The following is a 72,089-nucleotide window of genomic DNA, read 5'->3' as shown; positions in this document are numbered from 1 at the left end:
TATTCTTCAATTCTCTTTGATTACAAAATATGGTCACCTTTTGTAGATGTGGTGTTGATACGTTAGCTTATGTCAGTCAGCAGGTGGCATGGGTTCAGATTGACAAAGAGTATGTCTGGTGCCTCTTCATGATTGTCTTTTTTGCCTAAGTAAACTCCAAACGCGGTGATTTGGCGTTAGCTTCTATTTGTGTGTGTCTTTTCTGTCTCCAGCTCTATGGGAAGAAGACTCTGTTTACCCCATATACACACTGTGTAAGGACTTAATGAAGTCTCTGAGCCAGGAAGGCAATCTTGCCACCGCTCTGAGTAATTCTGTTTTTGTTCTGCAGTGATTCTAAACCCACAAGTGGCGGTTTCCCAGGGCAAACATCTTGCTTTTCTGCTCGCTGTCTTTTCTTGCTCAGAGCATTGTCATCCTTGTTCAGCTCCTGCTGCAGAGTAACCTTTACCGGAGAGAAAATAAGTAAGACAAAGGCAGAGAGACATGATGCCAGACGAGGCTGTCTGGGCTGGGGTGCAGGAAAGGCCTGGACGAACACACGTCTTCCTGCTGCCTGTTCTAATTATCCGCAGCTTAGTTCAAGGCTCGCTTCCCCGTGGCTGTCAGGAGCGGTGGCATCAGCTCTTGGTATTTGAGTGTGTTGAAATTTAACACCAGTGACATGGCAAAGACACTTACTACCGCACACTAATTAAAGCCAACCGAAGGCAGCCAGAGGCCATGACTGCAAGGGAGAGAAGTCGTGAGGGAGTGGGAGGGCAAATGTCTGAGCTCTGCATGAAGAACTTGATGGGTGTTGGCCACTACCTATTCTCCCCGCCCCCTCCCCCAACCCCCAGCAGCTCTTGAGACACGTGTCTCTTCTGGCTTTTTCTTCTTCAGAGTGAAGGCAGATGATGAGATCCTACAGGGAAATGACTTAAAATAGACACACAAGAAGGGTCATTCCACGAGGATGGAAACCAGGTACAGAATAGGAGTTTGGTGACAACCCCCAGCTCTACCTGCATTATTTTTTACACACATATTTGCATCTCTACATTTTCAGTACAATTCCCAGCAGTGGGCCAGTGGGTTGATAGTGACAGAGGAACTGAGCACGTGCTGGTTGAGTTTTAATGGAAAGGATGAACCTAATGGCTGGCTCTAATGGTTGCCTATGGCTATGTTGTATTTCTGGTTCTTTGCTTGAAGTAACAGCTGGATTATTAACACTGATGAGAGTGAGCTTGCCGTGGTCAACTCAGCTTTGAGTTTGAAAAGGTTACTCTTTGGACCTTTGCTAGCATGTGAAAAAATTTAAATTTGATTTTTTTCCTTAACACTTAAACCAATTATAACTATAGAAACTGTAATCAAAGTCAGGGCAGCTCTTTCATTCTATCTATACCCGGCATTTAATGTAGAGGCCCAAATAGTAATACTCAAGACCCATTAGATATCAGGAAAGATTTTTGGAAAACCTTGTTAAACAAAGCCACAATAAGACATTGCACATTATTAGAGAATTAGGAGTAAAAATGTGGATGAATTCTGGCCCAAATACTGTCTCTTCTTGTAAGGCTTTGTAACAAATACTCTCATCACCCATCCTTATCAACAAAACAATGAAAACTCAACAACAACAAAAAAAGGCAAAGAAAAACTCTAGTTTTCAGTTTTCTCATACAAATGAGGCACCGAGGTTGGTTCTAAACTTAAGATACTTCCTTATATGATATTAGAAATGCAGGTATCATATATAGTAAGAGAGAGAGTGCGTGCTTGTACTTTTTTTGTATGTGTACTGGGGCTTGAACTCAAGTCTTTATGCTCTCTCTCACCTGAATCATACCTTAACCTCTGGCTTTTTAATAGTTAATTGGATATGAAGAGTCTCTCAGGTTTGTCTGTCTGGGCTGGGCTGGCTCTGAACTGTGCTTCTCAGATCTCAATCTCCTGAATAGCTAGGATTATAGGTGTGAGCCACTGGTACCTGGCCAGGTGTTGTATATTTTATGTCATCCTTGTATTAGAAGTTACATGGAGAACTCCCAGGAAAATAGGGTTATAATAAATACATATATTTAATAGAGACCCGATTGTTTGGGAATCTGCAACCTTCCTCATTAGTTTTGGATGTGTGGAATAATGCTGCCCTGTTTACTGATCTAGCCCAGGATATAAGCTTCTTACAGGAAATGGGATGATGAAGAAGAACAGAAACAAGTGCGACCACCTTAACCTGCCCCCTAGGGCACGAACCTGCTTGTGAGAGCCTGCCTACAAGGCTCCACAGGAATGGGGAAGACAAACAGCATTTCTCCCTTCCCTTCCCTCCCTTTCCCCTCCCCTCCCCTCCCCTCCCCTCCCCACCCCTCCCCACGTCCTTCTGGAAGAATTTAGTCATGATGACCAATATGCTTCCACTGAGGAAAATACATCTGTCGGGTTTTCCTAGCACTGAGACTAAATTCGCCTCAGCCAGGCCACATTTCTGCAGGTCAGGAGAGACGGAAGTCAATGGAAACCATCTCCTGGAGAAACTTCAACAGTGTTCCGTGTGCTGGGAACTCTTGTGGGAAATGAGCAATTTGCTCCTGGTGCCGGGACAGTGGTGCCCTTCCAGACGTTTCATTGCTGACTTCTCCCAGGCCAGGGCCGACATGCTAAGTTAATGAGCTGGCCAAATTGTCCAACAGCACAGCTAGGAAGAGGAGATCTGAGCAGAACACAACGAGGCACACGGGTTCTGGGTTTTGAGGTCATAAATACAGGTTGGGGGCATCATCCCAATTGCTTCAGTCCCCTGACACATTTCCATTTTAAGGTTAAGTAGGTTTAATTACACTGCTCCCTTTCTCATCTTTGTCTCTTTTTGACATTACGTAAGATATTTTAGGAATAGAGAAAGGTTAATGGGCCCATGATGGGGCCTAGAATTAACTTCCTTAATTAAACCTCTACAAGACATCTATTCATTTCTTTTAATGACCTGTCTTCGTTGAAAAGGCTCCTGCTCCACACGGGTCCTGTATGCAGGGCACAGGGCCCCATCTTCCACAGAGTCCCTGGTTTGGACATCACCAACAAGCAGAGTAGGAGGAAGCTGGTGATGGGAAGAAAAATCTGGTCCATGTAGTGACTTAGGAAATTTCACGTAGGACCAGAGACCAACCTTCTCGAATTATAGTCATCAAGCATTCACAAATTCCATTACAGCTTCAACGCAGCACATAGTCAATGTGCACGTTTTTTTCCCCCTAAAGCTCTTAATCAGATATTCCTCATGTTTCTCTTCTTAGTTAAGATTTTTAACATCCGCTTCTCTTTGATGGGGGCCAGATGAACATTCATTCCTCCTCAGTTTGCTGAAATTAGATGTCTTGCCAGGGTGGGAAAAAGACTTCAATTTAGGGAAGCTTTGGATTTTCTTCCTTCTCTAAGTGCCCCAAATCAAGGCGTTCCGTTCACTGAGCTCTCAGAGGTGGAGCTGGTGGTGAAGTCAGTGGCCGCAGTCCTCATCTCTGGACCCGTGCTTCTAATGTCGAATACGCGGGTCTCATAGCGTTCAAATGCAGATTCTGATTAAGTCTGAGTTCAGAAGTTTGGGATTCTGCTCTCGATGGTTTCAAGAAGGGGGAAATTGAAACTGTTACTCTAACAACAAGGACCACAACCAGACTGTGGCAATGGAGAAGACCAGCACAAGTCTCAGCGTTCCTTGCTATTGCTGTAGATCTTTCCAGATCTTTCTGATCTCCTCTGGGCATGGCCTTGGGATAGGATGCCCCAAGAAGGGAATGGGGAAGGCCCCTGATGCCCTCAGCTAGGAAGGTTGTTAGGGCAGCCCACCGCAAAGAGCCACACGGGGCTTTCTCACTTTCTCACCGCCGCCAGCACGTCACACTGAGCAATCGGCCCAGACTTGGCCGCAAACAACTCCAACGGACTGGCCTGCAAACGCTTCCACCTGGCCAAAATGGGATAGAGCGGGTTTTGTTCCACTTGCTTGGGGTGAAGGAATATTTGGAGCTAAGTTTAACAAAACACCATCTGTGGGAACGACAATATTTATATACCTGTCACCAGAGACAAACTCAACTGGAAATTTATAAGCTGGTGCATTCTTTCCTTCAAAGCCAGGACTCATCCACATTTGTCCTGGCCTCCCCAACCACATAGCACTGAAGTTACGGCTTGTTTAGACACGTCAGCTTTTAATTATCAGAGCAGAGGTGCTAGGGCCAGGACCAGATGCTGGGTTGGCATTGTGAGGTAGGAGACTGGCAGTGACAAATGGTCCCGGGGAACTCAGGCCCAGCCTGGTTTGCTCCGCTGTCAGAAATAGAAGAGTTTCCTGCAGGGAGTCTGCCGCGGCTCTGGAATGGAAAGAGTCTGGCACGGGGCACAAGGCCTGTCTTGGAATCAGGAGCTTGTTTCAACTTAGGAATAGCTGGTCATACCAGCGCGGGCAACTCCATCTTCCTTGGAAAACAGGGAGGGGCTTGTGAGCGCTCTCAGCTCTTCTCTGCAGAGCCTCCCCTGCTTCGTGGAGGCGTGGAAGAGTGGGCGGGGCTTTTCCGGTCCTTTCCAGCTCTGGATCATGGGAGTTGGCAGGCCCAAGTGTGCCTGCTCCTCTGTGTGTGTGTGTGTGTGTGTGTGTGTGTGTGTGTGTGTGTGTGTGTGTGTGTGTGTGCGCACGCGCTCTGGGTCATGGGAGTTGACATGCCCCAGTGTTCATGCTCATGTGTGTTTGTGTGTGTGTGTGTGTGTATGTGTATGCGTGTGTATTTTCTGGTACCAAAGTTTGAACTCGGGGCCTGGCACTTGCTGTAGTAGCTGGCTTTAAGGAAGCTTTGGATTTTCTTCCTTCTCTGTTTAAATGCCCCAAATCAAGGCTTTCTGTTCACTGAGATCTCAAAGATGGAGCTTGGCTGGTGTTATAGATGCGCCCCTATTTGTGATCGCTGCTTTAAGTTTGGGACTAGCTATAAGAGTCCTTGCTACACTCAGCCCTGATATAATCCCCAAGCTCCTCACCAAAGCAGAGACCCCAGAGCCGCCCTCAGGGATCATCAGCACAGCTTGCACACATAAAGAAGGCCTTTCTGTGGACTGCACTGCCCAGACGGCCACTCGGTTATGACCTCTCTCACCCTGCCGGCCCTGTGCTGAGCTCCTTCTGCACAGGGAGGCCTGCATGTGCCCAAGGGCCTGGGAGCCAGGGGTCAGCACAGTGGGTGTGTGCACGCACCTGGAGACGCCTGGAGAATGTCGCAGAGGAGCTCCCTGGGTCTCACTGACCACTGCGACGTGAAGGCAGCAGGCACCCTGGTTGAACATCTGGAGAAACAGTCATTCACTTAGTTGATCCTTGAAGTTGACTCCACCTCAGCATGTGCTATGAATTCCCCGCTTTGGAGAGCTGGCTGGAAAATCTGGAAGGATCATTTAACACACTCACTAACACAGAGGGACCCTTTTGGTGTTAATAAGGGTAGGCCATAATTAATCAATAGAACCTTAATTTTCAAAATATATCATGAGATCTAGGCTGGGAGTGGGGGGCAGGGGGGTCAGGGTGGGGGTAGGTGGGGGGGCGGTTCCCATATACTGAATATCGTGTTTTATTGAGTGATGTCAGAACATCCAAGCACGTATGCACACATGTGAGCTTGTTCGGGTATTTTTTGTATTGCAAGCAAATCTGGGATTGGAAAATGACATTGGAGAATTAGCAATTGGATCCCGCATCTCCCAGGCTTGGAAATATCTCCAGCATGGGGTGTTAAGCTCACTCCTCCTGGGAGATAGGCAGTTGGCATTGTGAAGCATAATGTATGAAAAGGTGCTTTGTAAGCTATCAAAAATGTGGGTCTACAGAGTCTAGGAAATCTATTCTGGAAGCAATTGGTTCAAGTTAATCATTTAGCTAAAAATGCAAAAAATACATAGAGTTTTATGCTACACAAGAGGACAGTAGCTGGGAAGAAGAGAAGGAATCTCAGAAGGAGTAGCTTTTGAGCAGGGATTATACTAGAATAATGATGGCGTATGGAGTCGATGCTGGAGCAGGATTTTGGAGGGTCCTCACATCCCACACATGGGCCCTTTGTTTTCTAGATCGTGGGGTGGTCAGGCAGTCCTAGAGCAGAGCCTGGGCTGGAGACAGGGAAGGAGGAAGCTGGGGTGTTTGAGGTGGCTGTGCTCACCCACATATCCAGGAAGGCCATACTATGTGAACAAGCCGTTTAGCCTCTCTGCATGTGCCTTGCATCTAAAAAGAGTGATGATTTTCCTTTTGAGTTTGTCTTTAGTTCTCAAGATGAGAGATATTGCCCTGTGTTTTAATGACATTGATAGTGACCAGAAGATGGCCAAGGGGAGGTGCTGCCTCAAAGATGTGATTGTGCAGGAGAACAAGGTGAGGGTGTCAGTGATTATCAAATAGGTGAACAGGGGTGGACCCAGCGCCTAGAGGAAAGGTGGGTTGGATGGATGCAGCCTTGTTCAGGAGAACAGAAGACCGACAAGCAGGCCTTGCTGCTGTAAAGTGCTGGCTGGCAGTGAGCGCGTGGATTTCTTTCTGGGTTCTTCCCACTTCTTCCTGTGAAAGTTAGACCATTTGCCATTCTCATTCTCTCCTTTTCCTCAAGCTCCCTACCCACCCACGCGTTCACTCGAGATCTCTGTAGAACCCCAGGAAATCTCGGCCACGAGAGCCAACTTGGTTTCAGAATCAATCTGCGCCTTCCCGGAAGCGTCATCCCTCTTTGGTGATATGGGGTCTCTTCATCCAGGGATAGGGTCAGAGCCCAGGGTCCTTTACGCGGAGTTCAAGCCTGGCCCTCCACTGCCCTGCTCTGCACAGTGACATAACCAGGGTCATCCTGTAACTGACCCATGTTTGTGAAAGGAAGGAAGAAAAGAAGGAAGGAATGAAGGAAGGAAGGGTGGGGGGGTTAAGGCTTTTGTGTGGAAGGATCTCCACTGATCTGCTGAACCATGTGTCTGCTCAGGAGATAGATATGTGCATCTTGTTTATAACTAAACCCTTGCTTACACGTTCAGCATCCCGCAATGTTGGGCAAGCTTTAGGAATAATACATCCAAAATGGCTGATGGATGTGACAGTGTTTGCTTGTCCCCCCCACACTCTCTCTCTGTCCCTGAAGTTAATATGATACTTATCAGAGTGCAAAGGCACAGACAGGGAGAAATTTAATGCAAATTTTGCTAGGAGTCTAGTGCCACTTCACAAAATATTGATTAGGTGTCTGATTTGCTCTCCCCTGACAATGGGCCGTCGGAATAAACCAATGGGGTGGGCTCCATTCCAGCCCATCGTGGTCATTCGATAAAGCAAGGCAACCAATGAGGAGCGGCTACCTTTTGATTGGGTGAGAGGCCAGCGAAGGGGGAAACCATCTTAGCAACAGCAACAGAAAACATTGCACACGCCCTTCTTGCACACATGCACACACACAGACACCAGGCACGCACGCCACCACCCTGCCGCAGTGAACGGAGGCTGATTATGTCTATGAAGCTTTTGTTTTGCCACCTTTGTTCCCCCCCCCCCCCAAAGGACAAGTTCCTGTTCACAGACCACACTGCTCACCTGGTCAGACAGCCCATAATCCTTTTTTAATGGAATGCAGGGCTATCATCATTCTCTCGACCCCCTCTGAATGCATGCCTTATTAACAGCAAACTTTGATCTGCAGGTAAATGGTGCAGGCTTTGTTCTCCAAATCTACCCATTGAATCTCTTGAGGTGTGTGGGGGGGAGCGTGGCCCTGCCATTGCCTCTCCCCACCCAACATGCCATGGAAGAGGGGGTGGGGCTCAATGTGAGGCTGAGCCCCCTGGCTGGAGAATGTTTCTTTCTTTTTTTTGCTTCCTGTAAGAGCTGCAGAAATATCCCCACCCCCAAACCAGGCTACGTACATGAGGCTTGAGTAATATTATTTTCCTTATGGGCTTTCTCTTTCATTGTTCCCTCATCTCCAAATGCAGGGCCCGGGAACCGTGTCCCTGTTTTCAGCGTGACATTTGTCAACGTCTTTCTCAGCCACTTGGCTCGGCACATTCAATATTCTCGTCTGAAAGGCTCCGCTCCTCCGGGTTTCTCTGTGTGTTTCTGTTTCCCGAGCAGGTCCCTTGTTTCCCAGAGGCCGGGAGATAGGGGCTGCCTACCAACCGCTGCCTTCCCCAAATTAGTTGCTAACCATGACCTTGCCTCATCGCTATTGAACCCCGCCGTATCCTGGCACGGAGTGGCTCTCCAGGGTAGGGGGGCCGGCCCCTGGCTGGAGGGGGGCGTTGATTCCCAGCCTCTCTCCCCCACGCCTCACACACGTTTTGTCTCTTTGCTCTGATGGCTGGTTTCAGCAGGAGTCTTTGATCTAGGAGCGTTTGCCCATGGTGGCTGGGCAGTCCTGCTGGTGGCTCACACTAGTGTCCCCCCCGTGACAGCTGTAATGCTGTCTGGGCGGAGAGGCCTATCAGAAAGGAAAGCCTTTGCTGGAAGAGGCAGGTGGCCATGTTTGACACTGGAGACAAGGAAGGTGCAATTGTGTTGTAGGAATTTTCCAGCCCAAGGAGGATTATTAGCTAGGCAATGGTACCAGCTATGTATATTCCGTCTTCTTGAGTACACAACAAAGTGGAATGGCATGAAGGGGAACAGGAAAGAACTAAGATGGGCACAGAGAGCCTGGACTGAATTATCAAGTAGTAAGTCACTACCACAGCTGTTCACGCTTCACTGTTCACTGGGGTCTGGTGCAGGTGCACTATGACAGATACAATGGGATGAACAGGAGGAAGGCTGGGCTGTGGCTTAGTGGCAGAGCATTTGACTGGCCTTGAGTTCTAGCCCCACTACTGCAAATCACAAATCCAGGATAAACTGTGTAGCCATGTGGTGTAGACTTGTCAGACTAGTTTAGGCTGAAGTCATTGCTCTGCATCGATCTAATCATGGAGTGTTCGCAAATTCCCCAACTTCTCTGGGCCTTTCTTTCTATTTTTGTTCTCTAAACAACAACAACAAAAAAAAACCCTCGGAAATGGACGTCTTAGCATGGATTAAGCATTCAAAAATGTTGACTCTTCACCCTAATTCTAGAGTCCTGAGAGCCTCATTCCATCTCAAGACCATGCATGCAGGAATGTCCATTAATTCAGAACACATTTTTGAACACCTACCTAGAGCTCAACATTATTAGATCGACGTATGGTTTCTTCTGTCCATGACAATTTATACTTTACAGCACAAAGAAGTCCAAGAGCAGGAGGATCCAAGTTCAAGCCCCAGCACAAGGCATGCACATGCTCCACCCCCCCCCCCCAAGCCAAGCAAGTTATAAAACAAAAGAGCAACTGAAGCAAGATAAAAATAGAAGTCAACGAAACAGAGCTAACAAGTAGGGTAGGAGTTGGGTATCCCCCTGTGTTAGAATCACCTGCCCACACATTACAGGAAAGCTGCAGCTGACTAGGGCTCTGCATTGGGGCTAGAATTTGGAGAGGTTTATGGGATGGAGGTAGGGAGGGGTGTGGCCTTCCAGTGATAGCATTAAGAAGCTCTTCCCGGAAGAAATGAATGTGCCTGTGGCAACAAGAGTGGAGGAGGGTTGTCTACAGGGAAGAGAAGAGAGCCACTTAAAATAGGCTGTAGCCAGCGCAGGCCCTAGAACTTCGCACATCTCAGTTTCAACTCAGAAACTACGGCTGATATCTTTGTGACTCAGTTTCTTTTGCTTTACAATGGGCACCACAGGGAGGATTAAAGGACGCTGGAACTAGTTGAAGTGCTTCAGGTGGGATCTACCTGCAAGAAGCATGTTGTAACACACACACACACACACACACAGAAACACACAGACAGACAGACAGACATACACACACACACACTCTTCAAAATAAAGCAGCCAGGCAAATACTTTTAATATGAGAACTGAGCATTGAAAAGCCTCGCTCTGCGGACGGCTAGACACAGAATGGGCCCTATGCCCCTTGGGTCCTGGGTGATACTAACCTTTGGTGTCCTTGCGTCCAGACAGCCATGTGCCCTGCCCCTCCGTGGGTTGTGACTTAGTGTGGACATGTCCCCTCTCTCCTCTCCCCATTGCACGCTTCTATTAGCCCTGCCTCCTGGAGACGACTAGCCAATAATGGAAGGCCCAGAGGGACCCAACGCAGGCTGGTGCTAGCCGTTGAGGCCCAGGTCAGGAAGTTATTAGCTGCAGAGTCAGGGAATATATTGAGCTGTCATCACTTTTTAATTAAAAATAGCGTGGCGGCATGTACATTCCGGGACTCTGCTGCGGACAGTGGAGCCCGCCATCCTCTGCCTGCTCCCCTCCCTCAGGAGTGGCCTCCCTCAAGCCAGTTCTCTGGGGAAATGGGGTCATGGGGGAGGGGAGCGGCGGGGGAGGGGCCCACAGAGTGGTCTGCCGAACCGGCTCTGAGCGGCTCCTGAAAGCTGGCAGGGGACATCATCCATTACTAACCCCACCTTCAGGATGGCAGGTTGGAGCGACTGCTGTCCCCACAGAAGTCTACAGATGCTGTAAACCGGGGCTTCTCTTCCCTTGGAGATTGGCTTGTTAGGCGCTGACCACCACCACAACGCTGTAAGAGAAGGCGGGCGGATGCCTGCACACACCACCAGGAAAGAGCGTTTGCATAACCAGATTTTGTTCTTCATTCTCTGCTATTCGCAATTTAGGTCACTGCTCATGGAAGGATGCCACTCTCACAGACAGTATGGCATCGTTTTCTTAGAGCCCACGCAGCTGGACCTCTGTTAGATCCTTGACGGCTTGTGAAGTGGCGTGGGCTCTGTTTACTCAGCTCTTCAGAACCTCAGTTTTCTCATCTGTAAATTGGGACCCACAAGAATGATATTAATGTCTTCAACTCGCCAAGATCATTGAATGATCGTTTGCCTGCAAAGCACATAGCATGCAGGGCCAGGAATGAAATAATAATGCAGTAAAGGAGGGCAATTTTATTAGCTCTGGTTTATTTATTTATTTATTTTTTGCTGAGCAATATTGCTTAGGAAGAGGCTAGCTATGGACTACCAGGCTTGTAATGAAGGCTATGGGTTATCAGGGCATTGGGTGCACAGTTATTGTAGCCCTCTGCTAGTGCAACAGTGAAGTATGCTAAAATTGTGTGCGCACTGGATTAAAATGTTTAAACCAGTCATTTTATTTAAAAAATATTGTGCAAGACAAAATACAACCCAGTCCCCAGTCTTTCAAATTTACATAATATACAAATTATAAATTCAGCATTGATAGCAATATGCAAATAAAGTATCAACATAGCAGCAGATTCATCATCGGAAGGCATTCATTCTTTTCTACCAAGGCAAACTTTTTTTGTTTTGGACAAACACAGCTTCTGCCTTCATTGATGGTCAGGGTATAAGAGAGACAATGCTGAGGCTGTTGTGGATAATAGATGATAGGTAGATTTGAAGGCAGCACGGTAGTTTTGGTGCCCTGAGTTATTGCCTAGAAATATTAACTGATCTCCACCGTGATGAGACATAAACATATTTTATATGAGCATGATTCTGGCTCTTTGGAATCTTCTTCTTGGGCAAAGGGACTTTGATTGAATTTGGTTGTTCAGGATGACTGATCTAAATTTGTTTTCCTTTGAGGCACAACTTTCTCTTTCATAGTTATCTCCAGCCTTCCTGGCCAGTCAGCTCTATTATTACAGCCTCTTCCGTGTTCATCTCATCGTCTTTCTACTGCATTCAAAGTTGACAGACGCAAACTCGAGTCTCAGAATATCAGATCCATCACGAAGTCCTAGGATCGCTTTGTTTTTGCTAAGATTTTTTTTTAAGTCTCAGCAGCCTTTCTCTGCAGCTGGTCCTGTCCCCTCACGTGTCCCCAAGAGGCTGCAGGGCACTGGGGGCCTCTGAGCATGTTGCCAGGCCCCTGCTCCACCTTTAGCTTCTGACAATGACAAATACCGTCCTGCCAGGCTCGGTGAAAGCCTCTTCTGCTTTCTCTGCCTTCTCTGGCCTTTCCTTTCTGTGCCCACTCCCCTCCTAGTCCACATGGACCCAACCTTCCCGCTGCATTCCTCCACAACTCTGTTACTCTGCCGAAGGCCCAGCCCAGGTCTTCACCATTCTCGGTTTATCTCAAAGAACATATCGATGTGTTCCCAAATAAATGAATGAGCTGTGCCTTTGATTCTCCGAAGTAAAAACAAAAATTGCAGCTCGGGTCTGTGCAGTACTGCTTTTCCTTTGGGGTTGGCTGGAACCTCTGAGGAGTTGGGTCTGAGGATCACAGACAAATTGAAAGTCCTTGGCGATGCCCGGATGTAGGGAGGAAACACTGAAATCAGACGAATTGTGAGCCTTGACGTGCTCCAAAACGGTCCTGCCCACCAAGAGGTGGGGAACACAGCGGGAAGAATGGGAAAGTGAACCCGGGGTCTTTGTTATATAAGCCTGAGTGAATTTGGGTAAATGAGCAATCTACATGGCAAATCTAACCGATCTTTCGTGAGCGTTATTTTACTTAATTGGTTGATTTAATTTCCTAGCAAATGAAAGCTGAAAGCACTATCCGCAAGAACACTTATTTGCTACAAATCCCTTCTCTTATCTAAACCTCATTTATTTCAATTAATTTCCCAGCATTCCTTCTCTTTCACAGCACACAGCATGATCTGTGAATTTCCCACTTCCCTTTCAAGGTTACAGTTCAAAGACCAAACATAAAAAGCTGAAGACTTTCAATTCTCCCATCGAAAGTGATTTTGGAATCAATGCTGTGCCCTCATGGATGGCTGGTGGCAATGTGAAAGGGAAGAGCCAGTTGGGGGAAAAATAGATTGGCAGTTTCCTCCACAGTTAAATGGGAGCAAAACAAGCATTATTAATTTCATTATGGATGTCTCGCTGAGGAATCTGCCTGAGAGCCATGGAAATGCACGTCCACAGAAAGACCTGCCCCGAGGAGTCACAGCCACATTACTTATAATAACTCAAAGGAGGAAATAACTCACGTGGCCCCCAGTGAACATGGGTTTGGATGGACCCACCAAATGGCATCCATCCACTCAGCATGCGGCCATCCAAGGGATCCCACCCAAGAGTATGTATGCGCCCATTCCATTTGCATGAGATGCCAGAAAAGATAGCTTCAGACACAGGGAGCAGACCAGGGTGTCTGCCAGCGTGCCAGCGGCGAGAATAAGGGAGACAGGAGAAGGAGAGCTCCAAAGGGGCTGCAGGGAATTCTGACACTTAGCGTGCTATTCACCCAGATCTGTACATTAACAAATAAACATGAAATTGCACCGCCCTAAGGAAATACTACGGTACCTACATCATACCTCAACACAGTTGTCAACCTGGCGGGAGTCACCACTTAGTTCCCCTTCGTGTTTCTTTTATTTCAGTTATAGCTTCAACGTCCAGAACCCAGATTTTAAAGTTGGTTTCTTTCCTTCTTTTCAAATCCCCGAGCCCTTTGACCTGCAGACTGGCGAGGCAGCCTCGGAACGTAAAAACTTTTCTCCCTTCAGCTAATGAAGCGAGTGCTGATGACATCAGCTAGATGAGCCCCACACCTGATGAAGGCTGTGACACTCCTTAAGTCCTTGAATGATGCGAAATGTAAATCATCAGACCTGGTTCTGGGACGGGCGTTGCAGCCTGGCTTCAGAATATGGAGGAGACAATCAGTCTCAGCTCAGGTAACGTAAGGCTCTGGAGTTTAACCTGAGTCTGTGTCTATGGAGACCCTCATACTGACTATGAACGGCTAAGACTCAGCTGCAGGAGCATAAGGCTGAGTGCTGACCGGGGCGGCTTGCGCCGGGGTGTAGGTGCATTGAGAGACGTTGTGATGAGGTTGGATGGGACTCTGAGACCAAATTCTGCCGCTGTCACTTACCAGTTGTGGGCTTTGGCTAATGTAGTTAATTTCTCCATTCTTCTCGATCACATAGGCTTTGATTCTCCGCCTCAGAGGATTCGGTGGCTAAGTACCTGTGATCTCTGGGTATCACGGAGCCTAGCTTGCAGGAGGTGTTTAATACATGGATTCTGGTCATAAGATGGCTTAAGGGAAGGTGGAGAGTCTGAGCTCTTTGTCCATTCAGAAAGGGTTAGCTGAGTGCCTTCCCTTCAGACCCTTCTCCAACCCAATGTCCTGGGAACACCTGCGGCCTGGAATCAAAAAAGACAGAACTCCATATCATAGCAAAGCCCATTTAGAGAGAAACCCTAATAACGACCTCAACTGTGTACGACAGGTATGTCCTATGACCGGGGATAATGTAGAGGAGGAACTGAGGCTGCATCCAGCGCGAAAGCTCCCAAGCGGAACATCAGGGGCACCAGGATGACCCTGGCTGACGCTGGGTATGCAGCCGTAAGCTGAACCCTGAGAGCCGAGTTCAAATCTTACCTCTGCGGTTTTCCCGTGGCATAATCCTGGCTCATGATTTAATCTCTCTGAGCTTATATTCCTTCATCTACAGCAATGAGATTTCAATATCGATGTGAGAAGACTGTCTTCCCCAGTAGATTGAAGCATTTATTAACCCCAGTCATCTCTGAAGCTGGGACTTGTAGGTTTTGTGTTTCAAGGCAATACAGACTGCTGCTTTTTCCCCCTTTTTTCCTGTCTGCTCCTGCTCCATGCAGCTGTGTGTGGCGTCCCCTGCCCCTGGACATGGAGTCAATTCCGGTCCCGGAGCAAGAACTGGACATGGAGGGCAGCGGGGAAGTGGGACGGACGGAGATAGGAGAATGATTTCGAGATGTGACAAAGAAAAGATGTAGACACAAGCGAGGGAAGCATTAATGTATTCACTCAGCCACAGTTATTTGTTAACATAATTATCTACTATGTTCTAGGGACTTAGTGACTGGAAGAGAACAATGTGGAGCTTAGCCAAGAGCTTGCACTGCTGAAATGATAAATCTTATACACACAGAAATGTGGGGAGGGAAGGGGGAAGAGAGAGAGAACCCTTATCAGATACTCGAGTTGGAGTATGGGTGGGACCTGGGGAGAACAAAGAAGGAAGATGGATGTGCTTCAATGTAGCCTTCCTAATTGTGTAATCTCACCCCTTCCCAGGTACAAAGGGTACTGTGGATAGAGTGCTCTCCACAGTCAAGGGGCCGTGCTTCGGCATGTGTCCCTTTAAGGTTTAGCTGTGTGATCTGGGCTTGTCACTCAGCATCCCTGAGCTCTAGATTTCTCACTCTAATACAACAGTCAAACTCTGCGTGGTTGGCCTCCCGACTGTCGGAGGTCAAGGAAGGAACTGGATCACTTGGGAAGCTGTAACCGTATAAGGCGAAGTTCCTTGTGTGTGTGAGGATTGCTGGTGGCCCCTGGGGTACGGTCAGTTGTGGGCTGCAGAAAGGGTGGTTTTGACATTTGTCCCCAGAGTAGATGTGTGGTGCTCATGTATGCACACTAGTTAATCTTGCTCTGCTGTGGGCTCAGAGGGGATGCCCGGTGGGTGAGCCACGGGGGACAGGATCAAGAAATCCACGCGGCCTGGCACTGGGGTTCTTCCAGCGTCGGAATGGAAGCAGACAGACCCATGAGAGGCACAGGTGTGGCCGACAGTCCCACCGTCCTCTGCTCCCAGAGCCGGGATGAGTAAAGAAGTGTTTCCTTGGACTCTGTCGCTCGCATTTCCCAGCCCCAGTGCCCCAGCCCTTGGGCTCGTGCCCCATTCATGTAGGAAGATGCTACAGTCACACAAGGCACCCAGAGGCTCGGAGGCCTTCTTGGCAAGCTTGGGAACTTCCAGGGGTGGGGGTGGGGAAGTGGCGCAGTCCTCCATGGAGAAGATCACTTCCAGGAGTCACTCTCTGGGAAAGAGAATTACTCCAGAGAAAGGCAGCAAGAGGCTCTGGAGAATCATGTGTGATGTGTGTGTGTGTGTGTGTGTGTGTGTGTGTGTGTGTGTGTGTGTGACAGACATTGGGGATGGGAAGAGAAGAATCACCAACTCTTCTCAGCCGTTGGAAGGCCTGATCACGGACAGCTGTGTGGGCAGTCTGCAGACAAACCTTCACCTCTCTGCCTACAGATGGTCTCAATCTGGGAACTGGGAGTTATTTCTAAATAGGACCCAGGCTCTCAGCTTCCCCCTGTCTCCGGGGCTCCCCTGCACGGGCATCCTGCACTTACTCAGCATGGGGGACACAGTGGAGTTAAGTTATGGGGATTATGGGAATGCCTGTTGCCACACAGCCCAGTATCCTGAGCACCTTTAGGGCAGGGCCCCCAAATCCTTAACATCTGGAGATGTTCATGTGGTAAAAATTATTCTTCAAGAAACTAAGGGTCCTCCAACCTGCCCGAGGACTCCAACACGCTACTCGAGCGCAAATCTGAAGGAAAATAAAGCAATGTGCAAGAGCGATTCCTGTGTGTGTGTGTTTACTGCAGAGCCAAACTGTGGGGTCAGCCGAGATGACCTCGAAGCAATGCAAGCATAGAGAAATTATATATATATATATACACACTCACCGTAAAGTATTAGTCATAAAGACAAATGAAATGATGCCACTTTCAGGAAAACACATAGAACTGGAGATCATGTTGAGTGATAAGTCAAGCTCCAAAAGCCAAGTATTGCATGTGGTCACTCTCTTGTAGGTGATGATGATCTTAAATGTAAAAGGGGGATTCTTCAGGGAGGCGGTGGGAGTGAGTGAGGAAAAGGAAAGGGTACTGAGGGGTGAAGAGGCTTGAAATAAGTCATTTTACAGCTCATGGGCGATGGAGTGACAAGGGCACCGGATACTATCGTCAATGAGGATACACTCCACCCCAGGAGCTTAGCTGCCACTGGGAGGAAAGTCAGCGTTGGTGGGAGGCTGTGGAGGAGTCCAGGCTGTGCCCATATTCACCTACAAGTCTCCCTTTGCTCACAAGGTGAACCAAAGATGGCGCTGTGCTCTTTATCCAACCTGGTGCTAATGCTGTCATGTTGTGGGACTGAGTGAGCCTCAGCAAGCTCCCGATTCTCACCTGTTCTGATGGGATTGGGCATGTCTCTGCAGGCTCCCGGATTCTCACCTGGATCTGTCCTGCCTCCTCCAGAAAAGCAGCGGAAGGAGCCACTGGGAGCTGGAAAGGTAAGTGTCCCGGGTGCTCAGCACGCCCATCTTTCATGGTAACTTGGATTTAATGGACTGTGAAAGTGTCACCGTCCTAACAAGAAATTACACCACATTCAAATGAAAGGGAAGTGACAACCATCCCATGTAAAAGTGAATACGCTCCGTGCAGGAAAAATCAAAGCCCACACAGGATAGATCTGGAGCCGGCCCCGGCTTACTCTTCCATGTGTGGAAGGGAAGGGCTGTCCCTTCCTCCTGTGGACCTCGATGGCCTGTGGCCACCTGTGATCGCAGCTCCTGGCATCATGATGGTCCATCCTGGAACTGGCGGGGGGGGGGGGGTGGGAGGTGGGGGGGTGGGGGGGTTTCCAAGGCAGAAACAGCTGTCTGAGGAGCAGGAGTTGCATCGTTAACAGGTGAAAAATCGATAATGCAATATTGGGAAGGCACGTACGAAGTTACGTGTTGCTTACCTGAAATTCAAATTGCACTGGGCACTCTCTCTTACCTAGCAAGTCCACTGAAGGGCAGCTGGCTGCCCCAACTCTCCCTGAGGACTCTCCCAGGTAGGGAGGCCACAGAGCAGTGGGCCATGGAGACGCAAGCTTTGGGGAGATTTACATAGGATTCCTAAGGGACAAGAGGTCTTGAGTATAATCGGGAGGTGGGTGGGGGGCAGGACTGGCTCTTAAAGACCAGAAATTACTCTCAAGGAACATGCTGGGAACCGAGGAAGAGCATTTCAGGCCTGTCACACAGCGTGTCCAAAGACACCGAGCGTAGAACAACCCATCTGCCTCGAGGGAGCCTTTCTGGTTGTGCCGGGGAGGAAACCGTCTTTCCTTTGTTTCTGCTGTCATCGCCCATTGTTGGAGCCCTTTTATAGTTTCTGTTCTTGAGACACCTGTAAGTCATGGAACAAATCCCGGATGCTTTTTGTGTGTGTGTTTCTGTAGAAGATTGAAAACAAATGCGTCAGATGTTCCCACATTTTTTTTCTTTGTCAAGCACAGCCACATTTTGCTGCGTGTGTCCATTCACCTAAGTCAACTCTGAACACGGTTTCTATAACGTATATGATTTAGAGAGCCTCAGAGCTTTGGTATCTATTTCCCATGGGAGACGTTAACAACAGGAAGTAAATCAAATGGAAAAGTTCATGTTCAGCTTCAATCCAGCCCTTCCCTCTCCGTGTCTGGGAAAAATCTCTCTGTTGCACATCTTGGCCATGTAAGATCTTTGAGAGACCAGAAGAGAGGTTGTCTCATAGCTAGTGTCGGATGCTTTGTCCCAGGGACTAGAAGCTTCTGCAGTTTACCATTCTCGACCTGGTGGTGTGCTGTGCCCATACAAGCAGGACTGTGTTTTCTTTCCCTCGGGGCTCAGGAAAGATAGAATCATGGGGTTTGTCCCCTCTTCCCTGTGAAAACGGTCTGATTTGGAGTCTAGCCTTCTCAGAGTCAGGAAGAATACCAAGAAGGTAGCTTCAAGATCCAGGATCACAGTTCAAAGCCAGCCTGGGTAGGAAAGTCTGTGAGACTTTTATCTCCAATAAACTAAAAAGAGCCAGAAGCAGAAGCAGTGCTGTGGCTCAAGTGGTAGAGCACTAGCCTTGAGTGCAAAGAGGCTCAGGGACAGCGCCCAGGCCCTGAGTTTGGGCCCCAGGGCAGGCAAAATAACAACAACAATAATAATGATAATACAAAGGTATCTTCTAGTCACCTTAAGATGTAGGTCCATTTTTGTTTGTATTCTTGCTTGCAAACATTGATTTCCAGAGCTTTACCCAACCTAAGAGGTGACCTTTCTCCTGGTGGCTGTTTTGAGGAGGGTGGAAGGGGAGGGCGCTCGAAGGCTTATATTCTAGTCACCTCGGGGGCTGTGTGCTCAGGAGAGAGCCTTTGAGCCTGCCCTTCCCCCACGCTTCTTTCCTGCCTCAGGACTCAGCTTTCCGTGGCCTTTCTTTCATCATCTTGAAGTATTTCCTAAATACACGTTCTGGCCATGTTAAGACTTATCCAGACCCCTGTGGACACACCTCAGCTTTTCTTCCCTAAGGAAGACCCACAGGCCACTGTGCCCTGGGCGAGCGTGTGTGTTAGGAGCTGTGGGTGGGTGTTGTTTCTTGGCCTGTGTGGACTGGGCGGAAGGAAGGACCAGGACTTCCTTCCAGGTCCACTGGAGGACGGGTCCTGCTCTCCAGCGCCACCTGCTGTCACCAGCGCCCCTGGGAGCCTCCCGGGGCCGGGCAGACCCTCCCACCCCACCCTGGACCCCTGGGCTCCAACCCAGGCCAGGCCTCCGGCGCTGGCTGTGGAGGCTGCCAGGTTTTCTGCCTGGGCCCTTCGGCCTGAGGCCTGCCCCACTCCCACCTCCCCATCTGCAGTGTCCCCAGATGACTTGCCTCCCGTCACAGAGACCTTGGCCAGGCCTAGGCCGGGAGGAGGAAGCCTGCCCAGGTGGGGCTGGAGGCGAGGCCCCTCAGCCAGGCCCGGCCTCCCTGGCCGCCGGTGCAGTCCCTACTTTCAAACGTGTCCTTTCCCAGTCCCCCCGTGTGTCCCCCCATGGCCGCTTGAGCGTCTCCAAGTGGCTCAGGAGCTGGAGCCCCCCCCCCCCCAGCACTGGGCTTTTCTACATTCTCAGGAAAGTTGGGGATTCCTAGATAAACGATGATACCCCGCTGCTGTTCTGTCTGTGTCCTGCGGCTGGGCTCCCGCTGGAAGGCGCTCACACTCGCTGCCTTCCGCAGCGCACACACACTCTGGGCCCTTCACAAAAGTGTGTTGGAATGAGCAGCCGTTCCATGGTGTTTTGCCTTTTCTTTTCTGGGGGTGGTGTGTGTGTGTGTGTGTGTGTGTGTGTGTGTGGTGTATGTGTGTGTGTGTGTGTGTGTGTGTGTGTGTGTGTGTGTGGTGTATGTGTGTGTGTGTGTGTCTGTGTGTGTGTGTACCCAGAACCACTACCTACAATGCTCTCACAGCATCTCCTCTGACCTTCAATGGATTATCTCATTCAGTTCCATTTTCCAGATGGGGAAACTGAGGCCTGGGGTACGGAGCTGGGCGCCATGTTCCGCTGTGGCCAGCATTTCCCCACACAGCCCCCGTCCAGGGCCAGCTGCTGGCCAGGCCCGGCGTCCCCGGCACCCCTCCGGGGAGGGCACTCTGTGCCCCACAGCAGGGCCTCCTCGGGCCGGACCCTGGCGTGCCCGTGGCCAGGGCGGTGCCAGGCACCAGCCTCCTTCCCTCCCCTCTGGCCTCGGCTTCCCGGCTGCCTTTGACCGCCGCACCGTGAATGGGCCTTTGTGTGCCAGGCTGGCAGGATGAGCTGGCCGCAGCGCCATGCGGGATGCAGCCGGCTCTGAGCCCAGGCACGGCCCGCGCTGTGCCCACCGTGCGGGGGGCCGTCACGGGGTGGGGTTGCCCCGGATCCGAGAGCCAGCCGGGCCTGGATGAAGCGGGGACGGTTCTGCATCCCTGCAGGGCGGGGCGTGGACAGGGTCATGGCAGGGTCATGGCAGGGTCATGGCAGGGTCATGGATTAGTCATGCCAGGGTCATGGATGGGAACATGGACAAGGTCACAGATGGGGTCATGGGCAAGGTCATGGGCAGGGTCATGGATGAGTTATAGGTGGGGTCATGGGAAGAGTCGTGGATGGACCATGGCAGGATCTTCTCTCCTCCTTACTTAAGGAGGGGTCTAGGGACATTGCTCAGAATAGTCTCAAACTCCAGGGCTTGAACAATGGACCGATTCTGGAGCTGCAATGGGGGCAAGGCCGGGCAGAGCTTGGTGCTGGTGGGGCTGCGAGGCGGGGCGAGGGAGGGATGAACTCTGAGTCTGTCACCATCACATTTACCCAGAGTGCAGTGGGGATGGGGGCCAGCGGCCGGCGAGGGCAACCGAGCTTCCCGAACGGCCTGTGAGCTGTGGGAACGCGCTCCCTCACCCCTGCCCGCACCTCCGCCTGAAGCAAGGTGAGTCACCGCAGAGGTGCGGCGGTGCGGGCAGGCTCCCCGCAGCAGCTATACTCAGGTTGCTTTGGGTTAGCGGAGCTCAGCAGAGTGAAGCAAGCAACCAGTTAGGCGGGAAGGCAGCTGGAGGAAAGCGTGGTGGCAAGCCCCTGCCCCACCCACCCACAGAGCCCCAAATCCGCTCCTGCCCTCCCTCTCTGCATCACCATTTCTCTGCTCATAAACTGAAGGCCCCTGGGCCTGCGTTTGCTCGGGTGTCACAATGAAGGGGAAATGACTTTTGACAAAGTTCCCCACCGTCTTCCCACCCGACACAGCCAGCATCTGGCGGGCTGGCGGAGACGGCGGCATCTCACCGGCCTTTGAGATGGAAGGTTCTGGTGTAGCTAGGTTGGGCTGCTCCGCTGGCGTCTCCCTGTGAGCCTCTCATGCTATCTGGTAGCGCGTTCTTCTAGGCTGACCCCAACATGAGAGAAAACCAAAAACCCCAAACACTATTTTGCCAGATGAGGCCCAGTGTACTGACACCCCTTCCCTAGAGAGCGGCGGGGAGCAGGCCCTGTCTCCTGGCCCAGAGGCGCCGAGGTCCCGGAAGACGAGGGTCAGGGGCGCCCACTGCACCTTCCATCCAAGATGAAGTCTGACTCCTGCTCAACCACACACAGTTTCCCCGAAGTCTCAGACATGCTGGACACTTCGGGACTGCGCCGCCGTGTGAGCAGAGGTGCACGTGTGCTGTCCACGTGCAAGGAGAGAGGATGGAAGAACTCCGGGGTCACCCAGGTGTGCCGAGTTTCCTCAAAAGTGCCAGGAGGTGGCGACTTCCAGTTCTTTCTGGGAACGTGAAGGTCGGGTGGTGCTGCCCTCCTCCCCCCCTCCCCCCGGGACCCACTCCCAGGGGAGTTATCACCACCCATAAGGCCGCAGGTGTGTGGAGGATGTGCAGACACAGTAGGGCCCTAGAGTTTATTTTCCCATCTGTCAATGACACTTCCCTGACTTCTTTGCCTTCCGTCGCCCCTTCCGTTCTGAAGATTCCGGCTGCTCAGTATCTCGCCAGTGCCATCTTGGTCATCTTATCTGAAAGCCTGGGCCCAGTTGTTGTTGTTGGTAAGAGAAGCCGCGTTCTCGAGCTTAGACCCTCAGACCTGCAGCACCGACCCGGGGTACTGTGGTCTCGGTTGGCCACAACTCTGAGTTCTGCTTCTGCAGCCACTGTCCTGGGCGTGAAGGACGCAGCACAGCCTTGGCCACCACCCCTCGGGGGCCCCTGTCCCCAAGCTGGGTCACACACTCTGTGAATTCTCCAGGGATCCATTTTTAAATTCCAAACTGGCCATCGAGCTGCTTGGCGGGGCCTGGTGCGCACGCCTTCAGCGCTCTCTGCCGTGCCGGGGAGTGTGGCGAGGGGACGGTGGACAGCCTACGGTCTCATATTAGCATGGCGGAAACCAAACCCGGATGTAAACACACTGAAGTGTCATGGCATCTCCATTCACAAATCAGAAAAAAGCAACAACCTGGGAAGAATCCCTTTTGGATTTGCGTTATTGCTGCTGAGACATCTCTGTGATGAGGATGATGATGATGATGAGTTTTAATTCCAAGTCCTCTGTGTACTGACTCCATCTTCCTTCCGAAGCCAGAGTTTGCAGGACTGCAGTTGCACTAGTGAGGCCTGAACCTTGTGGAAGAGGGGACTGTCACAAAGACATGAAGGCGCTGGCCCCCAACTCGAGGTCCCCCGCACCCCCAGGAGTTGTACTGAGAGCCTCCAGCCCTTCCTCAGGGCAGCCTGGGAGCCGTCTGGTCCACCCTCCTGACCCTTCCAGCCACCTTTAAAGAGAGACAAAGAGAGACAGGCCCTGTCTGTGTGGTGGGGGATGGGGGGGGGGCGCGGGAGTGTAAGCAGATCTCTCCAGAAACCACATGGTGCGGCAGTTTGGGGCTTGTTGAAATTGGCCTTGCCTGAAAGAATCCAGCAAGCTGTACCTGGGCCAAGGAAAACGCCATCCTTCCCGGGACAGGGGCGCCTGGGGGGAGGGGAGGGGCACAGGCGCAGCGTGAGCCCGAGGCACACGGGCAAGATGGACGAGAAAGCCAGGGCAGGGAGAGAGGCCCGGACCGGGCCGCCTCCTCTCCCCGTGGCCACCGGGGCAGCCACAGCGGGCAGGGAGCAGCCTGCAGAGAAGGATCTGGCAAGAGGCCCCTCCTGCTGTTCTAAGGCGCCTGTTTCCCCGGGGACAAAGCTGGCCACCATGTCCAGTCTCGGGCTCCCTGGGCTGCCACGCGGTGCTTTGCCCTGAGCCCAGCGTCCCTCTGAACTGGGCCTGGTCTCTGACGTCCTTCTGGCTGGGAGGAGACTTCCGGTGTGGCGACTGCCCCATCCACCCCATTTCTCCAGCTGTCTCAGGGGTGGACACTTGGCTGTCTGTCTGTCTCTGCCCCCAGTATTCTGTGAGCCGCCCCCCCCCCACACACACATAAGGGCAGGCCCATGCGGGATCCTTAGCACTTACCTAGTGTTGTCTCATAATGCCTAGTAAATGACAGGGAATCAAAGCATTAGTGAGACAGTGGGAATTCCTATCCGCTGAGCCCATGCCGTGCTCTGAGCGCTGCCGGTCCAGGCTTTTGATGGACAGTGCTGAGGTTGGACCCCAGGCCCTGGCACGTGACGAAGGCTGGCTAACACCCGAGCCCTGCCTTTCGTTCGTTTTCAAACAGGGCTTTGCCTTTTGTCCGGACTGCGATCCTCTTATTTATTCTACTGAAGAGTCTCAAGGACATCCCCAGATCTTCATGGTGAGATTGAAGTCTTGCGAACTTTTGTCCCAGGCTGGCTTTGAACCACGTCTCTCCTGACCTCCACATCCTGTGTAGCGAGGATTACAGGCATGACCTCTCCCACGTGATAGATTTGGAGGTTTTGATGAATTGAACAGTTGTGGGAAGCGGGGAAGTTGCTCGGAGCTGAGCTCCTCCGGGAGGTGAGCCGGCATGGGGGCACTCCGCCATGCTGCGTCGGCTTCCCTCTGTGTCTATCTGCATCTGCCCCTTTCCCCCCCCCCCCCCAGTGTTTCCGTCGTCTCTGCCTCTCACCACCTCTTCAGACCTTGAGATGCCTCAGGAAGGCCCCAGACGTCTCGGACCTCCCTGTAGGTCCTCCCTGCAGGTGGCCCTACTTCTAGGTTACCCTTTCTCAGCTCACCTAGCTTCCTTCCTTTTCTTCATCCCTAAATTCTGTATCCTTCCTTCTCACCAAGCCGTTCATTCCTTCTACTCAATCAGAGATGGATTCTTCAGTTCTTTCTTTGTGTTGTCTGTGATTCACATCAGAATCGAGTTTTTCCAAATTTCTGCAGCTCACTCCCTTCCTCCCTTCCTCCTTCCTCCCTTCCTCCCTTCCTCCTTTCCTCCCTCCCTCCCTCCTTTCTTTTCCTTTCCTTTCCTTCCTTCTTTCCCTCCCTCCCTCCCTCCCTCCCTTTCCTTTCCTTTCCTTTCCTTCCTTCCTTCCTTCCTCCCTCCCTCCCTCCCTCCCTTCTTTCCTTCCTTCCTTCCTTCCTTCCTTCCTTCCTTCCTTCCTTCCTTCCTTCCTTCCTTCCCTCCCTCCCTCCCTCCCTCCCTCTTTCTTTCCCTCCCTTTTTTTTTTTTAATGCCAGTCATGGGGCTTGAACTCAGGGCCTGTCCCTGAACTCTTTTTTTTTTCCCATCGTTCGTGAACTCTAAGCCTGGGCGCTGTCCCTCAGCTCTTCAGCTCAAGGCAAGTGCTCTACCACTTGAGCCCCAGCACCACTTCCGACTTTTTTCTGCTTTATGTGATGCTGAGGAATCGAACCCAGGGCCTCATGCATGCAAGGCAAGCACTCTACCACTAAGCCACCTTCCCAGCCCCCTGAACTGTTTTGCTCACAACTAATGCCCTACCATTTGAACCATAGCCCCACTGTTTTCTGGTGGTTGATTGGAGATTAGGCCCACAGACTTTTCTACTGGGGCTGGCTTTGAACCGCGATCCTCAGATCTTAGCCTCCTGAGCAGCTAGGATGACAGGCGTGAGCCACCAGCGCTTGTGATTTACCACTCTTTTAAGAAATGGTATCTTCTTTATCACATAAAGGAGCTACTGTCCAACAAACCAGTTTCTGAGTACAAGGCCCCTCTGTGCCACTTTTTGTCAGTGGAGTCTTGGTTTTATACCCAGTTCTCTCTTCCACACGCTGCGGGGGGAGCCGGAGCCAGCACTGGGGGGGGGGGGGGCGGGAGAGGCAGTGGAATTCCGTAGCGGCCAGGGGAACCGGCTTGAGGTCTGGCTTCCTGAAATCAGTGTGGAGTGTTTTCTGGGGGCCCCGCTCCAGGGCTCCCCAACACGGCCAGCAGAGGCAGGGTAGGGATGTGAGTGCGGGGTGAGCTCTACGATTGAGCAGGTGACAATCAGATCCTTGTCTCTGCCACCGGGACGGTCCAGCACCCACTGTAAGTGGAGGCCACCCGGTGTGGTGGAAGGGGCGAGTCTGAGGGGGCGGGCTGTGTGTATGTGTGCAAATGTCGCCTGGAGCCTCCCTCCCCAACAAATGCACGCTAATGAGATGCGAAGGACTAAACCCTGGCTTGGTGACACAATGGGGTGCCTTGAGCCTGCTCTGGGTCTCCGTGGTCATTGGGCAACGTGTCTGTGTTTGGCTTGTATGACCTGTACACCGCGCCCCCCCCAAGGCCTCGCGCTTGTCTGTTCCCCGAGCGACACCAAGATGGCTTCTCGCCTGCAGGCTCGTCTGGGGTCTTTCCGCATCTCCCTGGGACATGTCTGGCCTCTGGACAGGACAGCGCTGCTCTGCCCTGCCCCGAGGATGGAGTGAACCCAGCCCGGGGGCTCAGGGCGTTCAGGCTGCCTGCCCAGCTGGGATGCTGCTCCATTCATGATTTTCCTCGTGCCTTGGAAACGTCGCCTGGTTGTATGCGCTTCTGACTCTGTTTGCAGAAATAGAATGGTTTCTTTGATTCCCTAGCAGGGCAGGTAAAAATAGACGAGAGTGAATTTCTGGAGGTGCATCCTGGCTGGGTTCATGCGGTGGGCAGCAGAAGGCTGCCAGGGCCCCAAGGCCCACGGAACCCCAGGGGGACTGGCTCATCCAGCTCTCCTTGGGTGGCGGTGACCACGCCTGTCTCCTCAGAACCACCCTTCGTGTGGGTGCTTCGCTTCGGGATGCCTTGGGGCCAGCCAGGGAGGTGGACACGCGTTGGACACGCAGCAGAAGCACTTTCCTTTTACACCACACAAGGTCTGCGGCTCACACCACACTGGGCCGTACGGGACGCCCGGCACCCAGAGCCTGCCACAAGTGTCTCCCTGCAGGAGAACAGAAGACCCCAGCCGCAGCCAGCACAGAGGCCGCTCTCAGTGGCAGGCACTGGACTGGGCCTTTTCCCTGGCACCATCCCGGTGGCTCACTGGCCTGCCATGGCCCGCGTCCCCCACAAGGGGGCGCCCCCAGAGGCAGCTGTGGCTGAGCAATTTTGGAAGCAGTGAAGTTTTCTCCTGTCCTGTAACTGGGTTTCACTCGGCCCCACGGTGAAATTTCTTTGTTGCAATGCTGGGGTCTGAGGTAACACCGCTGGAGGCTGCAGGCGGGGGCAGCAAAGGAATTCGTCTCTTAGTGTGTGGGGTTGTTGACTAGCGTGATAAACTAAGGAGGGACAAAGAGCTGCAGGATTGGGACAACTCACAGGCCTTGGAAAGAGGCTGGCAGCGTCAGACGGACAGACAGACAGAAGCCTGACGTTTGACGGTGCCCGTGGCTGCCGACAGCAGGTAGGGTTGTGGTGATGGAACATCAGTGGGGTGAGGGGGGGAGCTCACCGAGAGAGAGACAGAGATGTGTGGAGAAAGGGTAGAGCGAGCTGAGAGGGTGGTCAGCAGAGACTCAAGGGAGGGGGGCATTGGGAGAGCAAGGGGGGGGACGGAGGGCAGGAGAAGAACAAAGTAGGGCTGCAGGAGGATACCGGGGAGAGGAGAGGGAGGGCTGGGGAGCAGAGCCAGAGACTGGCGCTGGTTGGAAGTTGCTTTCAATGTGGCGGCTCTAGAAACTTCGGAAGAAAGGAGAGGAGGGCAGATGGACAGCAAATGCTCAATTGTGCAAGAGAATTGAAAGTGAGTAGGTTTGCCTGGAAGCTGAGATCTAATCTTCCTCCAGCCACACCCACTCTGGCCTGGGCCTCAGCCACAGTGAATCCTGTCTGCTCTCCACCGGGAACCAACAATGCAGCTTCCCGGTTTTCCCCTGCTCCTCCGCCCCTTCCTGCCTCCCCCCCCCCCCCCGCCCCCCAGCTACTCCAGGTTAGGGGACTCAGTCAGAAAATTCTGTATTCTGGTCCAAGATCGCTACTTATTGGTGAGACTAGCTTAAGCAAAGAAACCCTGGAGTTTCCTCTTCCTTTGTCTATAAATGGGAGATAATAATACATTACTGATGAGCCTTCCAGGAGTTTCCTGAGGACTGAATAAGTAAGATAATATGAATAAATGCTCTTAATAGATTATAATTGCTAGCTAAATAAAAGTTGGCATTAATAATAATTAATCAGTTAATATAGCCTTACTGCTCCTGGCAGGGGTTTGCCTACTGAGTCTTGGAGGAAGATATATATATATATATATATATATATATATATATATATTCATATCTTTTTCTCCTATTTGTGGGAAAATGTAAACACCGAGCCCTCCGTTTCCACGGCACTTTGTAGCCTTTCTCTTTGGCGGATCACGGGGAAGCCTGGTACCCATTCCCTTTTGGCTGCCGTCAAATGCTCTTCCATCCCCGGCCTCCACTCCCCTGCCCATTGCTCTGGACCTGCAGGCGGTGGCCGATGGTGTCAGCCCACGTCCCCAGGTGAGGTGTCCGTGTGTGCCATGGACGCCGCCTGCACACTCGATGTCACACGGCCACTCAAATGCTTAAAGAAGCGGACGGGTGGCTGGGTGAGCGAGCGCACATCAGGCCCCCTTCCTGGGGTGCCCTTCCCATTGGGATGGGTCCGATGGGAAGGTGGGCTCTGTGATGGGGTCTCAGGCCACCCTTGAAGGCCAGCGAGTATGGACGCCCGAAGCCCGGCTCGGGTGCCGAGGGTGGGTGGGGAAGCGAGTGGAGAACCGGCAGCATCTTCCTCTTCATCATCTGTAAAGTGCAGCCTTCCTACCCTCCCTCCCTCCCTCCCTCTCTCCTCCCTCCCTCCCTCCCTCCCTCCCTCCTTCCTTCCTTCCTTCCTTCCTTCCCTCCTTCCTTCCTTCCCTCCTTCCTTCTCCAGTCCTACATTTTGGGAGCGCTTGAGTTTTTTTGTGTTTTGTGTTTTTGTCTTTGCTAATTGTCTGAGGCTGGGGCTTGAACCCACTGTCTGACGCTTGCTTTGCCCCTGAGATTTTTATTTGCACACACCAACAGGTGGTAAGTCTTCAGGTATTCTGGCCTCATTCTCCTGCTCCATGCTTCCCACAAATGACTTACCCACAGTTCACAGTTGAAGTTATTTTTTTTACATAGTTTTTCCAATCTGATTGTTTTATGATCTCTAATAGGTGGACAAAGGGCTCCCTGTTTAACAAGTCAGTGGATGAATGGAGCGTGTCTCTCACCCCACCCAGTCTATCCCAGCCCCACCCACCAACTAGCGGGCATGAAATTGTCTTAAAGACTCATTCCCCAGATGCTAATTAAAAGAAGAATTCGAATTATTTTTTCTTACTCCACCAATCAACTGGTAGATAGATGAAATATCTATAGAGTCTAAGTTTAAGTGACGTACATCACTCAAATTCAAAATGTTTGCATCCTATCTCAATAGCATGTACCTCTACGCAGTGTATACAGAACAATTTGTATTTTCTAAAGCTACCAAGCACCAATGTCCTTCTCCATCCTCACATATCGTTATCACCCATTTAATGCAGTGTATGTGCTGAGGTGTATTTAAATAAAAATACACAGCAATATTTGCCTAGATACTTATATAGAGGCCTATCTAATGGGAAAAAAAAGAATACATATCTCTCCGTCAGCATTTCTGGTGTTTCAGAATCCAGAAATGACGACAATACACAATTCATGTGGTTAAAAAAAAATCACAAATCAATGTCTGCCCTGTTCCCAGTAATGAATATCAATATCTCGCCTCTCCTAGACAGATTGTCAGCAACTTCAGATACTTTTAAATGAGTTTTTTAAAAAAATACATTTGCAAAGTCAATTATTTTGAATCTCATCTGAGGCCATTAAAAAACATCCTGACATTTAAGGTGATATTTTTTCCCAAGTAAAATAATTATAAATAATACTAATTATGAGCAAATCATTCAGTTACTCCCAGTCTCGTTCAACCTTTAGTTAATAAACCAATCCATTAAAATTCATCTTGCTCAAAGGACCAATTTGTTAAAAAAAAAAATGTAGCGACCTTTTCACTACAAGTCTGATTGATATTTTCTTTAACAATAATCAGAGCTGTCTTTCCCAGAAGAGACTATGGTCAAGTGGTAGGTATAAAAAGTTGGTTCTTTCATGCTTCTCTTAGTAATGTTTTAGAGATAGGTACAAAATGATGTTGATGATGATGCCGACAAAGTTGGTGATGATATTGTACTAAATTAAAACTCCAGTCTCAAAGAACACCTTTAAGAGACATCTCAAAGTCTTACAGAATGCAGTAATATCATTCTTCTTTTTTTTTTTTTTTTTTTTTTTGGTCTGTCATGGGCTTGAACTCTGGGCCTGGGCACTGTCCCTGAGCTCTTCTGCTCAAGGCAAGCGCTCTACCACTTGAGCCACAGCACCATTTCAGGTTTTCTGGTAGTTTATTGGAGATAAGAGTCTCACAGACATTCCTTGCCCAGCTGGCTTTGAACTTCGATCCTCAGAACTCAGCTAACTCCTGAGTAGCTAAGATTACAGGCGTGAGCCACCGGCGCCCAGCAGTAGTATCATTCTTAATGCAAGAAAATGCATGTAACTATTCCCCTTTATCTCTGCTGTCTCATTCTTATGAAATGTGCAGGGCAAGAATGTGTAAATATAACCCAGGGATCAAATCTGATCTACAACTTGCTTTTATAAATACAGTTTTACTGGAATAAGGCTCCAACCATTTACATATTATCTATGACTGCGCTTTGACAGCGGAGACAGCGATGAGCAGTTATGACTAAGAAAAACCTCAACTTCTTATCGGGCCTTTACAGAAAACACTTGTCTACCTTTCATAAGTAGGGTAGTGGGGGAAAAATCAGCCAACCTTTGAATTTATAACAGCAAGTTGTATCTGAGCAGCACTTTAGTACTGATCAAGGGCAAGCTCATTATGTCCTGCAGGTGTCCTCACATTTACGTCATTGATGCGGAACTTGCCTGCGCTCATTCCATCCTGGGGTGGGAGGTAGGACGTGGCAGTCTGTGGGGAGACAGGCAAGATGTGGAACAAGGCCACTAGCCTTCTTTTCTCCGAGAGGTAGCCCAAAGGCCAGGAGAGCCAGCAACGCGCTTGGCACTGTCCCCTCTTTATCTGACCTTGGCCAGGATGACCTTCCAGCTCCCCCGTCTCACAGCCACTGCTGTGCTGGTCATCGGAAAGAAAAGTAAGGAGCCTTGCCCTCGAACAAAGCTGAGCTTTATCACAGCGATGTGCTCGCCGACCCATCTGTCCCGCAGCTGCCAGGGTGGCATGGATAATCCGAACCAGAAAATAACAGGAAAGCCTTTGTTTTTGAAACATACTATCTTTTACAAAGCTTTCTCTTTGAACCAGCAGATCCCTTTTTAATTATGTTTCTTTAAAAAAAAATTCAAATGTATATCAAATGGTTTTCTTCCCCTCCCCAGCCCAGAGCTTCTGATGTCATCTAGTCGAGTGGACAGCAAAGAGGTGGCAATCGGGAGGAAGGAAGCTGGAGGGAGGGGTATGCTGGGGATCCTGCTTTTAGATCTTCAGCTATAAAACAGGGCTGTTTGCAGAAACCAAAGACTTTCTTCATCCATGTTCTCGTGGAAAGGGGCTCTAGAGAAAATGGCAGAGCTCGAATAAGAAACATCTACATGGAGCCTTTCCCAGAACTTCCAGGCCAAGGACAAGAACTTAAACCATTGAATTCAAATTTCTGTTCAACCAAATTTTGTGTCGAGTCTCCAGACTTCTCCATGTACTGCTAGGAGTTAAGAGAGCATCTGAGCTGACTGAGATGCCTATTTGTCTAAGGGGATGACTTACAATTAAATCAGACCTAGGCATCTATGTTTTGATCACAGGACATAGGAAATAAGTGTCAGGGTGGGCGAGATAAGTCTTCACTGGGCCTGCTCTTAGGAGAAGTGGGTCTTCCTGATTGGGCACGCACGGCAGACACTGTAGAAGCAGTGGCCTTTGGTGAGGGTTGGGAAACACATGCTCTTCAGACATTGGGGAAAGAGGGGCTGGGCACTGTGGGAGGGGACAGCGGGCACAGAATCAGAGGAGGGTAAGATTCCGATGTGTTCAGAAAGTCCCCCGGGTTTGAAAAGCATATGCTCATGTGGAGAGACAAAGGCAGAGCAGGGGACAAAGAGAGGCGAGCATCAGATCTTGGAGAGCCTTGGGTCATAGGTGAAGAAGTTCGGTCTTCGTTCTGGCAATGGTGACACTATAGAATATCGGTGTGCAGAGTTGGGAGATGGGGAGGGAACCGAACCTGTTGTCTTAGAACGGAGGCTAACAGATGTTTGCTAGGAATTTGGGAGCAGGGTGCCCTTCTCCCTGTGCTGTGGGGCGGGCCTGCTGTCTCACGAGCCCGGTCACTGACCGTAGGTTCTAGCACAGGCTGAGGGCATCTATTTAATGACATGTCAGTAGCATTTACTCATAAAACCAAAAAGCCATTGGGGCCAGAAATAGGGGTTCTGGTTGCTTCCCAGACAGGATACAGTTTGGGTGATTATACATGTGATTCATCAAGGCCAGGGAACAAATCCTCCACAAACACCCCCACCTCCACCCGAGTCCAGTGACTCACAACTCCTTCACTTGGAGCCACTGAAGACTCCAGAGTCTGGGCAGAATCTGTACAATGATGGGTGATGTTCAGGCGTAAATCTTTTACCACCCCTGCTTGTCAGGGAACATGGTTCTCCGTTCTCTCAGCTGTGTGAGCCCATCGCATTGAGTCAACGTGTACAATTTTAGGCACAAAGGATGGGATGTTACCAAGGATAGTTTCCATCACAAAATCTTCCTTAGTTCAGTCGGTGAAACAGACACAAGATAAAACCGTGGAAGGGAGGTCCTGAAGCATTATGTAAGGGAGATGCAGACAACCCGAAAGAATCAAAGGAGCGCCGGTGGCTCGTGCCTTTTACCTCACTACCCAGGGGGCTGAGATCTGAGGATCATGGTGTTATTCTCCCCCAGCCTGGGAAGGAACAAAAAGTCCCCATGAGTCTGTTATCTCCAACTAACCACTCAAAAACCAGAAAGTGATGCTGTGGTTCAAGTAGTAGAGTGCTAACCTTAAGCACTGGGCAGTGCCCAGGCCCTGAGTTCAAGCCTCACAACTGAAAAAAAAAGAATAGAAGGAAGGACTCACGGCTGCCTTGGAGGGGGTGGCATTGGAATTGGGGCTTTAAAGAGAGCCAGCCACCATACTTTCTGCACTTGGCAATTGAGCGCTTTCTCCGTGCCAACCACCGTCCTGGGCATGAAATCGAATGGTTTATTCATTTATTTATTTTCATTTTTTGGAACTTACCTTTCGAGGAGAGACCCCTGATGTTAAATATAGCTTGGCATCCGCCAAACCAGGGAATCCCCAGAGGAGTTCATATCCTTACCCAGGACCCTTCAGTGAGCAGCCACTGGGACTTTGGGCCACGGGGGCAGAGACACTCTGGCCCTCTGGTAGGATGGAGAAGGAAACCTCAAGGTTTGGGGCATGTCATGAGAGGATTCACACACACACACACACACACACACACACACTTGAATTAGGACAGACAAACCGCACTGCCATTGTTTGGCTGGAGTGGACAGACAGAAGACAGACACCATTCCTAGGTGGAGACGTGTCACGTGACTCCACAGACATGGTGCCCCCACGGGGTCCTGGCCTTCCAGCCGACAGGCTCATTGATAGTCATTCTGATTGCTCTGTCATAGCATAGTGCCACGAAGATAAAAATAAAACTTACAACACTAGCCACTGAGATCCTATTCAGGTCACATTCTGTCGAGCCGGTTTGGGCTTGGAGGCCATACTTTTACTAAGTATTTTATCAGGTTGACTAAAATAACCAGGTCAGGAGGTAGTTCTTGCTTTGGTGCTCATGGGTTGGGGCTTGGCCTATATAACGGAAAGAACTAGGCCAGAAACAACAACTTAGCCCATCACAGACTTGGAGAACCCCCATGTAAGCAATCCCAGAATCACAGAGCCAGAAAAGACTCAGGTAACCCACAGTGAACTTGGTACCTGCCTCTGGGGAGAGACAGACATGCCTGTCTGGGAAGTTGTTATAGATTCCAGAATTCATTACTTTAGCAAGCGCTTACAAAGCTCTCTAGTCTAAGTCTGGCTTCCTGACGGGTGAGCTGCATGCGTAGCCTTGGGCAAACATCTTTGAAGCTCTCATTTTACAGTAGAACTCAGAACCTGTAGCATTTCCTTTTAATGGACTGGGTGAAGGGAAAATGGCTGTCTTTGGAGAATAGTTTGTGTTTTCAAAAATAACCAGATGCCATAGCCAATAGGTCCAGCTGGATGAGATCAGTTTTTTTTAAAAAGAATTTAAATGCAACTATAAAATTGTGAGCCGATGTTTTTGCTTGCTTCATAAGTGATTCAAAGGGGACTTACCAGAAATGGCCAAAGAAATAACCATGTATTCTCCCATGGGGCCAATCTGAAGTATATGGGCGACTAAGTAACTTCTGCTCTTTTGCATTCTTCTTGGCAAAGGGCAGGACTTGTCTGTGTCCGAGCACTAGCGTAACCCCAGCAGATACATATGGGGGCTGAATTTTCAAGTGAGTTTAAAAAGAAAGTCATTTCTTTCTAGATATGTCACACATTTCTTTCTCCATTTTGATTTCCCGTCCTGAAATGTGAACCCCATGATCATGATCATGACTTAACCTTGCATTGCTTAGGCAGCAGGTAACCAGGGAAGCGGTCTGGAAGGGGCAGAAGGACTGTCTGGGAAGGATGGTCTCACTCTCTGTGGACTGTTAGGAGTGGGGTGGCAGGCTTTGGGATAAGGGCTAGCCTGTGTCTCCACCTTTAATCAGGCTGGACGATGGGAAAGGGGCGTATCTGATGAATGTGGCCTCTTTGTGATATTTTGGTGTACAGACGGTAGGAAATGTTTTCAAGGTGTTAGTGTTGGTCTGGTCTCTTGAGTTGGTTAAGGAACAAGAACCCAACTTAATTTAGTTTAGAGGAAAAAAAAAACCAACAATTCCACAAGTATTGGAATAACCAGGCTCTAGAAATTACCAGCATTAAGTTATTTTTAATCTCTAACTTTAACTTCCAGCTCTAAGCCTTTTCCTCCCTCCCTCCCTCCCTCCCTCCCTTCCTCCCTCTCTTCCTCCCTCCTTCTCTTTCCCCCCCTCCCCTCTCCCACCAGTTTTCTTCTTTCATGTATGAATACCAGGAAACTAGAACATGCTTTGTAGGGGAAGGGGAGGAATAGTGGACAAATATTCAGTACACATATGAGAAAATAGAAGGAGGTAACTTTGAGGGGTGGGAGGTGGGACAGATGGAGGGAATAAGGAAAGGAATGACGTTGATCAAGATGCACTGTACTCATAAATTGGCATGCTAAATCAGAATGCCTTTGTGTAATATAAAGATAATCTTAAAAAATAAAATAAGATACACATGAAATAATTGGAAAGTAAGATCACTGCCAATAAAGTCCTCATTTTATAACACAATGCACTGGGAGTATAAACAAAACATCCACTCACCATGAATTATTCCTGGAAACCTCTCAGAAAAAATGTGAGTCTTGTTGCTTCAGGAGGAGTTGATGGTGTTAGATCTAAAATCAGAACGTCTGCGCTTCATTCTCCTTCTGCCATGCACTCGTTTGCTCGAGTTTCATCATCTCTACTTTCCACATCGTAATAGGAAGACAGTAAGGCCCATGTCTCAAGAGTTACACTGAGGACAGAGAATGCCAGTGTAAGCATTGCAAGACACAGTGACACATAAAGATGCGATTATGGACATGAACGTGCATGTTAATTTACGAACTGCCTAGAAGTATCGGTGAATACTGTTGCAAGCTATATAAAGTGTTGAGGAGAGTCTCGGGGGGGGGGGATGGCTCTGGCATTCACAAAGGTGATGGAGAGCACACAGCAGCTGTAAAAGCTTTGTCACCCACACCTGTGGCTTGTTCCTGGGAGGACCCAGCACGCCCACGGGGAAGTCAAAGTCATGGCGAGCTGGTAATGCTTTGTCTCTTCTCATTACCCTGTCCTCCTGGGTCTGAGGCTCCTTGTAGGTGCCCTGGTCAAGCCTACGTAAGGAAAGGTCGCATGACCCCTGGGCTGGGAAGTCAACGCCGTAGCAAGTAGTGACACAGAAGGAGCAGAGAGGAGGCACCTTTAGTATCGGAGGGCAGAGGGGCCAGGGAGACCGCTGGACAGCTGCCCAGGGCCTAGTTCAGGCCTCTGTGGTGGGTGCTTCATCCCTGGGTTTTTTCCCCATAACGCCGTCCAACTATCACTCAAGACGCTGCACCTTTGAACCAATCTCGATTTTTCATCTGGTCACTTCAATGAAGCATGTCGCATGCGCTTAAGTTTTACTTGGCGTCTGAGGACGGCCGTCACTTTGCCTGGCCTTAGGGACGCGGCTCGCTTTGTGGGAGGCTGATTTTCAAAGCAGGTAAGGGCGGATCAGGAGGTACTGGAGACACTAGTGGAGGAAACACAGAGGGACCACCGGCTTCTCTGCAGAAAAGAGCTGCTGAACAAATGCATGCACAGGATTCAGACTCGCTGTGCGGGATGTTTTCCTTGATTTTGAAAAGTTTATGTTCACTGCACTTGGTCCAAGCTGCGTGTAATGAATCAGCGGAGTGGACAGATGGCATCCCGTGGTCCGACAGGCATAAGAAATGTTGGAGGTAACTCTGGGGCAGGTACAGTGTGCACTGGGCCAGATCTGAGGCCGCACAGAGAAGATGGCATGGATCCTCATGCCACTTTTTTTTTTTTTTTTTTTTAATTTTGTTGGTGTGGGGCCTGAACTCTGGGCCTGGGCTCTGTCCCTGAGCTCTTCAGCTCAAGGCGAGCACTCTACCACTTGAGCCACAGCGCCACTTCCAACTGTTTCTGCTCATAAATGCTCATGCTCTGCTTTGTCATGCTCATGCATGCTCAGGCATGCAAGGCAAGTGCTCTACCACAGAGCCACCTTCCCAGCCCCACTTACGCTACTCTTGGGCTCCTCTTCCTCCCAGATAATCAGAAGATGCTTCTCTTAGAGAAGTTCCAGCAAGCAAACACTCGTATTGAAGCTGGGGTCCATGACTTAGGTGGAGGAAAAGCAGATGTTTTAACTAGGAGGTGCGCAAGGACCGTGCTTATTCTGCATTTAATGGGATGCGTGCATAAACCAGGCGACTAACCTTTGACTCTGCTCATCTCAGGGTTGAGCCAAGATCAATTTTTAAAAAATGCTTCTTTTTTCCATCAGACTGAACAGATTCCATACAATCTACCCTGGGAATATTGAGGTGGAGTCTTCCTTTCCCTCCTGTCTGACTTCTTGGATGTATTTTACTTATAGAGAGCAGGTGCGGGTTTTGATTTGTGAATTTTAGAGTCTGTATAGGAGGGGACCCTATGGAAAGGGTCTAGCCACGGGGCAAATCCTCACTAACAGCTTTACTGCAATCGCGGAAAAAGTCTTTCCTCACCTCCAGCCTCTCCACCTCCCTGTGATCCTCAGCCCTATCCTTAACAGAACCTTTCCCATAAGTGCTTACATTGTATTCACTTTCCATGGGTCTCCAAAGTCGTTTTTTTTTTTTTCTTTCTACCCTTGAAATCTCCCGGGAGAGATCAGTCTGTGAGATCAAGTCCACCCATCACCTCCTCTAACGTGCTTCCTCTTTCTACTTCCTCCCTCGATATTCCCTCCAGCCGCTCTTCAGAATTTACACAACTCAGGGCTGCACTGCTTGGCGATGATTTCTGTCCCCTCATCTCCGGGTTTTCTCTGCGAAGTAGAGTTTAAGGTTCAGTGGAGGCGAGGATGATACAGTTAACTCTTTTGCGTTGTCTTCGAAGTTTTACCGGTGGTGTTCTGTAGCCCATAAGTGTTGGTTTGAATTGATGTGAGAATTCCTTACCCGGAGCCAGTGGGAGGGTATCTGCTTATCTCTCACTGTGGTCAGATCTCGGACTCCACCTCCATCTTGACCTTCTTCAACAGGTGACTTACCTCTCCAAGCTTCCATGTTCTTATCTACATAATGGAGATATTGTATCCACCTCTTCCAGAAGTACTGGGTGAGGAAGAGTACAGGTTTTGGCGTGAGTCAGTCCCGGGGTTGAATCTCATCTGCTTCCTCCCTGCCCCATCGTCCTGAGCAAGTCAGTTAGCCAGGAAGCTCAAATAAACATTAGTTTCTTGTCCCGTTGTTAATTCTCACCTGTAAAACAGTAACCATGGCGGATGTATTTGGCATGTGTGTTGGCGAGAGGGATTTAATGGGTGACTGACTACTTTTGCCTATCTTGCTAGGTACCAGACTTTGTTTTGGAAGGACAACTTTTTTGTGTTTTTTTTTTTTTTTAAATAATGAGTTATCTGGATTTAAGCTTATGTTTGCAAAATGTGGGTTGGAGACATTAATTGAACACAGCCATTTTGTGTCATGTTGATTTCCTCAGGATGTGAATCAGAGAAAAAGCAATGAAGTCTCAACCCAGGAAGAAAGGGGAGCTTGGCGCAGGGTTTCTCACTGGTAAGGCAATTTACACACTTGTCCTTTTCCTAATGACTCATGGCCTATGATACATTTCATAGCAATGTCTATGAGTTTCCAAATCTGGAATTAGACATGCCAGCCAAATAAGGAGAGAGAGCCTGACAGCGCACCTAGTTACCATTCACAGAGCTCCACCAGCGGCGCGGGAAATGACGGTTTAGCACTCCACTTTTAGGCAAAGCTTTAAATCCATTAAGGAAGAGAATTAGCTAATCACTTCCAAATGTCTTCGGCAAGCAGAGGAATTCAACTGATTTTAAAATAACTGGTTTTAAGCATTCCAGAAAAAAAAAAGTTGTCTCTGAAATCACTTCTCTAAATCTTTTCCTTTTTGCAGAGTTGAGGTTAACTTTTCTAGTTTTCATTGCTATCGTTTTGGCTGACCTAAGCTTGTCATACAATGACACTGTACACTTTCTAAACAATTGTGAAAGCCTAATTTTTATTTTCCTACTAAAGCAATCCCAGCTCACTTGAGTGCACACACACACACACCCCTTCTCATACGCCCGATTTGTTCAGACTTCAGGTTACTTGGGGCTCGTATTCCAAGCTAGCTAGTCTAATAATAGAATTTAAGCAACAGTGTGCTAGATCCACTCGAGTGTGCCCAGGATGAAGTGCCAGGAGGAGTACTTGATAGGTGTTTAAAACATTGACTAAGTGCACAAATAATTTGAATAATAACTTGAAATTCTTTATATAAAACCTTAACTGCCCCCCAAAATTCCATCTGAGATTGTTTTATTTTTTTATCTGCTCCCCTCTCCCCTACCCTAAATCTTTGGTTATAAAATCCGTTTGCATCAGACTGGAGACCTGAATTTGGTCTTCTGAATTTAGTCCACTTCATTGTTGGTCCAATTTTATTGACTTCAGCTGACACAAATCTTGGAATTTAACTTTGTACTTAAATAATAAAGAGAACAATGGGAAGTTTTAACGGGTCTCTGCTTTAAAAGTATATCTAAATTTCATTATTATTACTTTTTTCCTAATTGCAAAATGTAATTCATTCCTATTGTTTTCTGACTTTGATCTCAAATTTCCATTGCCTTTCCACAAGCTTATCATGTTTGTTTTTTTTTTCCATATGATATCTTTCATTTTGCTCTGAGTCTGAAATATTAATGTCACGTGACAAGGTGCTTTCGAACCGTTTATCACCAAGATAGGTGACTGGAGGGAAATGATGAGGGTCACTCCTGGTGCACCTTGTGATGCAATCTTGCTGCTCTAAAATTTCTTCATCACAGGAATCAATAACCTTCACTCTTCCTCTCAGTGCTTCACTGGAGTTCACAGTCATACAGAGGTGGGTGTTCATTGATCAGCAAGACAGGGTCTCTTGCACTGAGCTCCTTGAAGTCAGGGAGGCTGTGTTGAACACCTATAAATCCTCATCCCCTGACACAGGAGCTGGCGTTGAACATAGTTATCACATAGAATTGGCATCTCTAAGAAAATCCAAGGATTCTGGGATAGAGTCATGGCTTTGTCCAGAACAGTGGGGCCTTTCTTAGGCTAATGACCTTCTGCTGTGTCATCTGTGTGAGAACCCTGTCGTTCTGTGAAGGACCAGAGAGAGGGATGGGAGAACCCCAGGAAATCGGGCCTGTGGGACTCTTGTTTTAGACTGGGCGCAGTTGTAGTTGTTTTTTTTTTTTTTTTTTTTTTTGGGTCTGGTTGTGGGGGCTGAACTCTAGGCCTGGACACTGTCCCTCAGCTCTTCAGCTCAAGGCTAGCGCTCTACCACTTGAGCCACAGCGCCACTTCCGGCTTTTTTCTTTTTGCTTATGTGGTTCTGAGGAATCGAACCCAGGGCCTCTGGCATACAAGGCAAGCGCTCTACCACTGAGCCACCTTCCCAGCCCTACAGTTGTAGTTTTTAAATGAATATCTATCCATTGTTGGGTTTTGTGTGAATAATCAAAATAAAGAGGCTCTTGGTGACCTAATTGTCAATTCATATTTTTTATTACTATGTCAGTTTTAAACAGATTCCTATAACCCTTCAATTTCTGTTTTGTTTTTTTTTCCTCTCCCTTAATTCACATTCCATTTTGGTCATCCTACTATTGAAGTAGGATTGAACAATCTGAAGATCAGTTGAGAAACACTTTGTTAAAATCTGGAATCATAAATCTCAACAGGAAGTCTGGAGCCAAGCAACGCAGATCATTGTGAAATCAGTTAAATTAGATTGCTGGAATATATGAGCAATCTGCCACTATAAAATACAATGCAGAATGTCCAGAAAGAGAATTTCACTGAGTTTAGTGTGCAAGGAGGTCGTTGGAAGCTAGGTGACCTAGCAAACGCGTTTGTCAGTGAAATGAGTCTGTACTTGCTAAGAAAGTTGGAAACTTGCAAAGGAACAGTTTTGTCTTATCAGTGGTTCACAAACCTGAAGTCATAGGTGGTTGGGTATGACCTTCAGAGTTTCGGATTATGTAAGTCTAGGGTGGGGTAGGTTCCAAGAATTTGCCACCAGTAGCCCTGATGGCACTAATGCTATGTTAATGGTATATGTATAATGGCAGATATATATATATATATATATATATATATATATATATACACATGCTTATATATATATATATATCCTTAATGTTATGTGTATAATAGCATGTGTATATATATATATATATATATATATATATATATATATATATCCTTAATGGTATTATAATGGCAGGCATACATATATACATATTTTTTTTTTTATTAATGGTATGGGGAACGTATCTTGAGAACACAGAGCTACTGGTTTTTCTTGGGCTTGCCAGGATTGACAAAATACATACTCCACAGACGGCTGCTCTCCTCTGAAAGAGGATTTACATAAGCCATCAATGGCACAAACCTCAGGCAGACCTCTGTGAGTCAGAGTGTTTGTATAGAACTACAATGAACACTAGAAAAAGAAAGAACTGGGTGTTTTGTTTTTGTTTTGTCAGCCTGAGAGATTGAGCTCGAGGCCGTGCATCAGCTAGGCCTCCAGACCTGTTGGTTTTGGTTATTTGTTTTGTTTTTAGATACTCTCAGGTTCTTTCATGGAGTAACTTTGGGTTGAAATCTTCCCGCCTCTGCCTCCCAAGTAGCTGGGATTGTGGATGTGCACCACCATGCCCAGCCCCTTTGGTTTTGTTTTAAATTAAACTTTTCAGGTTTTTCGTGGCTTTATAGAATGACTTTATTTCAATCTCATTCTTTTTTTCTCCCCCACATTTGAAATATTTTTATATTTATTTTTATATTTAATTTTTATATTTTTACATATTAATTTTACAATATGGAGGGGCATCATAGTGTGATCTCCACGCACGCATATGATATACTGGGATCATGTTCACCCTCTATATTACGATTTATTGAGTCCTCTGAAAACATACCTCATGAGTCCTAAAACTAAAAAGAAACGTCACTCCAATTTCTCTGAGGTCATCAACCTAGGTTGCCGGGCCTTTCCCAACAAATGGCATCTACCCGGGGGTGCCACCGCTGCCTGGTGTGGGTTAGCAGAAACCTGGAAGATGGGAATGTTCTTCTAGAGGAGAGGGATGGACTGATGCGTTAGGAAGGATCAGGAGAATTTCTTAAGCCATTTTCCTGGGCCAGCACTTGGCGATGGTTTTGGCGAGGGTGTGGAGGTTGGGCTTCAGGGAGGAGGTGGGCTGTTTTCTTTCTTAGCCCCAGGGCCTCCTGGAGGCTGACTTCAGGGTGAGCGGTAAGACCCTGCGTAGAATCTCTTTTCAACCCTTCCTGGGAACAATATTTCCTGACATTGCAAAAGTTGCTCAAAAGGAAAGAAGGCCCAAGTCTATGCCTCTACAAATATTTACTCAAAAAATAAAATGGGGCCAAACATAATATAAAAAAGTATGCCCTAAATGTTCCATTTTAGATTTTTTTTTAACCTAAATGAGCCAGTTGACTGAGACGTTTGAACAGGGATCTCACGTCTTCTCCACAGAGGGTGCGTCCTCGGTTCTTGGTCAAGCATGCACATTCCTTCTCACTCCACGAACCCATATGACAGTTCAGAGTTAGGAGTACTTGCATAGAAAGTTTCTCTTGTCCAGATCTAGGTGTGGGAGAGTTGTTAGCCCTCTGTCGGATCTTAAATGGGAGGAATTTCCATCAGAAAAGTTCCACAATTCCTTGCTCTTTGGTTCAAAATGGCGGCTCTACCATTTCTGTCAGTGTTACTCAGCTGGCACTTTGGAGGTATTGGCTGCAGTTCTTAAAGAGATATACACAAGAGTTTTGACGATGAGTTCATAAACTTAACTCAGGACCTACCTATATGTTTTAAAAGAGAGATAATGGATCCCCTCATTTAATTATCTCTTCCCTGGCATTAAACAAAAAGAAACACGTATTTTCTGGAGTATGGAACTGTATTTTAGTGTTGTGCTTGAAAAAATTTATAAAACGTAACTTGAGAAGGAGAAGTGTAGAAGCTTTGTGGTGGCCACTGTCTTCATTGGTGCTGCTACGACTCGATTTGGCTCATACACTACAGAAGCTCATTTCTTACAGTTCTGGAGTCTAGGAGTCAAGAATGGTGGATTTGCCTAGAGCTGGAGGCCCCTTCCAGGTCACACAACACCAAATTCTCCTTGTGTGCATTCATGCTAGAAAGAGGGCGACAGAAGTCCCTGCCCCCCACCTCTTTTTGCCAGTTCTGGGGCTTGAACTCTGGGCCTGGGCGCTGTCCCTGAGCTTTTTTGCTCAAGGCTAGCACTCTACCACTTGAGCCACACAGTGCTACATGCAGATTTTCTGAGTAGTTTATTGGAGATTCTTATCTCCAGTCCTGGCTGGCTTCAAACCACGATCCTTAGATCTCAGCCCCCTGAGTCACTGGAATTGCAGGTGTGAGTCTCTGGCGCCCAGCTCCTGGATCTGCTTTTTTGAAGGCAATAATCCCATCTGTGGACACTCAACCTTCATGATCTAATGCTTTTCCAGAGTCCTCTTCCCAATAGCATCAAGTTGGAATCGAGCTGCCAGCCTTGAGGCTTAGAGGGATACTTGTGATGCACATTTTAACAATAAAACCTATTACATAAGACAAGAAGTTTTAACAATACTTACTGGTGTTCTTTCACACTGACCGTCAGTTCAGTGTAAAGCAAAACAGAGCTGGCCCCCCTGCTGAACTGTGGGGTTGTGGGACAGAGAAATGACGGCATCTGTGCAAAATACTCATTACTATGCATGGCCACAATAAGTTCCGATAAACGATTACAATAGGTGTAGGGGGGCAAGGTCCCTAGGGAAAGAGCCAATAATATTATCAACTTTGGGAGACTGTTTCTCCATTAGTTATACTTATGTTGGAGGGGAGACGTAAATCAGAAAAGTTACTATAGCCAACATAACTTTACTGAGAGCCCAGATTTAGCAGAAGCACAATGTGAGAGCTGGGTAGACAAGAAACATTTTCTGTGCAGAGCATAATAATAGGCATCTTATATACACATTTCATCTAATCCTATGTTAGTCTTGTACTGTAAGTTCGAATTAACCCAATTGTATAGAGAAGAAATTGAGTTAAATGCTACAGTGAGAAAGCTCTGTGCAAATTGTTAAGTAAATTAAAAGACTGCCCCATATACTAAGCGGTGCATAAAAGAGCAAAATCCTCACCCAGGTCACGATGGGATTTGCTTCCTAAGCCCGTGGTCTTCTTTGAACTCTGCCAAGTTATTGAATTGCTCATCTAAATCCAAGCCAGACTCAAATGCACATGATTGGTTTGGTTAGAATCACGGAGTCCTGTTTATTTTGCTGTTGGCTGTGGGATTTTGTTCAGGCTTCTGCACAGACGGGTACCACTCTTTGGTACGGATAAAAGTTGAGGAGCAAAGAAAAATCCCTGCAGAAGTCCATAGAGTTTCTTTAGTATCTGACTGTTTCACATGCAAGAGAAAAGGAAAGAGGAGGGGCAGGAGGTGCTCATTCAGCTCTTTCCTTTCTTTCTGTTTAAACCATTGCTGCATTTATATAGTAGCAGCAATCATTCCTTTACTTCATCAAACATCTAGCCAATTTACAATGGAAAAAATGGACTCTAAAGGTACAGAGGGGTTACAGGAACGTAAGTCAGGCAATGAGTGCAATCTTTGTGGACAGTGTCACCCTGGCGTGTTTTCCCCCTCCTGGTCCCCTTCCCCCCAATTTACAAATTGTGTTGGTTGTGACAGTAAAGTTTTTTCCCAAAAATTATTATTTACTTTATGGTTATTATAAGGGTGATGTGTAGAGGGATTGCCATTACATAAGTCGGGTGATGAGTGCATTTCCGTTCACACAGTGTCTTCCCTTCCCTTGCTCTCTCCCATCCGTCTCCACCCCCGAGGTCACTTTCATTAGTCTAGTGAGCAGCCACTGCTGCACCTTCCATGCTTTTACTCTTGAGTTCTGTCCCCTCCCTCCCACCCTCCTGAAGATAAATATGCGAGTCTACCCTAAAGAAAGGAAGACAGAGTCATGAAAAAGTAAAATGGAGGGCTGGGAAGTTGGCTCAGTGGTAGAGCGCTTGCCTTGCATGCCTGAGGCCCTGGGTTCGATTCCCCAGCACCACATAAGCAAAAAGAAAAAAGCCAGAAGTGGCGCTGTGGCTCAAGTGGTAGAGCGCTAGCCTTGAGCTGAAGAGCTGAGGGACAGCGCGCCATGACCGGACCCCCCCCCAAAAAAAAATAAAACGGAAAGACAAAGGCACAATACCTATGTGCCTCTTTAATTTATAGAAAATTATGTGTATGTATATCTATATATCTATATCTCTACATATATCTATATATGGACTCTAAGATATGGAAACACGCGATCGCTCTTGTTTTGTCTTTTTTTTTTTTTTTTTTTTGGGTCCGGTCATGGGGCCTGAACTCTGGGCCTGGGCACTGTCCCTCAGCTCTTCAGTTCAAGGCTAGCGCTCTACCACTTGAGCCACAGCGCCACTTCCAGCTTTTTGCTTATGTGGTGCTGAGGAATCGAACCCAGGGCCTCATGCATGCAAGGCAAGTGCTCTACCACTGAGCTACCTTCCCAGCCCCCTTGTTTTGTCTTTTCTATGCAGCTCAAGAATATTAAATAGAGCAATACCTTTTTTTTTATTATTATTATTTCCCTTTGGGGAAACGAGGGGAAAGCTAACTTGGTTCTGATAGCTTTTTGGAGAAATGAAACCCTACCCCATCCGGCTCATTCACGATAATCACCCGCTGAACACCAAAACAGCTTCATTTATGAATAAAGAACAAGATGGCTGGCAGAATAACTTACAGACACACTGTTTCACATCTCAGCAACCATCCCAAAAATCAATGTAAGAATTTTGAAACGCTAATGGAGAAATGACAAATTTTCATTTTTTAATGGGTTTTATTTATTTATTTATTTATTTATTGGGGGGTCTGGTCATAGGCCAGAACTCTGGGCCTGGGCGCTGTCCCTCAGCTCTTCAGCTCAAGGCTAGCGCTCTACCACTTGAGCCACAGCACCACTTCCAGCTTTTTTCTTTTTGTTTATGTGGTGCTGAGGAATCGAACCCAGGGCCTCATGCATGTAAGGCAAGTGCTCTACCACTGAGCCTCCTTCCCAGCCCCTGGGTTTTATTTTTTTTTTAAATTGTAATGCGTTTTAATTTTCCTCAAGGTACGAAAGAGCCAAGTCTTCCTTCAGTCTGTAGGAGGGGTGATGGTGCAGCATCCCGGGGCTTTTCCCGGGGTGTGTGAGGCCTCCCCTTCTTTCTGGAAGGGGGCAGAGAATGGACTGGACTTCCCTTATGTGATTGGTGGAAAGGAACGGCATGCAACAATATGAAGCATGAACCACTCATCCTGCTTTTCCACAGTGAAAACAACGTCCACCCATGTCCACAAAACCCAGTTTAGGAGGACAGACATTTAGGAGGACAGACAGACATTTAGGGCCGTGTGAGCGCAGGGCGTGGTGGCTGAGAGTTCAGCTAAAGATCGCGGTTACTAAGGAGGTGTGATTTTTTCCTCTCCCTTTCCCCAAAGACTGTTAAAACCTGGAGTATCCAGAGTGGATGACGGAGCTGTGTCTCAGCCCCAGGGTAGCTGTGAGCGCCGCGCCCACCAGCGGCCCCCCACCTCTCCATTTCCCGGCTTGTATAAGGAGTGTCTGCGTGTGCTACTTGATGCTACAAGTGAATGTGAACTTTGACTTGTTCCCCAATTTCCCGTGGCCGGCTCGGCTGTTCCCCTTGGCTTCTGGTGGAAGAGCTGAAATCTCTTGAGAGACTGAGGGACACCACCATAAAGGAGGCAGCACCTCTGCCTGGCTCTCTCCAGCCTGAGACAACGTTATCTGCTGCACCAGTGTGTGCTTCCTCCCTGGCTTCCCTCCCCCAAACACACTCACCAACCCACAGCCCCTCCGCTGGCCACCCCGCAATTCCCTACTGGACATTTGCTTGTGTGGTCCAGTCTTGTTCTGGGACGACAGAGCATGCTAGGTCTTATGAGGGTTCTTTCAACAAAGGCACTGAGGTCCCAGTACCCTTTGGAGGGGAGACCTTGAGTCACGCCCAGGGCGCCGTGGTCTTCCGTAGACTTCCTCCCTTACTCGCTCTTTTTTCCCCCCTTTCCATTCTTTCTTTTTCTTAAATCCTCCCCAATTTTTTTTTCCCTACAGGCTCATCTTTGGAAAGACTAAGGAGGGCAAGGCGACTCCCTGATTTCTGCTCCTCCGGTGAGTATAATTCCGTTTCTACCTGTTATGCGAGGGTCACGGGTAACGGGGTTTCTTCTGGGTTTCTTCTGGTTGCCTCGTGGGCCCTTTGAGACTCGGTACGCTGTTACGGTGAACGATGGCAAGGTTTGATCACTCTCCCATCCTTCTTGCGAGCATCCGTCTTCGGAGGTGATGTCACGGTGAGTCTCTTCCCCTTCAATGGTCATGTAGAGAGCCGCGTTTCCGTCTTCCTGCAGCAGGTGCTGGCAGCTGCGTCTCATTTTGCCTTTGCAAGGGCCTTTGAAGAAAATTGCTATTTTGGAAGCTGCTTAACATATGGGACAATTGTTTGAAAGCACTTTACAGTTTACCTAGTGCTTTCCCATTATGTTACCAGTCATTAATCAGAGATACCAAGATGATTGGTTATTTTCATCTTCCAGAAAGGGGAAATAGAGAGATACTTGAAGACAATAGTAATATTCTGCAGAAAATAGGAGCGATAGCTTGGAATACAATGCGTCTCACTCCTGAGTCCATCAACAGATTCAGGTGTCTTTCTTGGGAGGCCTGCTCCGGCAAAGAATTGCATAGATCCTGGGACGCTGACCTCTTGGACAGGGGCACCATTGAATTGTTGTTGTTTGTTTTTAATTAAAAGTAGTATGTTGGGTGGCTAAAAGGACTGGATTTAGAGTCCAGCTGCCTGAGTTAAAATCCAAACTTCAATCCTTCTCATCTGTGAGCAGCTCATGGATTGCCTTCACTCTCGTTTTTGTCACCTGCAAAACGGGGATGATGGTGCGCGCTCTGTTGAATTATAACTGGCAGGCCTGATTGACCCAATCCAGGCAAGGTTCTAAAATGGCGGCCCCCAGCTCACGGCGGGCCTGCAGTGTGGTTCAAACGGTGACCAACTGGTTATTTTTCCTGAGCTCTGTTTAAACTTGTTTCGTAAGATTATATGCGTCAAGACCCACTGGGGACAGCTCGTGATCTTCAGAGGTACATGGCAGGCGAGATTGAAGAGACACTGGTGTTTCCTCTGCCGAGGAGAGAGCTGTGCTCATGGTAACTTCTCAGTCAGCACAGTCTTGGGGCAATGTCGCCCCTACAGAATTCTGTGTAACATAGACAAAGGCCCCAGTCACTCGGGCCCCTGGTCCTTCAAGCCCGCACGTGGGGAATCACAGCACACACAGGCAAAAGATGACACGGGTTTTCTTAAAGTTCAAGGTGAAAGTAAGAGAGGAGGAGTGGCAGGGGTCTGGCGAGTTGTCAATGCCTGCTTGCTGGGCACACTCGAGGACTGGTCCCCACACCTCTCCTGGGTCTGCGGGGAGTGAGAGTCCTGAGAAGCCAAGTGTGCGGCCCAGGTTCCCCAGCAAGTGCTCCTCCATTCCCTCAGCCCTTCTTGGCTAGAAATACACGTGCCAGTGACAGCGGCTCTTCTTAGTGCAATACACAACCTGCAGGATGAGTAACATGCTCTCTGTTTTCTTGGGACATTCCCCATAGCAAATGTTACATATGGGGAAGCTGGAAATCCAAGGGAAGGAAGGAGGAAAGGAAAGAGGAAAGAGAGAACAGGAGAGGAAAGGAAAGGGAAGGAGGAAAATAAATACTTAAAAAGAAAACAAGATGGACTTGGAAAGGTGGCATTATTGACTGTTTAGCATCATGATAATGCTAAGTACACAGCAAATAATAATACTAACACACTCCTGGGATTTGAAGTTACATTGGTATATTTCAGAGGTATGTAAAACGTATTGACCATCTTACTGCAATTCTTAAGTGGGACCAAGTGTTAAGTGGAATTAAGTTTCCAAATATTGGGTCATCTAGAGATTGTGGTGGGGTATAACTTTGGAAAGGAGTGAGTATGCCTTTGTCTGAGAATTCAGAAGTTTCTTGATGGACTTATTTGTTTTTTTTACAATCAGAACTGAAGCCGAAGTATACCTATAAAGGCTAAACTGAAGCTTCTCATACATTTGCAGGCAAAGATCAAGACATAAGTAGAGGTTTGGGAGTGAGCAGAAATGCAAGCAAATTTGGTCAAACTCATTTATGTTAATGGAACTAATCTTCATTAAAACAAAAAACACCAAACAGACCTTTAAAATGTATAATGGCTTATTTTGTATTTAGCTTTGAAAAAATGGAGCATATGAATGTCCAGGGAAGAGTGGTAGACCCTCTGAAAATGTCCCTTACTAGCTGTGAGTTCTGCAGGCCCTGCTGCAGGCCTGGGACCACGGTAACTACTTAGCAAAGTCTTCACTGATGGAATGTTCTTTGTATGAATCATACTGCAGTGTAACACAGTGAGACTGAAGTGAAGGGGCCACGGGCCCCCGGGCCACATTCAACTTTTCCCCCAGGAGTGAACTACTTTACCTCTCCGACAGAAGCAAAGAACTCATTCACAACCAGAGCTGAGGGCGGTTGGATTTATTGTTGTTTATATTTCTCTGGACAGAGGAGTTATTATGTTGGCTTCAAAGGCCTTTTCTTCTACCTTCTATCTTGGCCTGCCGCGGCAGGAAGAATCTTTCCTCCTATTCCTACTTCGAACAAGTGGAAACCCAGAGGAGGGAGTGGTTTGCCCATGGCGATAGAGTCAGACCTTCTCACGTGTTTGTTAATCCTAATTTAATTTAGGAGATAGACTCTCCCCTCCCCCCTCCGGGATGCTCACAGCTTCTCCATCCACAGCGGTCTACTCCCACTCCGCTTCCCTGTGTACCTTCCAAAGGCCACGTTCTTTCCTTTCAGCCAACACACTTGTATCTTGATTCTAGGGGGTTAAGCTAAGGAATCTTCTAGACATCCCAAAGCGTAGTATAAATAGGAGGCCAGGCCTCCATTTCTCCCTAGGCTGGCCATCCATGTGTGGCTCCGGGCATGGACCGACTGCTCTCTGGCTTCAGTAATGTGAGTCAAGCCTCTGTGTTATGGTGAATTCAGCTGGTGATGAAAGTGAGCCAAAGCTTGGGAAGAGACATATAAACTAGAGCAAAGCCGAGGTCATGGCTGGAACAGAACCTCCCGGAAGACAGATTGCCTGTGGCTCTCAGGGCACCGCTCGCCCGACAGTAATGATGCAGACAGAATGTAGAAAAATGAGTGTCTCCAGTGAGGGGCATGTGAGGGCACAGAGATTTCTCAGAACTCCGCCCCGCAGGGAAGAAATCTGCTTGATACTTACTCAGGCCCCTTCCTTTCCATTCTTGGTTACCCTTGGCTCTGCACCAGCGACAGGTGACTCTTACATAAGAACGGAATCTTGGGTGTGATGAATTTGGTCCTGAGAGACCGCAGCTCAGTCGCTGCAGATGGCGGGGTCATGATCACAGCGTCAGAAGCGGCGGCTGGCCGGGCTGCACGCCGTCTGCGGAAGGACTATTCAGTTCACAGCCATCTGCGCCAGTTTCCGGAGACTCAAGGTTGTGACCAAGATGCACTCAAGGTCATGACCAAGATGCACGGCCCAACTGGGGGCGGGGGCTGATGTTCATGCTAGCAACGTCCTTTGCTTCTCCCGCAGATATGGCCGCTGACTCTCCACAGGTCCTGTGAGAGTCAGGTCGTAGCCTACGTTCTCTTTGAAGTTCACCTTTATCATTCGGGGTCTCTATCATTCAGGGCCGGGCCTGTGAAGGGTCAAGGCCATGTTTGCCAAGAACTTTACAGCATTCCATCAGCTGGGGTGGGCTGGCCAAAGAGACGTCGCTGTTCACGCATCGCAGGGATGCCTGGGTTCAAATAACTGGTCACAGGTTCTCAGCTTTAATTTTGAGGGATTTGGAAATTCCTTTGTTCACACACACACACACACACACTCACACCACATGCTTTCAGAGAGAGGGTCTACAGCTTTCATAAAATTGTCCCCAAACCTAGGGGAGTCAACAAATCGTCACAATTGCTATGGCAGATACGGAATGCATTCAGATGTTGTCCCCTTTGTTTTTCTTGAATTTTAGATTGAATCTGATTGGAGATCAGCCACCTGGGGAAAGCCTTGGAATCGGAGAGGCTGGAGGCCCTGGCTTGCCCAGGTTCTGCGCTTTCTGACAGTGTGAACTAAGCCCTCGCACTTTCCTCTCTGCCTTCTATTCTGACCTAGAAAGTGGATACAATGGTTGCAGGTCACCTGTCTCTTTATGCTCTTGTGGGAGCTTAAGGGCGGATCTGAATCTTGTGATGTGCCTGGTGTTTGGGAAGCATTTAATCTATCGTGGGAGGGGCCTCCCGGGGAGGAGTCACGTGGCCTGCACAAGTAGGGAGCACGTGGGCAGATGCCCAACACCAAGCGACTTCTTCCTTTCTCCATCTTTAGTCCTCCCTGCCTTCACCTATTCCTTCCGTCACTGGCTGCCACTTCATAGTCTTCATAAACAGCAATAATGACCACTCCCAAGAGATTCCATAGTCCTATCCTTTAACCTACCTCCCACGGGCACAAAGCGTGACGTCCCATTTTAGGACCTGTTCTGTCTACTCTGAACAAAGAGAGCTGTGCTCTAGTTTGTAAGGCTCATCCCGCAGCATAATGTACGCCTTGTTTTAATTTAGTTTTTAAAATTTCAGTTGGAAGCATTTTTTCTTCCTGCATTTGCAAGGATCTGTTTCATCTTCTCACTTCTATTAGTCGGGGACACTTGTCGAATGAACAAAAAAGAAATGTTTAATGAGGCACGCAGGCACAAGGCCCTTAGGTATATTCCTGGCCATTCTCTTGTCCATTCTGGTTCAATTCCCTGTTCATCTTTTTCAAAACAAAACAAAACTACAAACATGACTCACCTTGGAAACTACGAAAAAGAACTTTATCTGAAAGCAGCCAGCACCCCACCATGAATGTGCTTCTTGTCTAAGTGGAGTTGGAGGCCTAACACATAATCCCGGACTCTCCTTTTGAATCAGTATTTCCATAGCAATTGTGAAATCATCCTAAAATGGAGTCCTATATTTTTAGGCTAGATGGGACAATTTAGTCAGGTTTGAATAATTTTTTTAAAAGTGAGAATGCATTAAATATGAACATATAGGGCTGGCTGTGATAGAACACACCTGTAATCCCTCCCATCGACTTGGGTGGCAGAGATAGGAGGATTCTGGTTCAAGGCCAGACTGGACAAAAGTTAGTGAAGCCCTGCCTCAAAAACAAGTTGGATATAGTAGTGCAGATCTGTATTTCTCTGGAGGCAGAGTTAGGAGGATCAATGTCTGAAGCCAGTCCAGGCAAAGTGAGCACAAAATTCTATCTGAAACAAACAATAACAAAACCAAAGTAAAAAGCAAAAGGACTGAGAACTTGCCTAGCAAGTACAAGGCCTTGCATTCAAAGCCCAGTACCAAAACAAAATAAACAAAACCCCCAAGAAACAACAGGATTTTAATCTTTAAAAATGTGGTATGCTAGCAACACGTGGGAACAGATTGTATTGTCGGGTTACCCACAAAATCTACCTCTTCGTTGGATCAGTGAATAATATTGGGGGGGGAAACCCTTCTGTGTATCCCTTTCTATTGGTCTAGGTCCTAATCCTGCGAGGGGGGTTTATTGGATGAATGGACTCATATTTGTACCAGAATCAAGTTATGACTTACTCTGTGTTGATATTGCACTGGTAAGAGAAGTGAGCAGTGCCCCACGTAACGTATTTGTGAGCGTCATTCTGAGGATCCGTTGGCTGACACACCCCCCGATCCTAAGCTCCTTCTGTGACTGTTTTAGGACAGAAGAGGTATTTTAGAGCGCGCCCTGGGTGTGCAGTGATTGGAGTGAGTCTTCATGAGTGAGCGCGCGTGGCGGGCTGTTGAGTCCATTGGTGGAGGTGTTTTGGAATTGACCCATTGGTGTAGAACCCTCCTCTCAATTCCTGTAAGTCTCCTATGGATGTGTGCTCTTCCTAAGGGAGCAAAACCAGAGCGGCCCAGGACCGCCTGCCCCAGGCAGGACAAGCAGCTTCCGGAAGTCTCCAGAGTCTCTTTCCCCTTGGGAAGGGCTTGGTTCTAAGACACAGCAGCATGCTGGAGAAGCTGTCTGCTGCAGGCAGCCTGCTCCTGGATCATCCTCAAACGTTCCACACTGGCGTCCAGGTGCCGGAGATGATGTGGAAGGATGTTCACAAGAACAAGGAGAATGAAACAGAGATGACCGCCCCCAAGAAGTTCCTCCCCTCCCTCCCTCCCTCCCTGCCTGCCTCTCCCTCCCTCCCTCCTCCCTCCCTCCTCCCTGCCTCCCTCTCTTCCTTCCTCCCTCCCTCCCTCTCTTCCTTCCCTTCTTCCCTCCCTTCCTCCCTTTCCCCCCTTTCTTCCTTCCTGCAGCCAAGTGCCCCTCACTTCTTGGGTAGCACATCTCAGGTGTGCTCCTCCCAATTGCTGTTAACGCCACTCTAATCCTCACTGTTTAGCAAAGGCACTGTACCGAACCCACACGACATTGTTCTTTCTTGCCTTGTATTTCCATTAAGAAGTAGAAAAAAAAAAGTCCACGTTTGAGAAGTTACCCAGATAGAAGCAAACGATCACAAACACTCAATGAAAGCACTTGACAAAGGGACCCAGAAATTAGTTATAATATTGACCTGGAATAAATCCAGGCCCAAGTCCAATTTCTATAAGCATCAAGATGAGTAAGAAGAAAAGCCAAGGGGTTCTAGTATTTGGCTGTATACAACCCTTGGGTGTGACTCTATGTCATCTGCATTTGGTGGCCAGCTCTTGGGCACGGGTAACTTCAATGGCTTAACAATGAACTTTATTGTCCATGAGGTAAACAGACTCTGTGGAAGTGAAGTAACTTAAGGAGGAATTGAAGGACTGTCCTCGGAGAGCTAGGATTTGGTTCAAAACCCTTGGCGGTGGCCTCTGTATCTGCCTGGCCACTTCTCTGTACGGACTGGGTGTAAGGACCTGCTCACAGGTGCACGCTCCTGTTCATGCAATTTCTTTTCTTGGTACACAGACCAGCACAAAGAGCTCCTCATGTGTATGTGTGTCACATGTGGGCTGAAAGGCGCTCCCACAACAGCAATCCTTCTCCAAGGTTCCATCTGGGGGGAGGGGGCAGAGCAGGTCTAAGAGCGGGCATACCTTTGCACCTTTCTAAGCCACGCTGGTGCTCACGGCGGCGGTTGCACTTGAGCTTGAATTTATTCTAAGTCAATGGCGTCATCTTTTTCTGAATCCCGTTCTCAAGGGCTTTCACTCCGTGTTTGGGTTTCCTGCTAATTTTCCAAATGCCTGTCTTCTGTCTCTGGGCTTGCTCTTCCCGGCTGAGCTGGACGCCCTCATGCAGGTGATTACATGGAATGCCAGGTGCCAGGCAGTAGGAGATCTGAAAACTCCGGAGACAAAAGATCACCAAGCTCCCGCTTGTTGGAAGCCATTGAAACACCTGGCGTGTGGGTGCGGAGAGCAGAGAGGTCAGCGGCGCTGGGCCAGGCACGTGACACAGCCGAATGGGAAGAGCGGGGGGATGGAGGGTTGATGGGGGTCAACAGCACTAGGCATACAAGCACGCCTGTAAGCTACATGAAAATATGCCAGGACAGGAAACCATCGGTTCAGAGTGACGAATGCCCCGAGTCCATTGGTAAGATGCTCCCTGCTGCAGGAGGATTGTGCTGGAGGTCCTTTGGTGTCTGCGTTCCCTTTGGCGTCTCTCTAGTTACCTGCCGGCGTGTTCCACCGCTGTAAGAGCTGGCACTCGCGCTTTGCCTGTTTGGCCATCAGGTCTTTCTCTACCTTCCCATGGGAGTAAGAATGTCATGCAGACGTCTTTGCTTGTTCACAGAGAATTCATCCACAAACCACAGGCTGGCACAGACGCGGCGTTCAAACAGATACTTGTTGAGTGGTTTGCAGGCTAGAATGAATAGGAAAAGCAAGTTCATTTTGTTGTTCCCCGCCCCCAGGATCATTCATTCATAATGCTTCTCCCCCTTCTCAGTCAATATTTATCGAGAGTCTCAAAGGACCAGACACCGCTGTAGAGTGCAGTGTGAGTGGCGCAGGGCCCCTTCCGACCCGGGGAGAGCATGTATGGTGCTGGCTCTGGTCTGTCAGCCATGTCTGGTGAGTCACATCCACTGTGCCCCCACGGCCCTCAAGCGGCTCTTTGTCCAGAGAGCCATTCCCCTCATCCTCCAGCTCTCCAAGCCCATCGAGAAGCAAACAAACAAGCACATAAACACGTAATCATGTAATGGAGTCCTAGCCAAAGGAAAGAGTTGGAGACATACAAGTGGCTGGACTTTCTTGCACAGGTCAAATGTGGTTTTTCTCTCTCCTATGAAATTTCCTTGGTTCTCCCAGACAAAATATAATTTACTTAATGATATTTTCTCCCTGTATTTCTGAATGCCCAACCTTGCTGGGGGCCGGCACTTACCAGTGAGCAAGAACTATGTGAGAAGGGGCAGGAGAGCCAGGGCATGACTTCTCATGCTTCCGTGGGGGGAAGGGACGGGCGGAGGAGAGGGAGAGGCGGGGACGTGGGGAGGGAGCTTGAATCAGAACTCCCGGCCAGCCTTGGCTGCTAGGCTGAAGGAGCCCAAAGAGGGTGGCCGCAGTTTCAGGAATTGATCTTTTCTTTCTTTAGAAACCTTTGCGAGATAGATTTCGAGATCGTTGCGGTGACCGAGTGTGAATGCCTTAGTCTGTGTCAGCTGCTGTCACAGAATGACACGCGTTGGACAGATGATAATGAGCCGAGGTTTATTTCTCACCGTTCTGGAGTCTGGGAAATTCAAGGCCAAGGGGCTCACACGTCTGGTTGTGGGGCGAGGGCTGGAATCCAGCACCCCTACATGGCAGGGAGCAACAGGGCAAGAGCTGTGGGAAGCTTCTAGAAGGGCCTGGAACCCATTCAGGAGCCTGCCTCCTAATACCATCTCTACCATTTATAGTCTATCAAACCTCCTCATTGAAAACATACAATCTGCTCCCGCTTTTCCGATGGCTAGAAGCATCTGACTTTGGGTTCTCTCGGTGGGAACGTGTGTGGCCCACGCTGTGTCTCCCAGGCCCAGGAGCTCCTTAATGCCGAACTGCTGACCTTCTCTTCGTTAGTAGTCTCAGCTTTCTCTTGACAATTTCAAGGTGTCTTCGAGACAATCTTTAGACACCTGTGTTTGACAAAAATCCTCATGTTTGTGGTTTCATCTTAATTACCGAAGGGAACATGGGGCCCAGAAGTAGAACGCAGAAACTCTAGAATGTAAAGCTGGAGACTCCCCCCAAAAGCAAGGCCCTCTGGAGAGGTTCTGAATCACCATCGCCTCTTATCAGGCTCACAAGGAAGACTAAACAAGGCTCAAAGAACAAGCACCTGCTGCCCCGTCGTAAAAGGAAGACTTTTCTTCTAAATAGTGACCCAATGCTTCCTGAGCCTCTGGCAGAAAGCTAGACACGCTCCACAAACCGTTTCCCACTTGGCTTAACAGCCAAGTGAGACAGATCTCGGTAATAGTCCAACTTTATAGGCAAGAAAATCAGACCTCTGAGTAACCGAGAAAGCCACCCCAAACCACGCACTTCATCAAGCGGGTGGAGGAGACAAACCAGATCGACTGGCTCCAAAGTACTTTCCCTTGGTAGAGATCTCTTTTAGAGAGCATCCTTATGAAGACCTCGAGCCTTTTATTCATGACTCTAAGAAGTTTTCGCTGTGTGTATGTGAGATTGGAAGGGATGTGTGGGGTTGGGCTAGATAGGGGTGGAGAACCACAAAAGTGGTGATAGATGCGTTGTACTCAGAAACTGTCATGTTGAGTCGAAGCCTCTTTGAAGAATTACTAAAAGATCATTTTTAAAAGGAGAAAAAGGAGGCCCGGTGCTGGTGGCTCACACCTGTAAACCTAGCTACTCAGGAGGCTGAGATCTGAGGATCATGGTTCAAAGCCAGCCTGGGCAGGAAAGTCCTTGAGACTCATCTCCAATAAATCCCCAGAAAACTGGAAGTGGTGCTGTGGCTCAAGCGGTAGAGCACTTGCCTTGAGCTGAAGAGCTGAAGGACAACACCCAGGCCCAGAGTTCAAGCCCCACAACCGACAAAAAAAAGAGGGTAGGGAGGAGAAATTCTTCTCCACCCAAAGACTAGAGGAGGCTTAATCCATTCTGGATTTTGCCTTCCTAAGACCTTCGGAATCCATTAGAGGTTACTGTCATTTGCCATTTTTTGTTTTGGTCCTGCTGCACTTTAAATATGCTAGGGAGGCCCTCTTCAACTCAGCCATCTGTGTACTTGGCTCTCAGTTCCATGAAAACAATCGCACGCATTCCTTTATTCCATCCATACCCAAGGCTCTTGGCACAATGCTTTATTGCTGTGCTTTGGTCATCTTTGTTTAACATTGTATCTGTTTCAAAGTCTGTAAGTATGTGTGTGTGTGTTTGTGTGTGTGTGTGTGTGTGTGAGAGAGAGAGAGAGAGAGAGAGAGAGAGAGAGAGAGATACACACAGAGAGAGGAGAGAATGTATTTCCTGGGCTATTTATTAGTTAATATGTTAATATAGTTATTATAATTCTAGTATAAACACATTAAAATCAAATTGTACATTTCAATCGTTTAGAACCATGGCTTAGGATGTGCCATTACTGGTAGGCTTCAGTAATCAAGGAATGAAGGAGCCAGGGCACCTTGCTGGCAAGCGATCAGCAGCGAAGGGCAGCTCCAGCCCACACAGGCCCACATGGCCCATCGTACGTGGCGTCCATGCAGGCCTGCCTGGAGTCTGGGAACTGGATCACCACGGCTATAGAATCTTACAACTTAAAGAACATCGAAGATCTAACCCTGTATTGCAGTGAAGGAACAGAGTCTGGAAGGATTATGATTTGAACATAGCCAAACAGGAAGTCAGAACCAGACCCAAGCCAGCGATGCGAAAACTTCCCTCTGTGGGTAAAAAGGGAGCAGCCCCCTATCTGAGATGCGGTTTGAAGTTTCCCTACCATTCTGTACACTGCCTTCCTTTGCTTTTGATTGTTTGGATGGACATAATCCCATTTTTCAATTTTCCCTTTTGTTGTGTATGCCTTCAGTGTTGTTTCCAAAATGTGCTGCTCAGATCAATGTCAGGGAGCTTTTCTTGATTGTTTCCTCCTAGAACTTGTACACTGTCAGGGATTACATTCAGGTCTTTGCTATGTTTTGAGGGGATTTTATTTTTGCATATGTGAACAGTTGGGGATGCAAGTTCAATTTCATTCTCCTGCATGTCGATATGCAGTTAGTTTCTAATACCATTTATTAATAAAACTGGGTTTCCCCATGGTATGTTCTTGCCTATTGGGTGTGTGTGGACTATTGGGTGACAATAAGACATGGATTTGGGGGCTTTCTATACTGTTCCCTTGGCTTAGATACCTATACATTTTATGACAGTACTGTACTGGTTTGATTCCTGTAGTTTTGTAGTGTATTTTGAAATCGGAAAATGTATGGTCTCTGACATTTTTCTTGCTCAAATTGTCTTTTTTTTTTTGGTCAGTCTTGGGGCCTGAACTCTGGGCCTGGGCGCTGTCCCTCAGCTCTTCAGCTCAAGGCTAGCGCTCTACCACTTGAGCCACAGTGCCACTTCCAGCGTTTTGCTTATGTGGTGCTGAGGAATCGAACCCAGGGCCTCATGCATGCAAGGCAAGCGCTCTACCACTGAGCCACCTTCCCAGCCCACTCAAATGGTCTTTGAGGGTTATTTCTTTTTTCCTTTTCTGTGAAGAGTGGCATTGGGATTTTGATAGAGATTTCATTGAATCTACTTGGGGTAGCATGGGCATTTTTAACAATTTTGTCTTCCAATCCATCTGTTTGTATCTTCTCTCATTTTTTAAGAGGGTGGACTGAGAATTCTCACCATACCAAAGGGGCAGTGGGAAGGAGAGTGGGAGAGAGGAGAAGAGAGGGCAGAAGGAAGAAAGGAAAGAGGGGGGAAAGGAAGGATAAAGGGACAGCTAAGGTAACAGATGGATAAATCTGCTTTACCTCGTCCACCATTTCACAATGAATGCATCTATTGAAACATCCTGCTATGGCAATTCTCAATTGTTACTTGTGCTTCAGTAGAACTGAAAGAAAAGGAGAGCTTCTCCACAGCCGAGTTCCTGGATCACACCAGGATCTAAAGAAGCTGTTGAAGACCTGGGCCAGTCCCAGAGTCTTCAGGACAGGGAGCTGCCGGGAGATCTGGCAGGGGCTGGGGCTGCGTTGGGTAGCACTCATCTGGAACCTGGCCCCTCCCCTTCCAGCCTAGCTTCTTCCTGAAGGACACGCCCCGCCCCCCCTCCTTTGTGATTCACTTCAAGCTTCTTGTTTCCTGACTCAACAGTGAGTTCTCGGTTAGGTCAGTCATTGAGTCATAGTCTTTCCGTCTGTCCATCCATCAACCTGTCCAGTGATTGGAGCCATGGATATAAAGATGAATCCACGGCCATCCCCAAGGAAGCCATGCCGCAGCGACAGTAGTAACTACAATCTCCCAGTACTTCATTGCTGCATAATTCATCTTGCTGTCTCACCCCCTAACTCTTGCAGAAGAAGGACACAGTCTGGGAGTGTTTCATGCCTACAGAATCCTATTCCGGAAGCACACCTGAACGCCAGCTACAGAGGAGGTAGAGGTAGAGGATGACAAGTGCTGTCATGCATGGGAGGAGTGACATGTTGTTCTATTGTCTTCTGCTTGAAATACTGCTCCAATAAACTCAGAGCCAATGTCCCATTGGCTTTCCGATTGGCTAATTGCCTCACCCAAGGTCTTCTGATGGGAGAGTAGGCCTGCCATGGGGTCCCATGGGATCCCATGTGTCCGCCCCCCTCCTCCCCCCCAACAGCCAAGTTCTTTCCTCTTCACTCTGCAACCTGTAATCATCGCCAGAGGAGACGTGCCCAGCGGGGTGGAGACAGGAGAGCGCCAGCCGGTCTGGATCCCCACAGGACCTCCGGCTTGCAAGGCCTGGGAAGTGAGCAGACTGGAGGAGGCATCTGGAAAAAGGGGGAGAAAACTGCACCAGAAGATGCACTGGTTGAATGCAACATAGCCAATCACACTTACTGATCATCTACTAGAGGAAACATATACATGTAGGGAGATCTGCAATGTTTGTACATGAGGACTTTTACTCTGTGTGTGTGTAAAACACTAGAAAGATCAGCTAGTGGGCATAAATCCCCATCTCATTTGGCAGGTTAAGCAAAGCCCTGGAAGGAACCAAGTGGGTGACGGGTTCTGTCTGGGTGACAAGCAAGGAAGCTTGCTTAATAGCTCAGTTTCTTCCTCTTAAACCAGGCAAGTAAGATCTGGTATCTGCCCACTCTGACGTGGTTAATTTCTGTAAATGTTTTGAGCTCCTCGAGGTGTGTGTTCTGTAAATAGGAGGTATTAATAGCGTCGTTAGGAGGGAAACAAAACCGAATTGAGCTACAATTTCTCTGGAGAGAGAAACACAAACATCCTTTAGGAACGAAAGCCGGTCCTGGATCCCTGGCACGGCCGTCTTCAAAAGGCAGCCGGAGTCACCCAGAGGAAGACGTGGTGATGGCTCCGGCTCTAATCTCAAGTGGGAAAATTCGGGAAACTAGCTGGATTCACTAACATTTAATTTCCCAGCTGATTACTATGATTGAGAGCCCATCTGGTGCAGCCCATTTGTGAGGTGCGTGTGTGTGTGTGTGTGTGTGTGTGTGTGTGTCTGTGTGTGCGTGTGCGCGTGTGCGCGCAGAGAAGTGGGAATCTGGTAGAGACAGAGATCTGATGGAAAAGGAAACAGAGACGCAGAGACAGTGTCTTTCTGAGCCTTTGCTGAGATGGTTAAGTGGGAATGACTTGGTTGTATCTGTGAGGACAATCGGCTGTGTGTGGTAAGGAAGCCCGTGAGACAGCGTTTTCTTTCTCGGGGCTTGGTGAGGATCTGGTGACGCCTTGGTCTAGAGAGGCCCTGAACAACTCAGAAGAAAACCCAGCTCTGGGTTTTCAGAACAATCTAGTACCATCCTTCAGCTCCAAACGTTGAGTCGAAGAAGCAGTCGCTGGAGAGGCACAACTGGCTAAGCGTGGGCAGATAGTGGGGGTTCGTTTAGGGTGGGGGTCCCCTGGATCTCATAATCCACTTGTTCTTGTTTCCCCCTGACAGGGGAAGCTCTGAACCAGAAGCATGGCCCCTCCATGGGCGCCATGTTCAATGCAACGGCTGCTCCCCGTGTGCCCGCGCCGAGCGGAGCTCACAGGGGACACAAAGGATCTCAGTGTGCAGGAAGGGAGGCGTGCGCCAGTGGAACCCCGGCACCCCCTTCTCCTGCTCTTCTGCAGCGTGGGGATCTTCTGTGAACTTGTTCAGACTGAGATTTTGTTGTGTTTGATTTCTCATCTCTGACCAGCTTCCCCCTTGCTGGTCAGGCCTGGAAAGCTCCTTGAAAATGGCTTCCTTGGAGGCAGGGCGGGCTGGTGAACGGCTGTGGTCCCTCCCGGTGTCAGGGATGAGCCAGAGGCTGTGCAACTCCCTGAGCCTGGACTCCTCCAACTCGTTCGCTCACAGAAGGAAGGTTGGCACAAGTTCACGACCTGGAAAGTCACAACCCTCTTTCCGTAGGGCCAAGGCTGGTAGCGCCTGCCCCCTTTCTCATGGGAGAAATGTAAAGAAGGTGGGCTTCCTTGTGGTTGGCGCTCAGCCTCTAATTCCCCACCGTGACTCCTGGAAGGTAGATTTCACCGCCTGTCACTGGAGGATTTCATAGAAATCTAGATTAACGGGAGCAAACGAGTCTCTGATGGGATCCTGCCAGTTTTGCGTGCACATAGGCTTTCCTTCCCTATGGGCCGCGCGTTCAGCGGTGAGCCCACGGATTCATGGCAAGGTTTCGCGTGCAATGCAAACCTTCTTCGGGTCCTCTGGCCCTTCCACCTGTGCCAAGTGCTCTGAGTAGAGGGCAAGTCTGCCGCCCTCCCCTCGCGGCCCGGCCTGTGCTGTCCGTCCAGTCCCGGCCTGTGCAACCATCGCTGTGTGGGATCCCAGCAGGCGGTGTCTGGCTGTATCAGCACTGCAAGACGGAAACCATCCATGCTTCATTTCAGTGTCCGCTCCCTGCCCCTGCCCCCCCACGCCCACACCAGCCAGCACCCGTCCAGCCTTCCCAGGAGACACAGCCATGCCGTCTGCTCTGGATGCTGCCCCTGGGAAGAAGGGCCTTGTCATAAACTGTCTTCTTGTGTGGACTTTGAAGAGATTCAGCCGTAGGATAAGTGGATTTGGGGGTTCTGGCTGCACAGGAATTTCTCTCTTACAGAGGCCAGGCTGGGGGTTAGCAGTCCTCTCTCAGATTGGGAGCAGGGGTTAGGAATGGCTTTGTTTGACTTTCTTGCCTTTCTCCAGTTACAAAGGAAAAGAAAAAAAAAGTGAGAATAACAAGTTCGTGCAAGACAGAAATCAACCTGGATTATCTTATTAGCCAAGGTGCCCAAAGATGTCAATAATAATAATAAGAAAAATAATATTTTGGGGAGCCGACAATGTGTCACCTTAGAAGCTGCCGACGTCGATCCTATTCTTGTGAGAAAGACACGGCCGTGAGGAGACAGGAGAACTCGGGCTCTATCAGGAACGGCCAATGGTAGTCACATTTGTCATGGTCGGCCTTCTTCCTTGAAGCAGGAGTGACTTTCCAAGTGTTCATAAACTCCTTCCGACTCAGGGTGAGGCTCGTTTCAGAATCCTTTGTTTATATTCCAGCTAGCTGCTACCAATCAGCATGAATTGGCATGAGTGGCTTAATTGTTTAAAAAAAATTTTTAAAGAGGTGACATCGGAGGTCTTTATGGCATAAGGAAGTTGTTTGGGGCTGTATCTGTGGCTTTCCCAATCTTTTCTGTTTGTAAATCATTTAGACGAGACTTGAGACTCAACTTTCCACATACCCCACCCATCCTTGTCTTCCACCCCCAAAATACCACACCAGAAGAAATGGGAATGATGAGCCATCCACGGTGATGTCTGGCCCATATTAAATGTTAGAAGTAAATCATTTCTGTGTGAGGGAATAGAGATATGATTTTTATTAGAGAGTCATTCCACCCAGTATAGCCTCTTAACCATTTGAAGGCCCCTTGTGGGAAAAGCCATTTGACTATGTCGAAAACAAGGAGCGATGTTCACAGGATACTTGAAAACTTGATGTCCTTCTCTGCCCCCCACCGAATCCTGAATTTGCCTTACGTCCTGTCTACCAAGTGGAAAGGAGGGGAAACTCAGCCAGCATAGACTATTAAATTCAGGCACTGGATGGATGGGTTTTCCTCTGGGCCGAGATGGACGAGAGTATTTTGTAGAGTTGGGAGCTTGTGATCTGTATTTGTGTGGCTCAGGATCAGAATTACAGGACTAGACCACTGGATTGGCTTGACTCGAATCCATAATCGGGGACTACTTTCTACTCGAATTGATCTGTTGTTTAGTCTACCTAAGATGGCGGCCGTTGGAGTACAGGTGTCTGGTGTGTCCCACAGCCTGGGATTCCATGGGACGTAACATGGCTGGTCAATGGGGGACGCAGGGAGAGAGAGGCACCTGCCGATTCCCTCAGCCAGCTGTGGCGAGGGTGGAGATCCCAGTGCTACTATGACTTTGGCAAAGAAGCCTGACTTACCTCTATGTCCACGCTCTGTGCCAGGACAGACGAATGCTAACCAGACCGAGGAGAGAGTTGCTGAATGCCCTGTGAGGTATTCTGCAACCGGAAGTATTAGCTCACATAACTTGGGGAAGTGGAACATTCTGGTCTTTAGCCTAAGGCTGGATGTTAGGGTGGCGTTAAGGAAGACCAGTTTATAGAATATGGAAGAAATAGGGTCTCTGACCACAGGCAAGAGGTGAAGAGTTCTGCTGGTGAGCACTGAACCCCGTTTTCCGAGACCCATCTTCACGGAAGTTGGGTTACTTTATTCCTTGACAGCTATTTGGGCTGCCTTTATCTGGGTAAATATGGCCTTTTGTGTTTTCCTTTTTATGCCTAATGAGCACATTTCCTTCAGGATTTTCTACTATGGAAAACTACCATTTTTTTAAGATAAAATTTTTTAGATAATTGTTAGGTAATTAGATACTTTTTTAAGATAATATTTTTTAGATTACTTAGATTCACTCTCTGTGTAAACACCGTGGTCTCCCTGCGGGGGAGCACAGCCATGTTGCTTAGTCACAGTCACCTTTTCTCTTCCCACAAGGCCCGGGCCAGGTTGTGGGGAGGACAGCGTAATGAAAGCCATCACGTCTGCGTTCTGTCCTTGGTGGAATTCTGGAAAGGAATTAGCAGATCATGCAGGAGCGTGCTTTCGGGCCATGCAGAGGGGAAGGGGCCTTCACTCCAGGACCAGGCATTTTGTCGATCGTGTAAATTAATGCTTCCTCTTCTCAGCATGCAGTTCTTCTCAGGAGTGTGAAAAACACCCTACACACACTCCCAGCCCCAAAGACAGGAAAATCGCCCCACAAGCAAAGCGTCAGACGTGGTGGAGTTCCGGCTCCTGAGGAGGAGCGCAGGTGTCTCTCCCCTGTCTGCAGGCCACGCAGGCCACAGGGGATTGCCTGTCCCCTGCTGTCCCCAGCTCAGCTTCCACCTGGTTCACTGGTCATGTTGATAGAGTCATCCTGGCTGAAGGCCGGGGACAGGTAAAGATAGGCTTTGTAAGGCCAAGAGCTCAAGGAACTGCAAGGATTCCCCCTTCCCCACACTCAAGGGTCCTGTGTCATGGAGTCCCATGTGGAAACCCTGGGCAAGGTGGCGGTTTGTAGGACTCTGTCTTTCTCTACAAAGGGTAGGAGCTAATTCTCTGTCTCGCTCGCTGAGTTGCCTGGCAGCCTGATTTCAGTGGAGGCAGCCCAGCTTGCTTCAGCCCTGAAGTGTGAAAATGAAATAAAGTTTGGCAGGGTGAAGAGAGGGAAGCTGCAGAGATTTCTTGGAGCATGAAGACACACCAGCTCTGCGCGCCGAACGCAGACTCCTTCCCGTCCACAACCAGACCTCAGAGTGCAGCGACTCCATCCATCACCGGAGCTTTTCTGTTATAGCTGGTGGGTAATTGGCGTTGTGAACTTGGGAAGGGACCAAGCAGGTGCTCACCTCCCAACTGTCTTAGTGTGTGTCTTATTGATCCTACTACCATGGCAAGGCACACGTACACACACACACACACACACACACACACACACACACACACACACACACACACACACACACGACATAAAAACAGAAGCACACACAAACACACAAATCCATAAAACTATATTCCTGTAAGAACAACACTCATGCACACATCACCTGTGTGTATATGTGTGTATACATATGACAGCATGTGGGAATGTACATGTGTATGTGAACACTTAACCACACACGTGCAACACACATAAAACACACACATCTATACAGACCAGACTTTGGGACATATAGTTCCCCTCTGCACCTCAGAGAATTGTCTCCCTTTTCCCTGCACTAGGGAAAATTATAGAAATTTGAATACAGGAAGCCGAGAAAGGGAAATATTAGCTTCTACAGTGCAAACATCACTGTCCTGAAAGAAAATGTTAATTTTCTCCTAAATCAAATGTTGACATATATGGGCTGCTACTGAAAATGTGTCACTATGGGAGAAGTTCTCTGTTTCAGAGAATGGCGACTGGGCTGGGATTTCTCCTCTGAGTAGCTACCGGGCTTAGAATCTTAACAGGCTGGAGTTGGACGTTGGAGAATTGTCCCAGTTTGTTTCAAAGAGCTGGTCTGTCTAGAACAAACGCCAAGCTGGGACAGAGGAGCTGGCTTCCGCTTTGTGGAATGCCTTGTTTTCTGCAGAAACCTGGGTCCCTGGACGGCGGTGTGCAGCGATTCAGTCTCTGCTTACATCTGTCAGGGGGCAGGATTTTGGTTTGACATGTTGCTGGGGGGGAGGGGGGAGGGGGAGGAGACAAAGTCTATGGACACAAAGAAAGGACAGAATTCACAGGCAGGGGGAAATTCCCAGCGCTGAGTGCTTTGCCTACTCTTCTCCACGCTTGCCTCCCAAATATGCACTGTAAATATCCTTTGTTCTGCACCTATATTTAAAAAATTCCAAATTAACATTCTGATTCTCCCTACAAACAGTCCCTCTTTCCCCTCCTCCTCCTCCTCCTCTCCCTCTCTCTCCCTCTCTCTCTCCCTCTCCCTCCCTCTCCCTCTCTCTCTCATGCACACACACACACACACATACACACACACCCTTTTAGCTTAAGTTTGAAGGATGATGAGATCTACACCCAGCATGCTTTGCCAGTCTGCATGGTTGAGGCGAAGATTAATGCAGAAGGCTGGTACAAGGCCGCCTGCCCGCCCGCCTGCCCGCCCGCCTGCCTGCCGCAGCCCTGCGTGATCGGCATGTAAGATGGAGCGCAGGGGGAAAGGGGAAGAAAAGATGTCTGTGCTTGGAGTTTACACAAGTCTCCTTAGCAACTTGTCTGAATTCATTTTTCCCTTCGTGTGTGAGCTTCTTCCAGGTCCTGAGAGAAATGGGAGTGGAGCCCCTAACCGGCCCCGACCACCCTTCTGCTGGGGACTAAATGGTGTGCTGATGCCTGTGGATTGCTCTCTGGCACCAGCTCCTTCTCCTCCCTGCCCCCCCCCCCCATGGAGGGAGCTGGGAATCTGGGCTTTGTGAAGGCTGGGAGCTTTCCAGAAAGCCACATCTCCGTGGAGGGTGTGTGTAGGGGGGTGACGGAGCCACTGCCCATGGCCACAGCTGCGTGGGTTAACTAGTGTGTGCCCTGTGTGGGCACGTGTGCAAACATGCCTGCTTGTACAAAGAAGGGGGAAATGGCTGCAGAGCTCCCTTCCTCTTTGCTCTCCTTGCTTTTTGCCTTCTTTTACTCCCTTCTTCCCTCATCAGCCTTTCCTCCCCCGACGCCAAAGACCCAGTGATTCTAGTCCCATGTCGAGCCCGTAGCTATGCAACACAAATGGACTTGTAGGGGTTTGCTACGTCGTTGGGTTTTATGCGACTGGACTCCAACCCCGAATGCTGCGGTGGTTTCGTCTAAAATTGCTCTACCTTCCGACAGCCCTTGGGGAGTAGCCATCCTGCCTGGGCAGCTGTTGGCGCCCTGGCTGGATGGAGGTCTTCGTGTTTCTCTACTTTACCCCAACCCCGTCCAGAGTCCTGGGGAAAAGAAACTTAGCCAAACAGCAGTAAGGTTCGATTCTGGCTGTTCTCAAACAGATGTTGCTTGTTGTGCTGCTGTTGTTAGGCAGGTACCACATTGTACAAAGAAGGTGTGTGTGTGTGTGTGTGTGTGTGTGTGTGTGTGTGTGTGTGTGTGTGAGAGAGAGAGAGAGAGAGAGAGAGAGAGAGAGAGAGAGAGAGAACAGAGAGAGAAACAGAGAGAGAGAGAAACAGAGAGAGAAACAGAGAGACAGAAACAGACAGAGAGACAGAAACAGACAGACAGAGAGACAGAAACAGAGGAAGAAAAATAGAGAAACCGAGACAGAGAGAAACTAATACAGGCTAGTACTTTTCTTTCTGAACTTCGGTTTGGAAGAGGCGAGACCAAGTTGTATTCTATTTGATTCTTTGCTGTGCCAAAAGAAAAGAAAAATGTGGAGATCAGAAGGCCCCCAGGAGGCCTGAGTTGGGCGAAGCTGAGCTGGTAAAATGCAGAGAGTTGAGCTTTGTGCCAGTCCCTCTGGGTACTCTGTGCCCTGGAGTTAGCCAAGGGCCTTCTGCTCCAGAAACGATGTAGTCTCTTGGGTTTGATGGTTGCTACTTTTTCTAAGTGTCATGTGGAGGTTCTAGGCTCTTCTATACCTTTCTTGGAACAAGAATCCATGGTTATGTAGAACCCTAAGGAAGCATCTGATGCTTTCTATGTGGCATGTTTCCTTCTTTGCAGAGTTCAAGGGATTTCCTGTATTCTTGCACCTCTAATCCTGGTCTGCTTTCTCAAGAGCAAAACATAGCTCTGAGCAGAGCAGCAAGTGTTCAAGCTGGCCAGCCCACAGAGAGGGCCACGGCTCGCTTTATATTCAAGAGATGACGGATGCCCAATGTTTTAAAATACGTGTCACGTGTCTCCATGTCAGAATCGGGCGTTATTGTTACAATATTTTCCTGTGCATTATTAGCAGCAGAGCTAGAGGGGAAGTTGTAGTCTGATAGTCTGGCATCGCTGCGTTTGTAAAAAGAAGAGAAATTGTCATTGTGAGCAAACTCGTTTCCTTCCAAAGTGAAAATCGACTCCTTCAGCCAGCTGGACCGGAAGCACTTTGCGACTGGCTGTCTCTCTCCTTTGTTTAGTCCGGTGGGTCCAAAGAGAATTCGCCTCTCATTTCTCATTCTTCAATTGTTGAGTCTGTTATATACCCCTGGCAGCGAGTGTATTAAATAGGGTTAGACACTTTTAATTACAAATACATACGTATGTATATCACGATCCAGTCTCAGGGCATCATTCATCGTCATGGAATCTTACTTTCTTCTGTCAAGACATTGTCCATGTCTCTGTTCTTCTATCAAACGACACGTGCTTTCGCTTGCCATTTTTCAGCTCAGTATCTTTTAAATGTGAGCTGTCTATATGGAAAGATTATAGACCAGTCCCTCGCTCCCATTCTCCCTTCCGGTCATGTTCCTGGGCAAAGTGTTCATTGCGCTACCCTAGCTCGCTTCCCTTCCGTCCGTCCTCCATCCCCAAGAGATGCGCCTGCAGCACGGGGGCCTGTGGCAGGCCTTGGGTAAGCAGAGCCGGTGACTCATGACGCAGCAAATTACCAGGGGATTGGCCATTGCTAGGCGTGCCTCTTGTGTTGAGGCACTTGGAATGTTCAGCAAAAAGCAGAGGGTGAGAGAAAAGGTTTCAGGATCATGGAAAAGCCATGGATGAGGGGAATCGAAAACTAGCTGTGAGCCTGCTTTATGATGGCAGGTGTCTGAGCGAGTGTCAACAGACTCCAGCAAGGTAAGCCTCCTCCTTCTCTCCCTCCTTTTCCTTCCTCCTCCTCTTCCGATGCCTCCTCCTCCTCCTCCTCCCTCCCTCCCTCCCTCCTTCCCTCCCTCCCTCCTTCCCTCCCTCCCTCCTTCCCTTCCTCCCTCTGTCTTTCCTATTTTGGCTGTTGCTGCCATTTCTTTCTTCTTTCTCTTTCTTCTGTGGTCCTCTCTTTCTTTCTTTTGACTTTTCCTTTTGCTCTCCTTTCCTTCCTTCATCAGTAACTGTCCAATCAAATTGTCCCATCTCTCCAGGACTAAGGAGGTTCAGGGAGATGGTTTGGTGCAGGATGCACATCTGAAAAAAAAGAATGTGTGTGCGCACACGTGCGTGCACGTGGGTGTGGAGGTCAGAATACCTCTCCGTTCGTGTCATTCTGCTGATAGCACGTGGATTTGGTATTCACAAACATCGCAGGTTATAAAAGTAGGTTTTCGTTTTTGATGCAAGTGTGCAGTGAGATTGCTTTCATTTGTGAGAGGGGTCGATGCGGGAAAGGCAAAAGCTGTGTTTAAAAGATAGCCAAGGAAAGGACCTGGAACTGGAAGCCAAGACCTCTGTGTGGTGGAAGGGGGCAGACTCTCAGATCCACCGGGGCCAAATGGTCCTTCACAGCCCAATCAGCATTCCGAATCCTCAGGCAGAAACTCAGGGCTGTGTCCCTCAGACCAGCATCAGGCCAGGTAATTGGCACCTCATTTGCCTATTTAACCATTCTTACTTGTCGATGGCGTATCTTGTATTCATGTTTAGGAGGGAGTAGTTTGGGATAAGGCACTGAACTTTGGGGGTGTTCTGAGACTACATAGCCTGTTTGTTCTTTCGCTTTGTTTTTGTTTTTTTCTTTTCTGGTGAGAATCTTTCTCCAGGCCTGTCAGGGACCAGGAAAATCCCAGCTCACAGGACACAGACACCAGCTCACAGGACCATTTTTATTAGAGGCAGTTCTAGAAATGGAGTGTACAGAATGCTTCCCAATATTTTTCTGGAAGTAGTTTCATTTCGGGGTTTTAACATTCCTTTTGAAAAATGTCTTGTTCTAGTGTTTCACTTTTACTGTCAATTTACAAACTGAAATTCGGTGACAAAAATATCCAACCAAAAAAGATGCAAAGAAACCCGATCCACTTAACACTTATTTTAAATGTCTTATTTTCTAGACAAGGGTGAATGACCTGAAGAAACTGACCGGTCACATGGATGCAGCTTTGAAAATAAGATTCATAAGACGTTAATTTTTTTCAGGTAATGGCATTTTCCTGTAATTTCTCTCAAATGTCTTCTGTTTTTCTCAAGAATTGAAAGTTTTCAGGGCACACTTGAATAGGCTAATTGCAAGTAACAACTTCCTTTTTAACTTAATTTTTTTTAAAAGTCAGTTTTATAGTGGTCAAAATCAGTGAGTTGAACAGTTGTGACATTCAAGTCGGTGGTGTTTGGGACTGTTTTTTAAATTAATTCAATAATTCTGTTTGCTTCTTTTGACAATGATTTTAGGCAGAATTTGTTAGAAACTAGCAGGTACTGGCCTTCACCTCTGGCTAGCTTGGAGATGTGAATTTTACAAAATGTGGTGATTATAGAATTGGCTTTAGACACTATCAAGTGCTCTGAATAACATGGCGTATATACATTTCAGAATGGTATTTTAGCTTTAGTCCTCGTTCGGTGATATGATGTGGCACTTTCTAAAGCTCTTGAAATGCTCATTCAGTGGACAGGATTTGAACTTAGTTCTCATAAGATAGAGTTACCAAAGTGCTTTGTGCCGTCTGACGATGTTTAATAATGTAAGTGATATATTTGCTTGGCAAATTCCCTTATCCCGCGATTGCATTTGTTTGTGAGGATTCAGCTCATATTTTCCAACTTAAGTATTATGATTTAAAAAAACATGAAATCTTGTTTAACAAAGTGAGCCAAATTTTCTTCTGTAAAGAATTCTATTTGCCTACTCAACACAGAGAAGGTTCTTCAAGTGGATATTCAATGAGTATTTCCGGGAAAACAGCTACCCCTAGGCAAATCCTCCCTTTCCTCCTTTCCTCTTTCTCTTTCCCTTCCTCTTCCCCTTCCCTTCCCTTCCCCTTTTCTTCCCTTCACTTCACTTTCTTCCCCTTCTTCTCCTTTCTGTTTTTCATGCAACTATTGCGTGAGGTCAAGTGTGGAATTTTCCACTGTGGCATGATGTTGGAGTTCAAAAACGTTGGGTATCTGATGCAGTTCTCATTTAGATTTCTGGATTAGGACAGTCCACCTATAATAACAACCAGTTCTCATTATCTCGAGACCTGCTCATGCCTGGACCTTCTGTGCCTCTAGTATCTCAGCAGTGCTGGTGTTCAAGGTGACCATGTTGAAGTTCTTCTCATCCCATTTCTTTGCATAGTAATCAGTGGAAATTAAGAGGTCCACGGCTTATTTTAAGTCCTTTATTTTATAAAGATAATCTACAATTTTACACAAAATTAAGTAAAGATTGCTTGGACTTTTCTGGCTTGGATGCTTCCTGTTTCCACGTGCTGTTATGTTTTTGGATCTGAAAGCCAAGCCTCACAGCGCTACAAGTGAGTTTTTGGTTTAGCACCAGTAGGCTGCAGACAACTGAACCCCTACCTAGCTCACTGGGGATGAAAGGTGAACAATGAAATACTCTATGCGCTTACACCTCAGGCCCTGTTCTATACTCTGACTTCATCTCTTAGGACATGAAAATATATGTAGGACCTGATCTTCTCTCTGAATTTAGCTCCTTTTCCTTTGTTATTGATAGAGCTTCAGTTCATCTCCCAGATTCTTAAAGTAGTGACTACCTATTTGTTTTAGGGGAAGGAGATTATTTTGAGAGCCGGGCTTACAATCACACTTGACCTAGGTTTATACACTGACTGTGTTTCTATCAATATAGAGGAAGGGGGACTATTTGGCTTTTCCAACACGTGTCTCTGAAGTTCTATGTTTAAGACCATGCCTCTAATAAAATTCACAAAAAGAATGAATCATTCACAAGAGTTCATTGTCTTCAATGTCCTATTCTTCCTTCTTGCAACATTTAGCTTTGTTCAAAGGATGGGATGTTTGCAAATGAAATGCTTTGGGAAGATGAAAACACATTTATCCCATACTCTTGAACTGAACAGTTTTAGTGGTAGCAGTTGCATAATTTCCTTTATGGTTGAAAATTTACAAAACACATCAAGGTTTTGCCCATGGTTG

Source organism: Dipodomys merriami, unplaced genomic scaffold (assembly GCF_024711535.1).
Source record: "Dipodomys merriami isolate MVZ:Mamm:240054 unplaced genomic scaffold, mDipMer1.0.p SCAF_129, whole genome shotgun sequence".
Lineage (NCBI taxonomy): Eukaryota > Metazoa > Chordata > Mammalia > Rodentia > Heteromyidae > Dipodomys > Dipodomys merriami.
This window is presented reverse-complemented; position numbering follows the sequence as displayed.